We start from the raw sequence: 70015 nt of genomic DNA, 5'->3' as shown, positions 1-70015 counted from the left end.
AGTCTCATCAGATTGTACACGCATAAGTCAATTAAAGCCACACCCATTTCAACACTCCAAAAAACTGCTGGTGTCCTACAAGGTTCCCGGTGAGACGTTCTGGAAACGTCATTCCAACGTTCTCTCAAGGAACCATTACTAAACTAAGATTTGGTGAAAGTGAAATGTAAAAGTATACATTATGAGTAAAAACATTCTGAGTGAATAGCACTATGAATAAGCATGGTAAAAAAAATAGGAAAAGTATGTAAACTGAGCATTATTCACAACCCACAAGAACCAAGATTTCAAATACAACACTTCATTTCTGTCAAAATAGCCCTCCATTTAAATTACAGATACAGAACTTGGTACTGACATCACAATTCAGTATGAATAACCATCAAATAAGTCAACCTACGAAAACCTGTCAAAGACAATGGTGATGGTGAGTGACATACTCGAAAAAGCGGATTTGGTAATGTAGCACATAAGGGCATTTCTTTACCATGTTACATTGCAATTTCAGCCTGTCTACTACAATACGTGAGGCGGTGAGTGTTTGTGATTGTAAAATATAAGACAACCCTAAATTAGTGGGCGAAGCTGCCAAGATGTAGCCTCGTATGAACCATCCTGATCTCGCGAGCTCACATTCTGTATCCTTGTAGCGAAACAGAATGTGAGCTCGCGAGATCAGGATGGTTCGTACGAGGCGAGCCATGATGTAAAGAACAAGAAACATACAGGTGTGAGCGCAATAACTATGTCATACGATGTCTAACACTATCTTTCTCCAACTTTACAACAATTTCCATGGTACTGTTGATAAGAGCTTTAATGTAAATATTAATAAAACAATCCTCTGGAATGCATTCTAGATTTAGATTGAAATTTGCAACAAAATACAATAAAGCTAATGCAGGATATTAGCCCGCTAACAGTTTATTTATCTGCAGCTCTATGCCACAACCCCTTGGCTATGGCTTTTAGTAGTTCGAAAATACTGTAATATCTAAAACAATAACTGTTTGGTCCTTTCATCTAGCTCAGGGGTCTTCAACCTTGCGCCCGAGAGGCGCAGCAGTCTAAGGCACTGTATCTCAGTGCAAGAGGTGTCACTACAGTCCCTGGTTCAAATTCAGGCTATATCACATCTGGCCGTGACTGTGAGTCCCTTAGGGCGGCGCACAATTGGCCCAGCGTGGTCTGGGGTAGGCCATCATTGTAAATAACAATTTGTTCTTAACTCACGTGCCTAGTTAAATAAAAAATAAAAATTCTTCCCCAGGGACCCCCATCATATGCTTGCCCCCCACCCCACCCCTCCCCCGCTTGTCTTATCATCAGGCGAATAGCAAGGAGAATTAATCAACATTTTTAAATGAATAGATTTGGTAGATAGTTTTTCATTATTTTGACCTCCCCCATTATAATTGGAAGAGGAAGTGTAAACTCTAACATAGCCTATTAGCTAGAAAGGTAACTTCTTCTTAACTTCTTAACTTGTTTTGGGGCCATGTGTTCACAAAAACGAGTGTCCAAGACAAGAAAGCTTACCAGCGGGTGCTTTTTCAAAGCCTACAGTATGTCAGATACTCCAGTGACTGTAATTAGCTCCAATGAGTGTAATTAGCTCCAATGAGTGTAATTAGCTCCAATGAGTGTAACTAGCTCAATATTAGGAATAGAGAAATAAAGTTAAAAATAAAAATATTCTCCTCTTTTCTACTGTAGCTTTTTGTATATATATTATTGCGGACCCCCTGAAGTACTCCCGGTTGAATACCCCTGATCTAACTTCTGGATTTTATGCAGCTGCCTTTGTGATATAGCCTGAAATGACATAAGCAACACAGAATGTCAAAAATGCCACCAAACTAAAGCGAAGTGTAAAGACCATCATCATGCTTGGAATGTCTAATAATACAGTACTAATCATACTCTGTAGTCAGCAGCATAACAAACCAGTCCAATTTCTAGAAGCATAACTACATATCTTGCAATATTCTACTGTGATTGTGTGTCCCTTGTGGAAGAAAAGTGGCATATCGCCAACTCAGCGATCAACTTAACAAATCAACCATACCTTATGATTAGGGCCCTGAGTTCTTCCTTGTCAGGTTACGTGGCCAGGAAAACCTCAGGGCCCTAATTGGTGTCTAAACCAATCCAATTATTTGGTTCTGTTAACCAATCCTCAATAAAGAAACATGGTGTTAAAAATAGAATGGTCGACGGTGGCGGAGGAATACCCATGATCCTTGTGCTCTACCTCAACCGGGCAGAGAAGCAGCGCATGTACTCGGTCATCCAGCGGTCATCCACCACGGCCAACTCTGACCGCCGTATCTTCTCCAGGTCGGCGGACCGTGCCCTCCTGCGGTCCACGTCCCAACAGCGTTTATCCGACTCCCGTCTGGTCTGGACGGATGCGTCAGATGTGCGACTCTGTGGAGAGAGAGGTGCCCGGGAGGTTAGGCAAATGAGATAGGATAGGTGCTCGGCACTCACTTTCGAAATACATACCACTCTTCTATTATTGATCGTTTCTGGGGGGAGTGTTGGATGATGAGCTACGCTTCTCTGGTATCCTTTCCATGAAGATGTGCCAAAAGACTCAAAATGCCCCCCTATTTATTTTCCCTGAAATAACTCGATCTTATTTGCAGAATAGATGTTTGACGCACAGTAAGCCTGCATTACATAAGCTACACAGCTTTCATCCAGTATTCCTATAATGTTAGCCATTTTTGACCATTATACCCTGGCCTAAGAAACCAAATGCAAGCCTGGTACTGAAATAACATAAAATGTAATGAATATCAAAGCATTTTACTAACCTCACATATGCCCAGCCTCTCACACACACACACACACACACACAGTCACACACACACTTACCTGATTTGTAGACCTCCTAGCAGATGACGCGTGTCTCTCTGCCCAGTCGAGCCGGGACGAAGGTTGTCTGTTCTCCTTCTCTGTGGTGATGGCTGGGGGCTGGCTCTTTGCTCTGGAGGGCTTCGTGACGGGCGCAGGCTTGATGTCGTCACAGGAATAGTCCCTTTGACATAGTTCTGAGCGAGGGACACGATGGCGGTGGCGACGCTTAGGCTCAGTCTTCACCGGTTCCTCGTCTGATGACACCTTGTCTACTGGTCCGTCATCTGTTGGCGTTTCAGCCACTGGACCATTTTGTACTACTGACCCGTTAACTGTCCCCTCATCTGGATCGTTTAGGCCCCCGTTCTCTATTACAGACTCTTTGAATGAGCAGAAAGTGATGCAGTTTTATTATACACTATACTGAAGTGTAAGAAGAAACCCGCACACTGCTCTTGATAGTATCACTGCTCTTTTGTCAAAAGCTCTGACGAAGGCCGTGAGGCCGATACATAAAGCTTATTAAAGAGCAGTGATACTATCGAGAGCAGTGTGCAAGTTTCTTCTTTTTCTCATTTTATTCAACTGTTACCATGCTCCTGCAAAAAAGATAGCTCCGATGTGCGAGTGCCTTCTGAATTATACACTATACCAAACATTAGGAACACCTTCCTAATATTGAGTTGCACCCCTTTTGCCCTCAGAACAGTTTCAAATCATTGGGGTATGGACTTTACAAGGTGTCGAAAGTGTTCACAGGGATGCTGGCCCGTTCAAAGGCACTTAAATCTTTTGTCTTGCCCTTTCACCCTCTGAATGGCACACATACACAATTCATGGCTCAATTGTCTCAAGTTAATTGTCTCAACTTAAAATCCTTCTTTAACCTGTCTTCATCTACACTGATTGAAGTGGATTTAACAAGTGACATCAATAAGGGATCATAGCGTTCACCTGGATTCATCTGGTGATGATCCATCTTTGTGATGGAAAGAGCAGGTGTTCCTAATGTTCTGTACACTCAGTATATAGACCTAACAAGTTAAGACCTTTTTTTATGTATGTTTGTAGCTCAAAAGCATAGTCTACTGCAGGCCTTATTACAATAGGATCAACATGCAGGTGTATAAAAGTATTTGCAATAGTAGAAGATAGATACCTGTGGGTGGTAGTGCATCCGAGAGTGTAAACTCCTTGGCCTCCAATTCTGGTTCCCCATTCACAGAAGGAGGCTTCGGTTCCGGGCTCTCCCTTGATTCTGACTTCACTGGTGGTGTCAGAGGTTTGATGTCTAAAGGCGCAACTTTATTCCTCACCTTGGGGGTGGACCGCCCACTGGCGCTGGAGTCTGACCCGGTCGAGGTATCCCACCCCTCCCAGAACCACAGAGGTTTGTGAGCGTGCTCCATTACCCGCCTGGTCAACCTGTACTTCACTGAGTCCTCGTAACACTTGGAAAACGTCTCCCATTTCGGCTCTTTGAATTTCTTCATGTACTCCGTACGGATTTTCTTAGTCACCATGATTCCTGTTATTGCTTAGGTCCAATTTTGATTAGCTCGCAAACTATGGAGGAGAGGAGAAAAGAGAAGTGTTATTACATACATACCCCTACAATGCAACAGTAACTAGGCCTATGTTTCTATAAGAGGTGTAGAATGTGTCATTGTAGGCTGCTGGTGACAGTCCCCCCACAGATCTAAAGCCTGTAGCAACCCAGAGCAATCCAGTGCACCTGGGCCTTCTAGAATTACCTGTCGGCGCTTCCCTCCCTCGAATACAGTAACCCATGCCATCTGATGACTATCTTATAAGCTGTGCCCCATAATGCCCATCTGACGCTATAAATATACAGTCTATATATAGCAATAGCATCGTTATTACAATATTATTTAGGCTTAGAATACTGTAGCATAATAGATGGGGATAATGTAGGCATTTCAATTCATAAACCAGCCACGGCCTAAATTGTTTCCCCGACAAAAATCCGTTTTGTGGTTTATCTGCTTTTTCTGTTGCCCAAATATGGCGCAGCCGAGCCTGCTATTTGATTGAGGCAGACATTGCTGACTGTGCACGGGTCTATCGCTACAGAAATGTTATTGTTAGCCCACATACCAAAAGTAATTTATTACATGTAAATACTTAAAGGCAATGACGAAAACATGCACAGCTGGTGGCGTCGACGTTGGCTTCTTTCTACCTGCGCACTACAGTGGTTGTAAACACGACCAGAACAGGTTATTATCAGTGCGTATAAGCTTACCCCTCACCCGGACTTCATTATGGAGAATTACAGAACATCATAATTTTCACTTCAAGTATTCCTCCATTATAATTGCCTGTCGTCGCGCATATTTCGGCATTGAATCGTCGTCAGAATATAGCCCTCTCAACCCTGGAATTAAAGATGTTTCTCCATTAAAAGCTATAGCCTGTGCAATGCGCATGCCCAGACAGCATGGTACTGGCGCGCGTCTCTTCCTAGCATGTATTTTATTCTAAGGCGTGTAATTGCTTCAACAGGTGTGTAATCTTTTTTAATTTTTTTTAACAAGTATAGATGGATAATGCAAATTCTGTGGGGGGGTTTCAGCCTCATAGGTATTTTTTCAGTTGTGAAATATCAAATGATTAGCCTGCTCATGTGATTTAAAATCAATATCAATATTGGTATTGCAGTCGAATGGCCAAATTCGGTGACAAAAAAGAAGGGTTTGCTGTGACTACCTCCTTGGTGAAAGAATGCTATGTCATTGTTTAGTATGAATCTAACACAGAAAAGAAAAGCAATCCCTCTCAGTTCAATAAATGACATGCAAATGTTTGTTAAATAGTTAGAGAGAACAAAAATATAGTTAATATTACAAAGGAGGTCTGGCTCAATGATTTATAACCTTATATCCATGGGGCGGCAGGCAGGTGACAAGGTAATAATATGTCGCTCTGCCTCTGAACAAGGCAGTTAACCCACTGTTCTTAGGCCGTCATTGAAAATACGAATGTGTTCTTAACTGACTTGCCAAGTCAAATAAATCCAGGACATTGTTTGTCTTGTCAGAAACGTTTAGAACAATTTCCTTAAACAATTGTTGGCCTACTTGAGCTCATTGTTTGTCCTTCCAGTTCCAGGTAGTCATATTGGCCCTTGTTCTTATAAACATTGAAAGGCATCCAAATTGAAAGTGTCTCATAATGTTTAGGCCATTTATGTTGCTATGTGCCAAAAATGAATGAATCTTTACCCTAATGGGTTTTTAATAGTTGTGCATCATAAAACGCACACCAAGGCCTATTTTAAGTGTTGGTTGTGTTGTAATGCACCTCAAAATAACAAAATAACAGAAACACGTTTGAAAATAGATGTTTTTTATTTCCTATGTGGATCTCTTGATGGTTAGTAGTTGATAATGTTTGTCTCGAGTACAGATGGCACGTACTTCTGAGCCAATATCGGGTAACCAGAGAAAACAACGTTGTGGTCACCCTCTGTCCCACTTGCTGTCCCCAAAACAGATTGTGCTCACCAAAAAATACCAAATGATGGACGATCAATAAATAACATTTATGTACATTTTACATTCACATGTTGGTATTTTTCCTCACACGTCGTGATGTTGACGTCATTCTCTCCGTTTTGCTGAGCTTTCACTGTTACAATGTAACAGTTGTATAAAGTTGTCCCTTGATCGCAAGGCGGTGTGCCGTTGTTCCTTGGATCCTGAGCGAGATGTTGACAATGCATTTAGAAGCACTTGCGGTGGACAATGCTGGGGCCTGCCTCGTCGTATTCCTGCTTGGTGATCCACATTGCCTGGAAAGTGGACAGGGAAGCCAGGATGGAGCCACCGATCCAGACGGAGTATTTACGCTCAGGTGGGGCAATGATCTATGCCAAGTGAGAAAAGCAGTATTAGATACTGGGTACCATAGGTAACACAGGTAACACAACGACAATGAAACAATTATGCAGACCAATGGCATCTCTTTTAAATATTTTACTGTGCGTAAAAGTATTGTTTATTTGTAATTACCTTGATCTTCATGGTGCTGGGGGCCAGGGCAGTGATCTCCTTCTGCATACGGTCAGCAATACCAGGGTACATGGTGGTACCGCCGGAAAGCACATTGTTGGCGTACAGGTCCTTACGGATGTCAATGTCGCACTTCATGATGCTGTTGTAGGCAGTCTCATGAATACCAGCGGACTCCATACCTGTGCAGGTATACAAAGATCAATATTCAACCACTCTTTAGGTCGAAGATTTTATATTGGATTATTTCATAGGCCTATAGCGGTAAATACGCACCAATGAAGGAAGGCTGGAAGAGGGTCTCTGGGCAACGGAAACGCTCGTTACCGATGGTGATGACCTGACCGTCGGGAAGCTCGTAGCTCTTCTCCAGGGAGGAGGAGGAGGCGGCGGTGGCCATTTCATTCTCGAAGTCCAGGGCGACATAGCACAACTTCTCCTTAATGTCACGCACGATCTCACGCTCGGCTGAAATGAAACATTTTCGTTAATGCGTAAAAGTATCCCCGTGCGTCTTGCGCTTTTGTGCGTAAAACGTTCTAATACTCGAAATTGACCAAACAAGCAGATCTGTGCAAAAACACAAAGTTCATGCTCACCGGTTGTGACGAAAGAGTAGCCACGCTCGGTCAGGATCTTCATGAGGTAGTCAGTCAGATCGCGACCAGCAAGATCCAGACGCATGATGGCGTGGGGGAGAGCGTAACCCTCATAGATGGGGACGTTGTGGGTCACACCATCACCGGAGTCCAGCACAATACCTATACACAGAAAACACCACAATTCAGTAAAGCAGACAACCCAAACACCAACAACTTGAAATATAAATAGCGGGTTGTGTGCGGGGAAAAGGCGTGCATGGGGCAAGTTCTTACCGGTGGTACGACCGGAAGCGTACAGGGACAGGACAGCCTGGATGGCCACATACATGGCGGGAACGTTGAAGGTCTCGAACATGATCTGTGTCATCTTCTCTCTGTTGGCCTTGGGGTTCAGGGGGGCCTCAGTGAGCAGGGTGGGGTGCTCCTCTGGGGCAACGCGCAGCTCGTTGTAGAAGGTGTGGTGCCAGATCTTCTCCATGTCGTCCCAGTTAGTGATGATACCGTGCTCGATGGGGTACTTCAGGGTCAGGATACCCCTCTTGCTCTGAGCTTCATCTCCTACGTAGGAGTCCTTCTGACCCATACCCACCATCACACCCTGGAAGAGACAGAACAAGCCCAGTGAGACACCGACAAGGACATGGCGCACACGCCTAACAACTACACATTATCGTCTAACGGTACGCTACACCTTGGATACTAAAACGGCACGTCACACCTGACAAATTACACGTTAGCACTAGTAAACTATACCTAAATGCATTTTTACTTGAATTCGTATATATTTGCCAATATGCTTTTTATGTATATCTTTGTACTTTGGATATCATAATAGGCTACATCGTGAAACAAGGTATCGTGCCTTCATTCACATAACTATCCATACCTAGGAGTGGTGCTTTTACGTACCTGGTGACGAGGGCGACCGACAATGGAGGGGAAGACAGCCCTGGGGGCGTCGTCGCCGGCGAAGCCAGCCTTGACCAGGCCGGAGCCATTGTCGCACACAAGAGCGGTAGTCTCGTCGTCGTCACACATCTTGGTGGGTTCTGAGACAAGGTGCAAAAGGAACACACGTTTATCATACAGTATACTGTAAGTAGCCTCCTTACTGCAAGATCTCTCACTGACATTACGCACCTACATTCTGTGCGTAAAAACGACATTCTGTGCGTAAAAACGATTATTTCGGATGTGTTGCTGATGCATCATGTATGCCCACTGAAGATTATCCACTCATAACAAATTTTCACACAGAATGAATCACATTACACTGAGAGTTGACCAAGAATGCCATCAGACATATTAGGTTGCCTACACCAGTGGTTCCAAAGTGGGGTCCACAATGTATGTTCTTAACCCTTAGATTACAGGTGCCAAACTCATTCTACGGAGGGCCGAGTGTCTGCTGGTTTTCAATCCTTCCTTGTACTTGATTGATGAATCAAGGTCACTAATTAGTAAAGAACTCCCCTCACCTGGTTGTCTAGGTCTTAATTAAAAGGAGAAAAAAACAAAAACCTGCAGACACTAGGCCCTCCATGGAATGAGTTTGACACCCCTGCATTAGATGCACTATAGTACTCCATCAATGATCCATTTTTAAACTAAATTATTATTGTATTCCTCCAAAATATTGTATTCCCCAAAAATGCTATATTTAAGCTTTATACTGTCCAGGCACTCCACGTTGCATATTGCATAAGAACAGCCCTTAGCCGTGGTATATTGACCATATACCACACCACCTCAGGTCTTATTGCTTAAATATGACACGGTAGTCTGACACGGTGGTCTCGGTAATTTTACCAAAGTGATCATGATAACGTAAGACTTCACATTACACAATGACCACAAAAATGTCAAAAATCGTTCCATGGAGTCATTTTACATTACGTATACGTTTTCTATTAATAAGGATTTCAGGTAACGCACTATAAACCTGTCGATCATCTGGTTAAATAGATCGACAATCAATACACACATCGAGTAACCTAACATATAGGGTAGCCTATAAGCATGTAATGCAGTCGTTCCAGGAACTTTTGATTCAATACAAAGTTGTGGATCTCTTTCTCTTCTTGCTCTCAACTGCTGACATGAGGTTTTCCAATATCCAGTAGACCTATTCAATATTTTGTCTGACATTATCTTAATATATCAAATGAACTACCAAAATGTCATTTGAAATCATTTTATCTCAAAGACCAATTATCATTTATCAATTAAATCAACATACTTTTTTACATGCACGCATTAGCCTACATTATGCAGTTAGACTAATGTATCAAATCAAATTCATTTTAATCCAATCTCTTCTATTATTATAATAATCACAGCCAGGTGAAATCTGTTTAGTTTACGAAAGTAGGCTAAAAGTTAAACTGAGCCGATGATTGGCTGCCAAGTTTCACTGACTGTCACAATACTGTGTAGATTATCTTTGATTTGTTTAATTCCTTATCCAGATTCCATGATGTAATGTCCCAGAGAGAGAAAAAAATCCACTCCTCGTATTGACCTCCTCGTGCAGCAGCGTGGTCTAATATTCCACGGGCCCATTCTCTTACCTGGTTTTCTTTTAGAAGAAGCTCAGTTACAGAACTTTACAACTGCTGGTTCCAGCTAAGGACTGACAGCAACCGCCGTCAACCTTATATACCCGACGCCATCCACCTTTTTTCGTCTCCTGACAACCATTAGGAATGCCCATCTATTCCACAGGAATTCTCCCGACCCATTCATCCATATTTGGTTCTTGGGACGGGTGCGCACCGGACACTCCCGTAGACGAGCGCTGAAGAGCTCAGGGTCGCACTTCGTAATGCGCAGGACGGTCCATATATGGAGAGGTAGTCCCGAATCCAAACTGTAGCGCTCGGCCCGTGTATGGAGAGCCGAGGGGTGTAATCCGTCGGACTCCTGCAAGGCATTTTGAACACAGGCGCGCTTTGACGCAGGACTACACACGTCCATATTCCTCGTTCTATGACAGCATGTAGTGCCAAATCATTCATTGATGCAAGGATATTGACTGTGGCTTTATTTTTTTCTTTAATCTCTTTGCAAATGACTTGCTTTCCTGAGCGCACCTCGTCAAGGTAGCCCATATTCTATTCATGTTATTTTATTGGTTTATGTTGATTCCTTTACAGCTAGAGCAGGCGCGATTTTATAAAGGGTTGTTTAATGGAACACTACAAGTTATTAAATAGTGAATATCTCGGTGTATTTTACCCGGTTCTTTGTCAGATGCATGTTAATTTAATTGATAAGAACATGTTAAGTATAGCATCTTTTGGGGGGGGGGGGGGGGTTGTCTCTCAAATGGTCTTTCAAATATGTATGTGTAGCTGTTAGTCTAGTAATATTTTGTTGTACTAAAAGTTTGAAACACATTCTGCCATTAAACTCTCAAACTTCATGAACTGAATTAACATTGACGTTATTCTCCAGCATTAACAACGGCAAGTAGAGAGGGGGGTAGTTGTGTCAATTTTGAGAAGGGGCGTTTCTTGTGGTAGCTGGTCACTTGTAACTTCCGCATTTACTACAGTGGCCATGGTCTGGTTTCTCTGAACAGGGGGTAGGTGAAAGCAGATAGGACCCTAGCCATGCAGTCGAACAGCTGCAGCCAGCCACCAAGGCATGGACAATTCCCTTTTTGTAGCCCAGGGTTTAAAAAAAGGGTCTTTATAAACATATGTTTGTCCAACTTCTTACTCATCACTGCCAAGGCATCCAAATAAATGCACTTGTGGAAAGGTATTTTAGTACAGAAATCAAAATGTTTAAAATTGCATGTCATTATCCAACTTCCATTGGTCCCTATAATTTATTTGAGCTTTGTTAGGCATGTTATTTTACATTTTTTTACATTTTTAGTCATTTAGCAGACGCTCTTATCCAAAGCGACTTACAGTGCATACATTTTATTACATTTTACATACTGAGACAAGGATATCCCTACCGGCCAAACCCTCCCTAACCCGGACGACGCTATGCCAATTGTGCGTCGCCCCACGGACCTCCCGGTCGCGGCCGGCTGCGACAGAGCCTGGGCGCGAACCCAGAGACTCTGGTGGCGCAGCTAGCACTGCGATGCAGCTAGCACTGCGATGCAGTGCCCTAGACCACTGCGCCACCCGGGAGGTGTATTGATGGGATAGCCTACTTCATATACCAATATTACCAATATTACATTTTCTACATTTGTCACTTAACGGATGCTCTTATCCAGAGTGATTTACAGTGGTGAGTGCATACATTTTCGCACTAGTCTCCCGTGGGAATCAAACTCACAACCCTGACATTGCATGCGCCATGCGGGACCAATACCCCAGGCTCGTAAATGTTATCTCCATACCAACCAGACACAACACCCCCATCCATGGAGGCATTCTACAAGCCAGACAGGAAGTCCTGTGATCAAATATTCAGCAGAAGCCTGGCTTCCAAACCTGGAGCTCTGACACAAACTGTCAAAGACCTGTGAAAGATTCTACCAGGTAGTTAGTCACCATCCCTATGACAACTACTCAAAATAGTCAATCAAGACTATTGAGAAGGTTTGAAAAATTATGCTTAGAAGCCAATCAAAAGCTATTGGCACACCTTCTCTGAGGGAGTTCTTTCAATCCCACCCCATATAGGGCTACTGAACTTTCAATCCCCCTCCCCCATAAAGGCGGTAGCTGTAATTTATTGTGTATGTCCCTAATTTAACCTCCATTTTCTATTTTAGGACAAGACACAGAGGCCATCTGCTTCTACCATCAGTGAAAGTGGATCAGTTGCAGACTCCTCTAAGGGTTGGAGAGACACTTGAGGAGTCAGGCCCCGCTATTTAAACAAGAACCCAATACAGTTGGCAATGTAGGCTACAGCACCCAATGGCTTGCTGCAGAAATCCAATAGCCTTTCATGGCATGTTAGTCAATGAGTGTGGCTTGTTGTTGAGATGGATGTTGTGTTCATTTTGAGCGGCTAGTATAGGAATATTTTCCATGAGGTGTGTACCGTTTCATCTACCTGGTCCTAGCCTAACAGCTTCAGTTGAATCCATGACATTTACTCTCCTGACTTTAACTCAAGCAATTATCACAGGAGATATAGGTGTATTGGAGACTCAGGATGTGTATCTACATATGTTACCATTTCCCAGGTTATCGAGGTAAGGAAATAAAACAATACATTTTGTTTTTCAAAAACTTAAAGCAGTCTTTAGTGAATGCCAAAATCAAAAGAATAGAACATTTACAGAAATATGACTTTTATTTCGAAAATGCAACACGTTATCTTTTTGTCAAGCAAACAGTAAAAATGGAAAGTAAGGAACAAACCAAGTGCAACCTGGGAGACACAGTTGTGAAAGGGGTCAGGGGTCATCAGATCTGTGCATGCAGGTAATGTTCATAGTTGGCCCGCAGTACAAACTCAAAAGTGGGCTTTGATTTCAAAGCCTCCATCTCGTCCAGCTGAAGAAGGTCTTTGACGTCAGGAAGGTAGGTCTGTAGAGAAACACCTGGAAAACAACAAGAGAACACATTCTGAATAGGTTGGAAGGGTCATAAAGAGGTACATAAACAGAGCAGTGACACTCAATACCCTTTTTCAATTTTTTGTAATTAATAAAAAAAAATATTACAACAATTCAACAATCTCCTAAATATCTCTAAAGTAACTCTTGAAATGTGTTGTTTACAAACAAATGAACTGATGAGAATACAGTGAAATCATTTAGTCAGACACCAAGCCAAAATGGCTACTGCAGTGCTTACCTTCTTGTATGAGCTTGAGGAGGATCTTGACAAAGATGCTGTCCTTGGCTGCCTCCAGAGGGTCATCGTTCCCATCAGCAGACAACCAGCTGTGAGCAACACAGCGGAAAGGAAGCTCAATGAAAACTTACGGTAATAACAATAATGCTTATTAATTCATTGCATTTATTATATAAAGCGCACTGACAACATAAACAAAATGTAAGAAGTGTCAAACGGTGTATTTACACCTATCAAATCCTTTCAGATTTGGAATGAGGAAATTAGCAAGAAAGGGAATAAGAGTGACATATTAGAAAGATTAGGGCCATTGAGCGGTACTTACTCGTCTTTCTTGAGGGCCTTGCAGAAGATCTCACACTTGAGTCCCTCAATGTCCACAGCGTCCTCCTGCAACAAGAATATGGCCCATATCAGTGAACCCTGACAGACCTGATTAATCAACCCTGAGCTAATGATTCATGCTAGCGACAGTAGGACTACCTCGTCTATGTACTCCAGTAGATCCAGAGCCTTCTTGAAGTCATACTCATTGGCTCGTCGGTTGTCATCACAAATATACAGCTGGTGAGAAAATAGAAAAATTAGGTCAGTCCATTGGCATTTGTAGGAGTTGTATTTTGTGGTTCAGTTGGTGACAGGGAGGATAGATGTGTGTGTTGTATTGTCATCGTGTGTCCGTGTGGCGGCAGGCATGTGGATTTATGTAGAGTTACTGGTTGTGCGACTGTGTGTGTGGTCTACTTAAGCAATAAGCATGAGGGGGTGTGGTATATGGAATCTTAGTTTAGTCCTAGCTTGAGATATAACAACAAAAATGTTATCCCATAATGGGTATCAATGTATGATGTGGTATATGGCCAATATACCATGGCTAACAGCTATTATGCAAAACGCAACACAGAGTGCCTGGATACAGCCCTTAGCCATGGTATATTTGCCATATATCACAACCCCCCGAGGTGCCTTATAGATATTAGAAAACTGGCTACCAACGTAATTAGAGCAGTAAAAATAAATGTTTTGTTATCCCACTGATATACGGTCTGATATACCAAGGCTGTCAGCCAAATCAGCATTCTGGGCTCGAACCACCCAGTTTATAATGGTCCATTGGTGAGGTTGTCTGTGTTGGGTTATGTGGTATGTGAGTGGTCCACTGATGTGTGTTCTGACATTAATAAGGTTGTGAGCGCTGAGCAGCGGCATGGTGTCTGGGTTCTGTTGTTTCTCCTCCAGCAGCTGTTTGGGCAGAGTCTCCTGGTGCAGCAGGAACCGCTCCTGCTCTACCATGTCTGTAGGATGACAAAGAAAACACTGGTGATATCCCTGCAGAACTCACCAATTAGACACCCTACAGTGAACAGAGGTTTCCTTGCTTATTTTGCATCAAATAGTGTCTGTTGTCTTAGGGCTAAATACTAACACAGTTTAAAATACATGTTCATAATTCCCATTGACAATAATGTATGATTTAAGTGAGAATTAAGCAGAAGTATCTCAAGTAGCCCCTTACCGTCTACTTGTTTCTTCATCACAGCCTCAGGCACGTCTGATGCCAGGGCAGTCAGTTTACTGAGAGCCAACAGGGTCTTCTTCTTCACAAAGTAACGCGTCTCCATGTTGGCCTGGCCATACAGGGTTTTGTGGGCCTGGGGAGAGAGAGATGGTCAAATAAATATCACAAATGCAACACTGTTTCTTTAACATTGGAAACTACACTATGTCTACTGTATGTCTTTTCATACGAAGCGGCATGTTCACAAGTTAGCTACTAAGGTCAACTGATGTGTGTGTGTGTGTGTGTGTGTGTGTGTTCCACTTACACTGCTGAAGTCGTGGACGTGGATGTGGTGCAGCCAGCTGAGGTGTTCGTGGGACTGCAGGAAGCTGGCCAGCTGCTGGTGCTGGGCGATGGGCTGGGAGAGCAGCTTGCCCCTCTTCCCCTTCTCCATGTACCAGCGGAACAGGAAGTCCGCAAAGTTCTACAGGAAGTGACATGGAAATTAAATGAAACCCTCAGGATCTATGGAATATTAGTCTAGTCCTAGCTTGAGAAATAACCCTCAAAAATGTTATCAATGTATGATTTACGTGCGCTGTCTGAGTAACGGCAGGTAGGCTAGCGGTTAAGAGCGTTGGGCCAGTAACCAAAAGATTGTTGGTTCGAATCACCAAACCGACTAGGTGAAAATCTGTCTATGTGCCCTTGAGCAAGGCACTTAACCCTAATTGGTCCTGTAAGTCGCTCTGGATAAGAGCGTCTGCTAAATAATACAAAAAATGTAACATGCACATATCCCTTGTTAGTGCCAGATTTGATAAAACACCAGTGATAAAATTGGGTCGTGTTCAGTACGGCACACAGTAGCAAAACATTTGGCAACAACAACCAACATCTGTGTTCTTATTGGACCAGTTCAAGTAGTACCCGCCCCATTTCAAAATTTCTCCACCTAATGAACACCACCCTGGTTTTAGATGATTAGTGTCTAACCTGGTCGGCAAACTTGGCCATGTAGTGCTGCAGTCTGTTTTGGTTGTCAGTCTGCTCACACATCTGGACCAGGATGTCAAAGTCACAGTACTTCTCTGCCAGTGCCGCCACCCACTGGTACTGACCCAGCTCCACTGGGACATAAAGAAAAGTTAACGCCCTTAATATTATTTAAGTGTACATAATACCGTTATAATGGATGCAATAAGCAGTCAGACTTATAATTTATGAAAAATATCAGCTACATTTAGCTATAAAATGTGTAATTCCACTGAAAGGATTAAGATAAAAATGATTTTGATTCCAAAATGGCTTGACCCGGTAACCAAATACTCAAGCCAAAATGTCCGCCCGGTATTTTGCGTTCAATCTCCACTCACACAGTGGTGCGAGCAGCTCAGAGCGGCGCTGCGTGTACTCCATCTCCAGGGTGTTGTAGCGGTCCTGCTGGCTCGGCCGGCCCGGTCTCAGTGAGGTCAGCTGGGCAACGTAGCCTCCCAGGAGCACGTCCAGCAGCGCTGCCAGCTGCTCGTTCAGGCCATTGCGCAGCTCCGAGTCGGCGTGAGGGTACACGTCACGCAGGATCACCTCGTGCTGGCGGGTGATGACGGTGCGAACCCCTCCCAGACCGCTAGAGGCTGTGGGGTGAGAGAGAGAGACAGGTTTGGGGATTAAGGGCGCATCTCAATTGTCTTACGTTTGGGAGACTTCTGAATTCTTCTCCTTCATCGCAGTGAAAGGGATCTAGCATTTCGCTTTCACCTATCCTGTCTTTTCAGATCAGCTGACATTAACAAAAGTTGACAAGGCGTTATAAGAAGTTACTTTAGACTACTATGTGTATGTGTGTGTTCAACAGGGAATGTACCGGTCCATGGGATGTATTCTGGCTCAGCAGGGGTGCTCTCTGAGACTCTGTACAGTGAGGCCTTGGTGTCTCTGTACTGACCAGCAGCCTGCAGCATGTCCTGGAATAAAACACACAAACGTACACAAATTACTGACTGTGCCATCACAAGAAATACAACCTCACACGCAACATGACCTAGATATATGAACAAAAATCTAAAACGCTAGAGGCAACACTTTCAATAATTTTACTGAGTTACAGTTCATATAAAGGAAATCAGTCGATTGAAATAAATTCATTAGGCCCTAATCTATGGAATTCACATGACTGGGCAGGGGCACAGCCATGGGTGGGCATAGGCCCAGCACCTGGGGAGGCAGGCCCAGCACAAGGTGCACCTGTGTAATGGGCATGCCATTTAATCATCTTTTTAATATGCCACACCTGTCGGGTGGATGGATTATCTGGGCAAAGAAAAAATGCTCACTAACAGGAACGTAAACATATTAGAGAGAAATAACGTTTTTGTGTGTATGGAACATTTCTAGGACCTTTTATTTCAGCTCATGGACCAACACTTTAAATGTTACGCTTATATTTTTGCTCAGTGTATATACAGTGCATTCGGAATGTATTCTGACCCCTTGACTTTTCCCACATTTTGTTAGGTTACAGTCTTATTCAAAAATGTCTAAAATTATTTTTTGTTCCTCATTAATCTACACACAATACCCCATAATGACAAAGCGAAAACAGGTTAAGAAATGTTTGCAAATGTATGAAAAAAATAAAATACCTTATTTACATAAGTATTCAGACCCTTTGCTATGAGACTTGAAAATTGAGCTCAGGTGCATCCTGTTTCCATTGATCATCCTTGAGATGTTTCTACAACTTGGAGTCCACCTGTGGTAACTTCAAATGGTAGGGCATGATTTGGAAAGGCACACACCTATAAGGTCCCACAGTTGACGGTGCACGTCAGAGCAAAAACCAAGCTATGAGGTCGAAGGAATTGTCCGTAGCGCTCTGAAACAGGATTGTGTCGAGGCATAGATCTGGGGAAGGGTACCAAAAAATGTCTGCAGCATTGAAGATCCCCAAGAACACAGTGGCCTCCATTTAAGAATGATGGAGGAAGTTTGGTCAGGGAGGTGACCAAGAACCCGATGGTCACTGACAGAGCTCCAGAGTTCCTCTGTGGAGATGGGAGAACCGTCCAGAAAGACAACCATCTCTGCAGCACTCTACCAATCAGGCCTTTATGGTAGAGTGGCCAGATGGAAGCCACTCCTCAGTAAAAGGCACATGACAGCCCACTTGGAGTCTGCAAAAAGGTACCTAAAGGACTCTCAGACCATGAGAATCAAGATTCTCTGGTCTGATGAAACCAAGATTGAACTCTTTGGCCTGAATTCCAAACGTCACATCTGGAGGAAACCTGGCAGCATCATGCTGTGCGAATGTTTTCTGCGGACGGGACTGGGAGACTAGTCAGGATCGAAGGAAAGATGAACGGAGCAAAGTACAGAGAGATCCTTGATGAAAACCTGCTCCAGAGCACTCAGGACCTCAGACTGGGGCGAAGGTTCACCTTCCAATAGGACAAAGACCCATAGCACACAGCCAAGACAACGCAGGAGTGGCTTCGGGACAAGTCTCTGAATGTCCTTGAGTGGCCCAGCCAGAGACCGGACTTGAACCCAATCCACCATCTCTGGAGAGACCTGAAAATAGCTGTGCAGCGACGCTCCCCATCCAACCTGACAGAGCTTGAGAGGATCTGCAGAGAAGAATGGGAGAAACTCCCCAAATACAGGTGTGCCAAGCTTGTAGCGTCATACCAAGAAGACTCAAGGCTGTAATCGCTGCCAACGGTGCTTCAACAAAGTACTGAGTAAAGGGTCTGAATACTTATGTAAATGTGCTAGTTTTTTGTTGTTGATGACATTTGCAAAAATTTATACAAACCTCTATTTGCTTTATCATTATGGAGTATTGTGTTTAGATTGACGAGGGGGGAAAAAACAATTTAAATCAATTTTAGAATAACGCTGTAATGTAACAAAAATAAAATTTGATTTGAAATGTGGAAAAAGTCAAGGGGTCTGAATACTTTCTGAATGCACTGTAGATACACAGTATATAGAAGCACACCATATGATCAAAAGGCAACCATACACATGCATGGGAGATACGTGACGAACAATATGGATGTGGATACAGAGAGCCTGCACTGCCTGTGTTGTGTACCTTGATGATGGTGTTGACACTGAGCACCACTTCAGCCCACTTCACAGAGTCCACAGGGTTCTCCTTCAGAGTCCTCTCCTCCTCTTCTAGTAGACACTCAAAGACTGAGGAGATCTGAGACACCTACACACACATACACAGACACACACCTCTTAATAACCTCACATGAGGCATAAGACAGAAGCTTCCCACAACCCCAAAGCTAATGTTTTGACATTGACAAAATTATTTGATGATTTAAATTGGAATCTCAAATCATCTAAATTGTGTGAAGACCCCAACTCTGCTGGGGATATTATCTCTGTCATTGTCACCAGACCCCAACTCTGCTGGGGATATTATCTCTGTCCTCGTCACCTCTCTGAAGAAGATGTCTGCGGCCGTGAGGCTGGTGGACACGGTTGCGTCGCTCTTCCTCAAGGCAATGAGGATGGCGCGATTGACCAGATCGCCGTGCTTGGCGTGGTGGTTCTTCAGCGTAATGGCGGCCTGTAGCTTCTCGGCGTGTTCACACAGCAACAGGCGCGTCGCCATGGGAGACGAGCGCACCGCGGTCTGGCCCAGCCGGTCCAGGAGACCCACCTGTGGGGGAGGGGAGGTGGAGTGGGGGAGAGAGCAAGTAGAAGAGTAAGATATAGGGGTGGGGAGTAATGAGGCAAGGTTGTTGAACTCAGTCATGACTTTATTCATAGATCTGTGAGGAGTCCTGGAATGAAGTCCGATCCCACGGTGACACAGAGGATTAGAATTATTCCGGATTAAACGGGATTGAAATGTATTTCTATGCAGGTGGCCCACAGGATTAGAATTATTCAGGATTATTCGGGACTGAAATATATTTCTATGCAGGTGGCCCACCTGTAGCAGGAAGTCCATGAAGCAGCCGTGGGCCTTCATCTTGTCCTCTAGCTGGTGGAGGATGATGAGGGAGGTCAGGGGGAAGCCAGCACTCTCTGGACACGACAACACAGAAACAAGGTCACTTCTATGTGGAACAATATGTTCAATCATTTTGATAGAAAAGGACTACAGATTTCCATGTCTTCGCCTGTCTACATTTCTTTCTGTTCTCTTTTCCTTCATTCCCCTCCCTCCATCCCTCCCACCGTCAGGGACAGACTCGGCCCAGCGGGGGTCTGAGGCTGGGTAGTCATCCACCAGGTCCAGGTTGATCCGGGTCACCACCAGGTCCAGCTCCCCGCCCACCTCCCCGTCTCCATCCCCCTCCGGGGGGAACAGCTCGTCTGTCATGGTCTGGGCCCCAACCAGGTCATTCCTGACAAACACACCAGTTACGTTCTACTCACAACATTATAAGGTTAACTCAATAGTAACAATGTGTATTGCTTAGATCATTTAAACAGGTAATTCCCGAAAACACATAAAATAATTTGACATAATTACTTAGTGGTACTCATTTGAAGTGTACACACCCCATTCACTGTCTACATGTACACTCTCACACACACTCACTCACAAACACTCTCTCCCTCTTTCTGTAAAAAACTCTCACAGAGCCCTGCGTCCTCATTTGGCAGTAACAGCTGCTTGAGCTAACCAACAACAGGGCAGATGCAGTCACAGAGCGCAAGTAATTACACAGACCTAAATCCACATCGTCCTCAACACAGGGACATTTGTTCAGGGGAGGAACAAACAAATTCCCTGGTTTTACGAAGGAGGTCTGTGTCACTGTCAATAAAACTCAACTTTAGCAATTGGGGCCAACGTCACACAATCGTTCTGCAGACTTACCGGCAGAACTGCAGGAACGCTGCTTTTAGGAGTTTGGTTTTGTCCTCTTGCACTACAGGCTCCATCCTAGTCGGAGTCTCCATAGCAGTTGCCTTGAAACCAAAAAAGTGTGAATTCATAAATAACGTACGTCATAAAACAATGTGTACTCACCAATGGTGGGAAAAAAATAAGAGAAAATGTAAACATTGCTAGTTCACCAATTTGATGTCATCTCATTTTCCACACAAGTCAATTGGTGACCCAGTTCCTTATCAGAGACCCCGCACTGCTTTAACTCATCTGACTCTACCTCAGGGCCGGCCCCAGCCAGGGAGAAGCAGAGGGAGTCCTCCATGGTCTCAGGCAGCATGGAGGCACTCTCCCTGGCCACCACGGCCACCAGACCACTGTTCTGGGAGAAGAACACTGGCAGGTTGGCACAACAGCCCCCACCACGCAGACGGTCACCTGGAGAGATGAAGGAGGACGGTGAGAATAGAAACATGGGAGGTGAGTAAAGTCAAATTGACCATTCATGAAAATGGATAATGATCTAAAAAGACAAAAGGTTGTTGACATTATTATGATAACTATGAATTACTGAGAGCTGTTGTTGTAGCCATCTACACCATTCACTCATCAATACCATTCAGTTTAAAACATTGGGTGCATGTCAACAGTCTCTAAAGGCTTCCTCTTCTTGTCAATTTTTTTATTAAGAAAAGGAGATGAGGAAATGGGCCAACTTGAAACTATTGAGAAGCACCCAATGTCCTCTAACCTTGAGTCCATTATCCATGTCTCTTACCAGATGTGTTGAAGGGGATCTTCTCCTCAGGTAGACCTCCTCTGCCGGTACCGGTGGAGCAGGCAAACACCAGCTCCTCGTTGTACATGAAGGCAGCAGGGCTGGAGGCCCGTGGTAACATCAGCCTCATGGCCTGGAGAGCATCCTCACTCTGAGGGGAATAACACAACACATCAACCATTAGACAAATAAACATCGACATTTCAACTGAAGGAAGACCAATATGGTTGATATTTTCACGTCTGAAAAATAGCATTCCAAATGCGCGAAGCCTTGAGCGTATTTAGAGAAAGTCTACTTAAGGAACCTACTGCCACTTTCAAACTCATTTTCAAAAATAACATTTTGTGAACCATAATACACAATTTCAGTTGAAGCCCAACAGTGACCAGGGTTGAGTGAAGACTGACCTGGAATGGGGGGTTGTACTTGGTGACCTCCACAGAGAGCTCCTCAGAGATGTTGTTGCCGTTGTCCAGCAGGGTGACCAGGCAGAAGTAGGCCAGGCAGGGGGAGTCTGAGGGGTGCCAGGCTGCCGCCAATACTACCAGGCCATCCCTGGAACACAAAATTATAGTCAGAAGTGTGTAGAATCATAAAAAGTCACAGTCACCAGCTGACTATTACATCAAATCATGTAGTGAGATAAATACATCCAGAAACCTAGATGAGAGCAACACTTACTGGCTCAGTTGCATGTCCATGTAGGTAACGTTCACTCCTTCCTTGATTTCCTCATAGTTGCTCTCTGACCCCTGATAGATGGCGAGAGAGAAAGAAAAAAAAACTGTTCATGCCTTCAGGACAATCATCCAATCTACAGGTAACTACCAAAATATAGGAAACACCAACTTAAGTGTCTTAATATGGTGTTGGGCCACCACGAGCTGCCTGAAAAGCGTGGCATAGATTTGGCATTGATTCTACAAGTGTCTGGAACTCTATTGGAGGGATGCAAAACAATTTTTCCACAATAAATTCCATAATTTGGTGTTTTGTTGACAGTGGTGGAAAACACTGTCTCAGGCGTCGCTCCGGGATCTCATAAGTGTTCAATTGGGTTGAGATCTGGTGACTGAGACACACACACACACTTTAAAACCGCTCTGCTCCTTTGATACCCCTCTTTCAAAGTAACTGAGATCTCTTCTAGCCATGGTAGCCAAAATGGCTAAACATGATGATATGTTATCTCAGGAAGCACATGCTTTGTGTCCCTCATTTACTCTAGTGTTTCCTTTATTTTGGCAGTTACCTATACAACCAAGGGGATGGTTCACCTCAAAGTAACGCACCATGATTTAACGCAACCTGACATAAAGTAACGCAACACAACAAACATGTAAAGTGTGGTTCTGCTTACCCAGATGGCGTCGGCGACACTCTCCGTCAGAGCGCGGCTGGAGTCCCAGCTGAGGACCTGGTGCTCTGTGACCTCATCCACCTCCCATTTACTGAGCCCACAGGAGGTCAGAGTATACAGGCAGCCCGTCTCTCCCACCCACAGAACACTGTGGAGCTATAGACGGAGGAGAGGGTATGTGAGCTGCCATCATCATATTACCAATTAATTACTATAATTTGGGGATTCATAGGACTCCACTAGAAGAAACGTGCATTGTTGTTGGTGAGCGGGGCGAGCATGCCAAACAGGCTGGAGACGCGGCGTCCGATCCCGGAAAGCACCCCCTGGCCCTGCTGTAGCGCCCTCTGCAGCAGCTTTCCGGAGGGGTCCGCCCCGAGACGCATCATCTGGCCCTTATAGGATGACACGATGAAACTACCCCCCTGAGGGATGAGAGGGATGGTGGGATGAGGGAGGAGAGGGATGGTGGGATGAAAACAACAGCACAATGTTTAATCAGATGAATATGTTCAAAATGTATGTGTGCTACCGTTTGACACACAATTTGGTGGTAATTCTCAATCCACTAATAATGAGAACCTGCTCTATACATCTTTATCTGTGATTGAGGAGCAGCATTGTATTCAAAACAAGAACAATGGACCCACAACATAACAACTTACCCTAACAGCAACAACAAAGTTGCAGAGGTTTTCGCCCATGTCGACCACAGTCTCAGTGTAATTCCCCTCGTGGGCCAAACTGGGCCAGAAACGGGCTGTTCCCTCTGGAGCCACCGCCATGACAGAGATAGACTGAGCATTCAAGACAAAGTCCACAACAGTAAACAACCACGACTGATGGTGAGTCGATTGGAATTTCAGTTCATTTGTTCCTGATTATTAGCCTGGGTGCCAGCTTATTGAGTCAGGAACGCCTTGTCAAAGACAACAATAAGTAGACTAAAGCAGAAAGAGACTGACACTCAGGCTAGCTGCTCAACAGCTAAGTCATTAGGCAGACATGCACAAAAAAGTTCCCACCTTCGGAGGTTGAATAGTTTAGTTTCCTGATACAGTCATTGATTACCTGAACAGTGGCAGTCTCCAGAGGGCTGGGAGATGATATGGAGATGAGATCAGCATAGTAGGCAAACTCACTAGCGGGCAGCTGGAGGCCCTTACATACTGACAACTAGGAGACACAACAGAGAAGGTTCATTCAGTGGCACTGCATTTTTTAAATTTTTTATTATAGGACACTCTGTATCAATGCGTTGCATATCTCATAATTATCAACAAGGGTTGTGTATCCAGTGTTGAAACGGAGTGACACAAAGAGAGTAGGGTTCTACCTGGACTTGCCCAATAAGAAGTGCTCATTTTGTGTTCTGTTTCAAAGCGTTTCGCTACGGTGTGACCTACTGGACTGTACCTTTGCAACAGCAGTCTGGCAGATCTTCCAGATAATCAGTCTCTCTCCACACACCATCCAGGCCCAGCCACTCTCATCCACCTTCACAGAGATCTGGTCATCGGCTGAGGGACACAAAACACGTGGGAGAGGAGAACATCAGCCAGACTGCATTGATTGGGATGACCTGTACAATGCATTCTACAGCATGTATAACTCGCAGAGAGATAATGACAGGAAATAGTCAATGACCCACCATCAGCCATTGTCAAAGCCTCCATGACTTTGACAGGTAGAGAAGAGCCAAACGTCTGGACATCGAAGTGGAGTGCTTCTGAAGTTGAGTAGCTCTGCACACGCGTGGGAGTTGATCTGGAAATGAGAGGGTGAGCAGTTTTTTAAAAACACTCCACGAGTGACTGTGCTTCAAGAGACATTGTTGACAATGATGGAGCATGGACACTCACCTCGCTGCTAACGACGTCCTACGTGGGGAAAAGAGAAGCCCTGTAGGTGTACCGGCGAGACTCTTTCTACCGGTGACCCTTGAGGACTGCCTTCGGCCTGAACTAGGGGTGGGACGAGGGCTAAACATCGTAGCTGTACCCCAAAATGCTCAATATTCATTCAACTCCAGACAGCTCTTCTTATTTTGCGCGCACAATATGAAACTTTAGGCGCATGAAATATACGTCATGAAATACAAACTCAGATTCGCAGTACATAGTTGGTCCACTAGATCGTGCCATTGAATACATTTGTTTGAACACTAATTAATTTTTTACGAATAACATTGTCATTAATGAATAATCCCTTCAACTAAAATTACTGATTGTAAATTGATTGCTTTTTGCAAGTTGCTAGTTGTTGTGTTTGGTTGGCAGTTAACAGAACACAATATAGATTTCCTGCCATCACATTCAGGCAAGATGAGTCGATCGATCGATGACTCCAAGATGAGAGCGAGCTGCTATTTGATGGAAGGGGTTGACATACATGATGATGGTGTTGCTACGAAAGGCAGTGGGATATTTGTGATAAAAACAAATCACATTGCATAAATATAATTTCCGTAATAGCTGTAACTGACACGGAAGAATATCAGCACGATATGCAGTGAGTGGCCATGATGTTGTTGTTGAAATGTTTTTCGCTAAACCCGCTTAAAGTTCGAAGGGCCTAGGTTAGCTAACTTTAGCTGCTGGCTAACGCTATTTTGCTAATGACAGGACTGCAATACTCTTTGCTTAAATTGTTTGGTGCGTACTCTTACCAGTGCATTTGTTGCTCACTTGTACGGACATTCTCGCAAGTTTGCATGTTAGCTAGCCATATAGCACATTTTTCTCTTCTCCAACAGCACTGAAGTGAATTACTCATGGGTCAATGTAATTCCAGGAATCTATAAATATAACGTTAGCTGTCTAGTTTCTAGCAGTGTTTGTAATGAGTTAACTAACATGTAACTTACTGCATTGCATTTACATCAGCTAAACAACGTCTTAATGCAGTTAAAGCCTTTTCCTTTTGTCCAGGCTGCTATACTGTTTTGTATTTTCCCAGGTTATGAAGCGGGTACGCACGGAGCAGATCCAGTACACTGTAGCTCAGTACCTGAAGCGGAGGCAGTATGTGGATACTGAAAGTTCCCTGAAGGGGGCTAAACTGTCCCAGTCCGCAGAGGAGATGGCTGCCAACCTCACAGGTGAGGCTTTGAAGTGGCACCTGGCCAGTATCTAATGCAAAGATCAATGACCAAATCAAGTGAAACTAGTATCACAGATTTAATGGGTGAATGATGCCAACTATTTTTGCAGACATGATTCAGCAAATCTCACTTATTGAGAAGCTCAAGCATCATCTTTCAGTTTAGGATGAGTAGTAACAGGTGATTACTCATGGACATATACCTAATCTTATTAATTGTCTCTCTTTCTTTGAGCAGTGCAGACAGAGTCGGGGTGTGCAAACATTGTCTCTGCTGCCCCTTGCCAAGCTGACCCTCAACAGTACGAGACCCAATTTTCCAGACTACGCAATTTTCTCTCAGGTACTTGACAATTGTGTAGAGACTGATGATATGTACGCTGCTATGCAACATTATACTAGCTTACCACTTAGTATGAAGCAATGTATTGTAAATGCTATGCTAGTTATTGTGGGCATAGGTTTGTGGCCTTACTCTTTGTTTATTTTCTCCGGTCCAGAGGCAGCATTGCCATGGGGCCAGGAGGTGAGCTGCGTCCTGTACCCGCTCTTCGTTTATCTCCACCTGGACATGGTGCGCTGCAGCCTGAAGGGGGCGGTGGACGGCTTCTACAGCCGCTTCCACGGCCTCTTCCTGGGGGACGCCGAGCAACGCTCCACCGTGGAGCAGCTTCGCCACGTCCTCACCCAGCAGGATGTTAACGCCAACCCTAAGCTCCTGGCCTTCCTTGACCACAAGTATGTGGTGAACCTGACAGAGCCGGCCTACAGTTACTTGTTACGCTATCTGCAGAGCGAAGACAACAGTACCCTCTGTAGGGCCCTCAGCACCCAAGTCCAGGTAGAGGTCACCTCCTCACCACGCACCGACTACCAGCTGTATGGGGCGACGGGTGCGGGAGCCGCTGGGGCCGCCACTACGGCCCCTAACTCTACCTCCTCGTGGACAGGAGCAGATGGCCCTGAGCGAGGGGAGGCCGCAGGGGTGGAGGTCCCCACAGGGATCCCGCAGAGCGAGGCGGCCCTGGAGGCACTGCAGGACTGCATTAAGAAGGTGCGTGAGGGGCCGCCGTCACTCACCACCGTGTGCTTCTACGCCTTCCAGCACACGGAGCAGCTGCTGAACGCGGCAGAGGTGTCGGCCGACAGCAAGCTGCTGGCCGCCGGGTTCGACAGTTCGGTCGTCAAGCTATGGAGCCTTAGGGCCAGGAAACTGAAGGCCAGGCCACACCGGGCCGACGTGTCACACATCCGCTTAGCATGCGACGTGCTGGAAGAGGAGGTGAGAGAATTTTCTTTGGTTAGGATTTTTACAGAAATAGTCCGTTTTAAGATAAATGGCATGGCGGTTGTTGGTATCCCTGCTGACAATTATGGGAAACTTTCACATATCTAGGCAGTACAATGGTGTTTCCTCTGAAAATGTCAATGCGCTCTTTCCCCCCTGTATTCAGGCAGATGAAGAGGACGGCTCGGGCAGCGAGATCAAGACCCTGCGCGGCCACAGCGGTCCGGTGTTCCGCACGGCCTTCCTGACAGACAGCTCGGGCCTGCTGTCCTGCTCGGAGGACACGTCCATTCGCTACTGGGACCTAGGCAGCTTTACCAACACGGCCCTCTACCAGGGCCACGCCTACCCTGTCTGGGACTTGGACGTCAGCCCCTGCAGCCTCTACTTTGCCAGCGGCTCCCACGACCGCACCGCCCGCCTCTGGACCTTCTCCAGGACCTACCCCCTGAGGCTCTACGCTGGCCACCTAGCAGACGTGGACTGCGTCAAGTTCCACCCCAACTCAAACTACCTAGCCACAGGCTCCACGGATAAAACTGTCCGCCTCTGGAGTACCCAGCAGGGGGCGTCAGTGCGCCTGTTCACAGGCCACCGCGGCCCTGTGTTGTCTGTAGCCTTCGCGCCCAATGGGAAGTACCTGGCGTCAGCGGGCGAGGACCAGCGGGTGAAGCTGTGGGACCTGGCCTCAGGGGCTCTGGTCAAGGACCTGAGGGGCCACACGGACAGTGTCACCAGCCTGTCGTTCAGCCCCGACAGCAGCCTGGTGGCCTCCTCTTCCATGGATAACTCAGTCAGGGTGTGGGACATCCGAAACTCCCATGGGACGACTCACGCGGACAGCTCGTCCAGCGAGCTGGTGGGGCTCTACACGGGCAACACCAGCAACGTGCTCAACGTCCAGTTCATGGCCTGTAACTTGCTCCTGGTGACTGGAACGGCGCAGGAAAAACATGGACAGTAGCCATTTTGTTTTGTCTGGCCTGTTTGTCTGTTTAGTTTTGTTTTAAAAGACTGTTGTGTCTGGAGTGTCTCATCTCAGACATGGTCACCATGGAGACATGTATGTTTTCTTCCCTAAGCCAATTACAGAGAGGTTTAATTTCAGGTCAAAAGGTCACTTGCTAAAATTGCCCACTCAATGTTGTTTTTGACAAGATCTCTGAGTAGAAAAAGTGATGTTAATCTGAACATACTAAAAAAATGACTTGGTTTTATTTTGATGCTTATATCCACAATGCCAAAATGAGAGGTTGAAGTCAGAAGTTTACATACATCTTAGCCAAATACAGTTAGACTCTACAGTTTTTCACAATTTCTAACATTTAAAAGTACAAATTCCCTGTCTTAGGTCATTTAGGATCACCACTTTATTTTAAGAATGTGAAATGTCAGAATGATAGTAAATTTATTTCAGCTTTTATTTCTTTCATCACATTCCCCAGTGGGTCAGAAGTTTACATAAAGTACGATTTTTGTCCCCATGTGCAGTTGCAAACCATAGTCTGTCTTTTTTTGTGGCGGTTTTGGAGCAGTGGCTTCTTCCTTGCTGAGCGGCCTTTCAGGTTATGTCGATATAGGACTCGTTTTACTGTGGATATAGATACTTTTGTACCTGTTTCCTCCAGCATCTTCACAGGGTCCTTCGCTGTTGTTCTGGGATTGATTTGCACTTTTCGCAACAAAGTACGTTCATCTCTAGGAGACAGAACGCGTCTCCTTCCTGAGCGGTATGACAGCTGTATGGTTTTCTTAGGTCTTGGCTGATTTCTTTTGATTTTCCCATGGTATCAAGCAAAGAGGCACTGAGTGTGAAGGTAGGCCTTGAAATAATCCACAGGTACACCTCCAATTGACTCAAATTATGTCCATTAGCCTATTAGAAGCTTCTAAAGCCATGACATCATTTTCTGACATTTTCCAAGCTGTTTAAAGACACAGTCTTTAGTGTACGTAAACTTCTGACCCACTGGAATTATGATACAGTGAAATAGTCTGTCTGTAAACAATTGTTGGAAAAATGACTTGTCATGCACAAAGTAGATGTCCTAACCGACTTGCCAAAACTATAGTTTGTTAACAAGAAATTTGTGGAGTGGAAAAAAGTTTTAATGACTCCAACCTAAGTGTATATAAACTTCTGACTTCAACTGTACATGTAAGAGGGTAGATTCATTGGAAATAACTTTGATTTATGGCATTTTCACCAAGAACTACCTGATGGGTTCTACTAGTGAGACCTCATAACTTTTCAGGGTTCCCAAATATTTCCAATAAATTCACATCCAAGTAGAATTTCCATGTAGAATGTTAGCTTGGCATGGTTCCGGATGAGGATTGCATTTTGGGTCTAGTGCCTTGAGGGTCAACACCTGTTTTATTCGGTCACGCACAAAAATCACATTGATCTAAAAAATGGGTCTCTGGCTATTCGATTACTTGAGTTGTTTAAAAATCAGCATCTCCCCAGAATTTGTCCTCATACAGTTGTTAAACGTCATCACCGCTAACTGAGAATGTTGGTATGCTATGAAATGCTGAACTGCGACCAATATGAGAGTAATCACAGGGAAAGAATGACAACTGTACTTTGTTTCTTACTATTCTGTTAGTGGCATTATTTGTAATATGCTGAGAAGTGTAAACATATTTTTGTAATCTCTGACTGGCTGTACCTGGGTTTTATATTTCAAGAGAGATGGCACCCTGTTGCATGTTTGTGGGTGAAAATGAATTGATAAAGTTACGAGAAAGATCTGGACTTGAGTGTTTTATATTGCTTCATATCTATAATGGTAAAGATAAAACAAATGGATACTCTAGTTAGTTGACAGACATTTTTCTGTTTATATCAGCCTTTTATTTGTAATTGACAGTTTATTTTTAAATGGCCTATTAATAACCATTTCTCCACAAATTGATCCTGATGTTTAAGATCTAAAACTTGATCTTGTGCTGTTCCATTTCAAATATGCATAACATGTTAGCAGTGATGACAAATCTGTCACTACCTAAAACCTGACATTCTAGAACACATTCTATAGTGAACTCCTATATCAGCGAGTGAGGAGTAACAGCCAGTTGGGCAGGGAAAGTGGGTGAGGTAAGGTGCGTTGCCGTGGGAATGGACAAACCAGTTTATGTCAGGAGGGTGTGTACCTATCTACCCACCTGCTTGACAGGCTTGTCACGCCGTCCAAACCACATACACATCAAAGAAACAGGATTTGCAAAACACCCAACGCAACTCTCTCTCCCAGTCTCTGTCACTGCTCACAAACAAGGGACATCTCTCCCCCACACACACACACACCGTCCTTCTCCATCTCTCCCTAGTTTCCCCTTTAGTCTGAGCCCTCAAGATGCCCGCCAAGTCGATCAGCACCCAAGCGGATGGGAAGACGTTTGAGCAGCTGAGGCAGGAGTGTCTACAGAAGAAGAAACTGTTTGAGGACCCAGACTTCCCTGCCTGCGACTCATCCCTCTACTACAGCCAGAGCGTGCCCATCAACTTTGAATGGAAGAGACCTGGGGTATGTAAGCTACAGTACAAATGGTCTACTCCGAGGGAGCTAATGTGACTGAAAGAATACAGTAATTACAGTGGTAATTAGTGTAATTAGAACATTTGCAGTTGATCGTTGAGAGTGAATGGCCTGGATGGGGTCTCTGTTTAGGTAGATTGTGCTCATTTGTTCTGAAGGCAAGACACTTTGCAATGTTAAAGTATAGAAGACTATAATCCTTATATTTACCTTATTCACATTATAGGGGCGGCAGGTAGCCTAGTGGTTAGAGCGTTGGACTAGTAACCGAAAGGTTGCCAGATCGAATCCACGAGCTGACAAGGTAACAATCTGTCGTGCTGCCCCTGAACAAGGCAGTTAACCCACTGTTCCTAGGCTGTCATTTAAATAAGAATTTGTTCTTAGCTGACTTGCCTAGTTAAATAAAGGTAAAATATCACTGTTCCTAGGCTGTCATTTAAATAAGAATTTGTTCTTAGCTGACTTGCCTAGTTAAATAAAGGTAAAATATCAAGACCAACCTCAAGACCAAGCCAGTTCTGTCTGAGTACGAGCTTTTATCCAACCATCCCTTTAAAACCAGTTCTGCAAGAGAGGAATGTGTTAGCCGATACTTTTATCTGGCTAATATCTAATTCCCTTTCTGTAGTGTTTGTCTTGAAACTTTGAACTTTAAAATGTCCTATGTACACAAATGAAGCTGGAGATACTGTACGTGCCTGTCTCACGTGTAGGGCACAGTCTTCTGGAATGTAGCCTTGAAGCATGCATTGAATGTTTTCTCTCTGTTGACGTTGCTGGGAGTGGTGGTTGACAGGTTATGTGCTCAGAGAGGTTAGCTAATCTTAAGAGTTTAAGAAAACCATCTCTCCCTGTAACATTAGTGACTAAAATGGGAAAGATCCAACTAAGATCCTATTTGTGATCCTGAAGCATTTCTCTCTTGGTTGATCCTTGTGAATGAATACCTGTACCGTCTCTCTGTGTTTCTGCGTCCCTGGGGACTTTGACTGATTTAAGACGCCAGGAATGTGAACACACCTTCCCGAAGCGGCAGTCACTCCAAACCCCATCTCCGTTTTAAACCTGTTTCTCCACTGTCACGAAGCCTTTTACACCTGCTCCTATTCTTTTACAGGATCTTTGTGAGAATCCCGAATTCATAGTTGGTGGGGCTGATAGGACAGACATATGTCAAGGAGCACTAGGTTTGTATACATAGTACTTCTTATATGATACGAATCGTATATCATACATCCATATCCAAACACTAGAAATAACAATGCGATATTTGTCTGGGGACCACAAGACCACAGATTGCGGGCCTGATGTGGCCCCCGGGCCTTGAGTTTAAGACTTAGACTCTATAGCATTATATACGACACCTAAGACGGGAGGTTATGTCCATGGCTTTCAGTCTGTAGGTCCTGACTCATCACGTGTTTTTCACCCAGGGGACTGCTGGCTCCTGGCGGCCATTGCCTCTCTGACCCTCCATAAGGAGACCATGGCCAGAGTGGTGCCCAACGACCAGGGCTTTGACCGCAGCTACGCTGGCATCTTCCATTTCCAGGTAGACTCGCCCACTACACAGCTATCAACTGCCCATCACATTTATTGACAGAACATTGCGTTTTATCTATATGACAATATTACATTATTCACAGAATGTTTGAGTCTTAAATGTTAATTGTTACATAGTACTTACTCTATTGACATCAGTGATTACACAATTCTTTAGTTGAAGGAAGTCATCCGTAAGTATAGTCTGACATGTCTCTCTCCTCCAGTTCTGGCAGCACAACAGATGGCTGGACGTGGTGGTGGATGACCGACTGCCTGCTGTGAGGAACCGCCTGGTGCTGCTCCACTCTGCCTCCAACAACGAGTTTTGGAGTGCACTGCTGGAGAAGGCCTATGCCAAGTATGTGTAACTTGTAAACTTTGAAAAGTACAGGTATAACATTTACGCAAACTAAAATAGGTGTTTTGTACAACTATTGTCACTTATCGTCACGTTTTGCTTGATAGCGTGTAGTTCATGTAAAACATGAGTATTGGATGATTGTAACCAATTTTTCACCAAATGCATGCAGACACTAGCTGCAAAGCTTGGGTTAATTTTCAAATGTCTGCTATTTGGCGCCCGTTGTATCCCTAGTTAACCCATTTCATTCCTTGTCCTGTCAGGTTGAACGGGAGCTATGAGTCCCTGAAGGGAGGCTCTACCCTAGAGGCCATGGAGGACTTCACCGGCGGCGTTGGGGAGACATACGAGACCAAAAGCGCTCCAACCGACTTCTTCAACATCATGAAGAAGGCCTACGACAGAGGCTCAATGATGGGCTGCTCTATTGACGTAAGGGCCTCCTAAACCAGTTTCAGTGGAAGGCCATTATACATGGGGTCCTTAGACACCAGGTCCTGTATTTCCAAAGCGTCTCAGAATAGGAGTGCTGGTCAGATATAGGATCAGTTTTTGTCTTTTAGATCACAATGAATGAGATAATATAGACAGGATGGACCTGATCCTAGATCTGCACTCCTACTACTATGAGACACTTTGTGAATACGGGTCCAGGTCTGAGAGACAGTCCTGGTCTTTGGTGACTGATACAGATTGTGATTTTTCCTCTCTCCAGATCACCAGCTCTGCTGAGTCAGAGGCCCAGACCGCTTCAGGACTGGTGAAGGGACACGCCTACTCCATCACAGGCCTTGAGGAGGTTAACTACAGAGGGAAAAAGGTCAAGCTGATCAGGATCAGGAACCCTTGGGGACAGGTGGAATGGAACGGTGCCTGGAGTGACGAGTGAGTGCAGTTAATTTCCATCAGGCGTTGCTGAGATGAGTAGGAATAAAAACTAGCATACACTACGCATTATGGGAACGTTGTTATTCTGTTATCTGCTTTCTCTCTTACAGGTCTAGGGAGTGGAATGTGATCGACAGTTCTGAGAAAAAACGCATTCTTCAGAACTCCGTGGATGATGGTGAATTCTGGTTAGTAACAACAGCGATTGTAATAGTTTTAGTTTTACGTCTGGAACTACATCCCGCATGTTCAACAGCAATAGGCTTTCCAGTGGCCCTGAACAGTTACCGGACAAGGTCTGGGTTCAATCCTGTATACAGTGAAGACTTTTCTGAATCAAAATGGTTGCTGGTTTCAGGATGGAGTTTGAGGACTTCAAGGCCAACTACGACAAGGTAGAGATCTGCAACCTGACGCCGGACTCTCTGACGAACGACACCAAGCGGAAGTGGGAGGTGAACATGTTCGAGGGCAACTGGATCCGTGGCTCCACCGCAGGCGGCTGCAGAAACTTCATAGGTGAGAGGACAAGGTTGCAGACAGAAATGTAAGGAATAGACTTGGCTTGATTCCCTATTATACATGATTAACATATATATTCTACACAGTACATTTCTATCTGAACGTCTGAGCCTCGTAATGTGACAGTCAGCTTGGTTCATACAAAGTTTGATGACTCAGATAAAAGGAATGCCAATTGTATCTTTGATGAATCCACTGTGCCAGAAGTGACCAACCTTGATTCTGGAATGCCAGAGAGTGTATATAGGCTTTTGTTCCAGCCCAGCCAGCAATAATACAACCATTTAAACCTGTTTTCCCCCAGATACATTTTGGACCAACCCTCAGTTCAAGCTGACCCTGCTGCATGCTGACGATAATAATGATAAGTGCAGCGTGGTCATCGCTCTGATGCAGAAGAACCGCCGTGCGCTCAGGAAAGAGGGACTGGACCTGCAAACCATCGGCTTTGCTCTTTACGAGGTTAGAGACACTACATGCAAGAGACCATATGCACAAACAATAGGAATACATTGGTTTTCAATTTCCTAGTACAATAACTCATTCGTTATTTGAAGGGTCTTTAAAAACATGTCCCTCCCTCTCTCTTCTCCCTCAGGCCCCTGCAGATGAGGACCACCTGGGGAAAGACTTCTTCCGTTACAATGGGTCCAAGGCTCGCAGTAAGACCTACATCAACGTGAGGGAGATCTCCGAGCGCTTCACCTTGCCCCCGGGGAACTACCTGCTGGTGCCCACCACCTTCCAGCCCCACGACGAGGCCGACTTCATCATACGCATCTTCTCTGAGAAGGCAGCCGGAACCATGTATGATATTTACGTTTGGGAGTATTGTCTGTGTATCAGTATTAGTTTCAAGCAGATAGTTGGTTAAGAGAAAGGTTGAATGAAAGCACTTGATGGCTGTAGCCAATCTACACTAAGATTTATTTGACTTTTAATATTGCATGTAGCCTAAATTGTCGTTCAATGTAAGATTTGCTGGACAAGTTCATGTTTGTGATTTAAAAAGGCTAATCACGGGATGTTGTCATCAACAGGGAGATGGGTAACACAGTAGATGCTGATTTGCCAGATGTAAGTACTCTGCTGTTGAATATCACAAAACTGAGACGCTCTTTACTTCCTGGTGATGATGTATTGTGATGTATCTCTCAGCCTCCAATGCCCAGTCTACCAGAGGAGGAGACGGATGAGGAGAAGGGACTGAGGAGAATGTTCGAAAAGATTGCTGGTTCGGTAAGAAAATACAAATATTCTAAGAAATGAGGAGAGCTGTTTCTGCTAAACTGGCAATGTCCCTGATTCAGATACTATAAGCATGTCGAAGGAAAACAGTAATATCGTACCCCCTGGCCATAAGACTGTTAAATGGCTAACAACTACTGCTCTCCCTCTTATAATATCCCACTCCCACAGACGATCCACACACTCTACCCACTCTGACGCACACACCTTCACTGTCACTCTTTCTCACACGCACACACACTCGCATACAGCCTCACTCACACACTCATAATTGATGCCACACACTTACACCCCCTCACTCCTACGCTGCTGCTAAAATTATTGTTGATTCGATTTATTACTACCATTTACGCTGCGGTTAATTGATTATTGATTTCCATTAGTATCTATCTATTTCTGCTACTGGTCACTGTTACTCCTGTTTACATGTATATATTACCATTAGTACTGTATATTACCATAAGTATTTATATATTCTTGCTACCAGTCACTTTTCAGCCTTGTTTACATGTATATCCTACAACCAGTCACTTTTTATGTATAAACCCGACCACTCCAGTACCCCTGCACATTGAATAAGGTACTGGCACTGACCTGAAAGAGCTCTCGATGTAAAAATGTCACTGTACTGTTTTACGCCTGTTGTGTCCTGTGGCGAATAAACTTTGAAACGTGTGCGCCCCCTATTGGTCATAGCCAGAATATCATATTTTGTCTATTGTGTCTTCTGCTTAGGACCAGGCCATCTCTGCCAAGGAGCTTCAGCAGGTGTTGAATGGAGTACTTAGCAGGAGTAAGCAGCCCTCCTCTTAAAAGTCACATCCATTGTGTGTTATTACAACTCAGACGTTAGCATAAAGAGCAATTCAGTGAATGTCATTTGAATACACATCCACATGCACATAGGTTGACTCTTGACTCTTTTTAAAGCTAAATTACTTGCACACTCTGGGTCTGTGGGGTTATACCTTCATGGATTACAGGTTCTATAATATTGTCATGATTATTTTAGGAATTTGTTTTGATGTTCCTCTCTTTTCCTTCAGGGAGAGAAATCAAGTTTGACGGTCTGAGTCTCAACACCTGCCACAGCATCATCAACCTGATGGATGTATCCTTCATCTGTCCTAAACGCCTATAATGAGGCTTTGGAAAATGCATTGCTGTGATCAATATTGGATTCATGCTTTTACAATATACACTATATATACAAAAGTATTTGGACACTCCTTCAAATTAGGGGATTTAGCTATTTCAGCCACACTGTTGCGGACAGGTGTATAAAATAAAACACACAGCCATACAATCTCCATAGACAAACATTGGAAGTAGAATGGCCTTACTGAAGAGCTCAGTGACTTTCAACATGGCACTGTCATAGGATGCCACCTTTCCAACAAGTCAGTTCGTCAAATTTCTGCACTGCTAGAGCTGCCTTGGTCAACTGTAAGTGCTGTTATTGTGAAGTGGAAACGTCTAGGAGCAACAACGGCTCAGCCGGGAAGTGGTAGGCCACACAAGTTCACAGAATGGGACCCGCCGAGTGCTGAAGCGTGTAAAAATTGTCTGTCCTCGGTTGCAACACTCACTACTGAGTTCCAAACGGCCTCTGGAAGCAACATCAGCACAATAACTGTTCGTCTGGAGTTTCATGAAATGAATTTCCATGACCGAGCAGCCGAACACAAGGCAAAGATCACCATGCGCAATGCCAAGCTTCGGCTGAAGTGATGTAAGCTCACCACCATTGGACTCTGGAGCAATGGAAACGTGTTTTCTAGAGTGATGAATCATGCTTCACCATCTGGCAGTCTGATGGCTGAATCTGGGTTTGGCAGATGCCAGAACACTACCTCACGTAATGCATAGTGCCAACTGTAAAGTTTGGTGGAAGAGGAATAAGTTCCAATAAGTTCTTAGTTCCAGTGAAGGCAAATCTTAACACTACAACCTACAATGACATTTTAGACAATTCTGTGTTTACAACTTTGTGGCAACAGTTTGGGGAAGGACCTTTCCTGTTTCAGCATGACAATGCCCCTGTGCACAAAGCGAGGTCCATACAGAAATGTTTTGTCAATCGTGTGGAAGAACTTGACTGGTCTGCACAGAACCCTGACCTCAACCCCATCGAACACCTTTGGGATTAATTGGAACGCCGACTGCGAGCCAGGACTAATCGGCCAACATCAGTGCCCGACCTCATTAATGCTCTTGTAGATGAATGGAAGCAAGTTCCCGCAGTAATGTTCCAACATCTAGTGGAAAGCCTTCCCAGAAGAGTGGAGGCTGTTTTAGCAGCAAATTGGGGACCAACTTAATATTAATGCCCATGATTTTGGAATGAGATGTTTGACGAGCATGTGTCCACATACTTTTGGTCATGTAGGTTATTTGCCTTGACAGATCAATCCAGGTTGACAATTCAGGGCAGCTTGAGTTTCAGGAGTTCAAGGTCTTCTGGGAAAAGATGAAGAAATGGATTGTAAGTACAGCATGACTACATGTTGCTGTCTGTTACAATATCATATATATTGTTATACAATAGCCTATGACGTCAATTTAATATTGAACATGTGTGTGGAGTGGAGGTGATAACGATGTCTATGGCGTTGGTTGCAGATGCTCTTCATTTCTTATGACACGGACCGGTCAGGGAAGATGTCCTCCTATGAGCTCCGCATAGCTCTGAAAGCAGCAGGTGAGAGACTATAGCGTGGTACATAGGGTTAGAACAGAATGCCTGCATAGAAGGTCATATCTCAATGGTAGAATGCTAGTGTTGAATCCTGTCTTTTGATCTTGAAGGTCTCTTTCTCTGTGAGTACTCCCATACTTTCTCAAGAAGACTTTTCAGGGGGTCAGAAAGACAAAGGTGTGACTTTAGGTGTGAATCAGAGCCTAACTAGTAACATTCTGTCTCCACCATCCAAGGCATGCATCTGAACACCAAGCTCCTCCAGCTGCTTGGCTTGAGGTTCGCTGATGAGAACTACGACATCGACTTTGATGACTACCTCACCTGCATCGTCCGCCTGGAAAATATGTTCAGTGAGTACCAAGGGACTGTACCACCTTATGGGATATATCTGCTCAAATAACTTGTATTTTCATGGAACAAGTAAACACTCAGATGTTTAGTGCTTTGGAGTTGTTGGACATACCCAATGTTATATTGGTTGTTGACAAAAATATATATATTTGTCCTCCCCCAGGGGTTTTCCAAGCATTGGACAACAGCAAGACAGGCCAGGTCAACATGAACATACTGCAGGTATAATAAACATTGTATAATATGAACATTACATTTTGTATAATATGTTTCCACTGTAAAGTCCATCCGGTGTGATGTGCCCACCAAGACATGATTTGCTTTTGATTATGAAATAACTTTTGTCTTTTCAGTTCCTCCTCCTTTCCATGAACGTCTGAAGAGGATCCAGCAGAAGAACAAAGAAAAATAACAGGCTTGGGGTGCAATATGTGTTGCTTGCAAATACACTAATATCGAGTCGTTGAACGAGGTTAGCGAATACACTAGTTATAATCCATGCATAAAACATATGCTATATAGTTATAGCTATGTTTTAATATTGTATGCCTTTGTCTCTCTTGAATTCACTCAGAGACATTTTGTTTTAAAACGAAACCAACATACTTGGGCCACAGTTTGGAACTTATGCCTCTTGTATTTGACAATCAGGAGAATTTGTGTTAAATTCTGTTTACAGAGTTGCTCCAATAATAAATAATGCACTGATCAAGTTTTAAAAGTTTCATCATGTTGACACCGTTTCAGTTGATTTCTCAGTTTGGGATTAAACAAAATAAAAATTACATTATGAAAATGTAATATCTGCTGTCTGTGTCTGAGCTTTAGATTTGTCCGTAAATATTCAAATGTAGAATATATTTCTCAGCATGCTAAGAAGAAATTAAACAAATTAAATTGCCCTACTTAAATAAGCAAATATTTTGGTGGATCTCCAATGAGTCGATATTGATTTTGGGCTCTGACATCACACGCTGCAAGATTCTTCACTTGGTGTTGAGGATTGTCGATACCACGCTGTCTCGAGAAAACAATGTGATTTAATGTAGCTAGAAGGAGCTGTGGCTCAAAGCAGCCTGAAATATTTTCAGTCAGACATTCACGCTTGCCAGAGTTGAAATATCTAGCCAACATTTAGAAATTAATAACATTGCTTGTGAACTTCAGAGCTGTAGCGATTTGACAATTTTTCTTTGATTAAAGGTAAGTACAAACATATACTAACAGTAGTCATCGCTCCTTCTCTAGAGTCTACACGTTATGGGTGATGCGAAATAAAGTCATCTCACTGGCTTCTTCTCTAGCGAGCTCTCATTGGCTATTGCTCATCTCACATTACAAAAGCTTTGTAGATTTCGTGCCAATAAAATAAAACGGACTGTATCACAACCGGCTGTGATTGGGAGCCCCATAGGGCGGCGCACAATTGGCCCAGCAACGTCCGGGTTTGGCCGGTGTAGGCCGTCATTGTAAATAGTAATTTGTTCTTATCTGATTTACCTTCTTAAATAAAGGTTACACAAAATATCTGGACGTCTTGAGCTGAATGACGCTGTGAGCGAATCCTGTTCATTATCGATTAGTTTGGTCGTCTGGGTTATACCAACTGAAGGGGAACACATGTATTAGGGGAATGGGGATACCTAGTCAATGTACAACTGAATGCATTCCACTGAAATGTGTCTTCCGAATTTAACCCAACCCCTCTGAATCAGAGAGGTGCGGCGGGTTGCCTTAATCAACATCCACGTCATCGGCGCCCGGGGAACTACCTTGCTCAGGTGTTACTTTATTATTCAGGAAAGTGTCAAGACCTGACCCTCAGAACCTACTTGTTAACAAAATTAAGAACGTTTCCTTTAAAATTATTCATAAATATTATCCTGACAACCACTATATGGAGAAGTTTAAGAAAAACAAAATTGTACCTTTTGTAATGACCACCCAGAAACGTGTTGCATCTTTTTTGGCATTGTATTCATGTAAGGAAACTGTGGCAAGACATCAGTAGATTTATAATTGAACACATTTATGGAGATTTTGCACTAATGTGTAGAGATGTACTGCTTGGATTCTTTACCTACGATAGAAATAAGTTGAAACCATTTTATGTAATTAATTTGATTATTCGTTGTGCCAAATTTCATATTCACAAATGTAAATTTACAAACAAAACACATTTTCTTACCTTACAAAAATAAATTGAATTATATTTTAAGACAATTAAATATTCTAACAAAAAAAACTGTTATAAGTATGTCTGTCCCTTAAGGTCCTTGTGTAATGTGATATTGTACCCCCTAGCCCATGGGTGTCAAACTCTGGCCCGCGGGCCAAATTTGGCCCGCGGGGTAATTATATTTGGCCCGCGAGACAATACCAAATTACTACTAGAGCTGGCCCACCGGTATTATACAGCGCATTCACCGCTAATACTACGAATCCCATAATGCTCTGCTGTTGTTTTCGCGCGCCAATCAGGACACGACCCAGAAACGCCCTCTCCTCTGTGACAGAAGTCATAGCAACATAGTCGCTACAACTGTCAGCGCGCTAAAAGAAAGGCTGAAAACAGGAGCTTTCTGGACAAGTGGGAGGCAGAATATCTGTTTACATATGTAAAAGACAAACCTGTTTGTCTTGTTTGTGGAGTCAACGTGGCTGTAAGTAAGGAGTACAACATTAGACGACACTATGAAACGAAACACCATGACAAATACAAGGACCTGGACATGACTCAAAGGAGCCAGAAAGTAGAGGAGATGAAAAGAAGTTCGGTTTCACAACAGAATATGTTCAAAAAAGCCACATCACAAAGTGAGGCTGCTGTAAAGGCTAGTTATATAGTGGCAGCAGAGATCGCAAAATCAGCCCGGCCCTTTAATGAGCGAGAGTTCGTGAAAAAGTGCATGATGAAAGTTTGTGACCTCGTATGCCCAGAGAAAAAGTAAGCATTTTCAAACGTGAGCCTGAGCAGGAACACAGTAGATTTCTTCAGCTCAGAGCCTGAGCCCAGACATTGATGAACTAGCATCCAAGAAGAGATGCCAGGTATCTGGCTTGGGCACATCAGATTAGATCAGTGTGCAATAATTAACGTTTTCTTTGTGCACTTTTTCTTGCTACAAGGCATGGGCTTGAATGGTTGATTGATTTATTATCATTTTATTTGTAAAATTATTAGCCAGTGGAAAAAGTTTATTTTGGTATTTAAATCAGAAGGCTGCAAATAGAAAAGAGGCATACGATTTTTATTAAAATTTTATTTATTTAATAAATTAATGCCATTGATGTGTTTTTTCTTTTAAAATTCGATTTTGCATGTCTCCACTATTAAATTATATATTGTATGGTAATAAGCGATGCTTGTTCCATATTCATTGTTAAAGCAAAACTTGTTTGGGTCCATATTAAAAGGTTCATTTGTTCAATGTTGGCCCGCGACTTTGTTCAGGTTTTACATTTTGGCCCACTGGGTATTTGAGTTTGACACCCCTGCCCTAGCCCAATTGTCCTTTGTATATTATTTATATATACTTGTGTTCCCCCATGTACTTTCTGTATTGATTTGTTCATTTAAAAAAAAATAACTGCCTTGTTCAGGGGCAGAACGACAGATGTTTACCTTGTCAGCTCGGGGATTCGATCAAGCAACCTTTCGGTTACTGGCCCAACGCTCCTACCCGCCAGGCTACTTACATTCCAGTTGCTTGGTTTTCAATTAACAATTATTTCATACAGAGAATACATACTTTGGCAACATAATATATTAATACAAATTCGATAATGTATAGCAATCTGATATATTGTATGAAGTGAACAAACTACACCCCTTTTGTCCTGTGAAATGGTTTGTTCCAAAAATGGTAGCAGCAGCGTGTGAGGAAGGAGTCCGCGTGGATAAACAACATTGACTTATTTTTTTAATCCCCGTAAATGACACTATTTTAGCGCGAGATAAACTGTCACAAACGTTTTTGTAAAAATACTTTGAAAGTGTGTTCACAGCGGTCCAATTGAACTATGGTAAGCACACTTTCAGCTTTCCATTCTATGTCGACAGATAGGTAGCTAGCTAACTTACTAACGTTACATAAATAATGCCAACTGTTGTGCTTGTCAATATCTAGTAAATCAAATATGTTAGCTAGCTAATATGTTGTTTCAAGTGTGGGTGAGATTGATCGTTTAAGCAATAGCCAACCAACTAGCTTGTGTGTTGGTTGTTAGCCAGTTAAGCTAAGTTAGCTAACTTGCTAGTCCATGAACAACATCAATTTACATTTCAGAACAGTTCTTCCTTTCTGTGTACTGCCTAACCCTCCTGTACAAAGGGCTTGTGATGAACAGTGACCACTCAACACAGGTCACTGACATATTGCTGCATCTGAGCCCGATGCAGTTGACCCAAAGACTATGTAACAAATTACATTATCTACATGTCTTTCTTTTCTAGCCTAATAAAAGGAAGAAGGCATTCATTGACAAGAAGAAAGCGGTGACCTTCCACCTGGTCCACAGAAGTCAGAGGGACCCTCTCGCTGCTGACGAGAAAGCACCGCAGCATGTCCTCCTACCCGCACAAAAGGTAAGAACGTGTTATTACAGTGGTTCCCAACCTTTTCAGGTTGCTGAGTGTGGTTACATGCACAAAATAATGAGATTATTGTGGATAGTCAGGTTAATATAATAGTTTGATTAAAACATATATACATGTTTTGCAAGAATAACAATTCCCATAATAATCCTGTTTACATGGACACATCTGAAAAGGTTACCTGTTGGCGCTCTGATAAATGCCTAAATCCCTAATCAAAATAAACGGTCTACCACAGTGAACATGTTATTTTTGGGAAGCATATTTGATTCTGAGTTCGGACATGTAAAGTTTGTATGTGGAAAAACGACTTCTAAAACGCATACGTTTAGTTGTACCCAACTCATTTCACTCGTGCTGGTGCCAACACATGTGCAGATCAGAGACACCGCTGGAACGCCGATTTAAGTTGTTTACATGTCCTATTAATTCGAAAGATTGCTCAGAAAAGCAAGTGTTTTAATCGGCGATTTAATGACTTTACGCCGATTACGATAAACAAGATTACGGTGTTTATATGAGTATTGCATAGAAAACATACTCGCTGTACCGTCAACTGAATTTTGCTCTTGCCGGAGTACCGCTGAAGTACCCACTCGTGTGCATTTTACCAGTAGGCCTATGGTCTCATGAGTCTTGAGAGTCCGTGCTTCTACATCTGCATTGCTTGCTGTTTGGGATTTGACTGGGTTTCTATATAAGCACTTTGTGACATCTGCTGATGTAGAAAGGGCTTTATAAATACATTTGATTGAGATTCATGTCAAGTACCCCCTGTGGATAGACCAAGTACCCCCAGGGGTTCTAGTACCCACTGTGTTAGTACATGTACCAGACTTTACTAAGGTATTTAGTGTTGCAATGGAAGAAATGGTCACAGTTTTCATCAAAAGACATCCATTGGTTACAATATTTAGGCTACTTATCCTAGTAGGAGAGTTCAACTTCAAGTCAAAAACATATTTGTTTTAGATATTCATTGGCCAAGAACAACCAAGATATTTGGTGCATGAAATCCTGCTTTATGTGCACAATTGTATGTTTCGTGTCAGTCTGTAACCACTTACTCTACTGTCTGTTTTCAGGTGGATGTGGAGAAGCGGCAAGAGGAGCAGAGGGAGTTTGGGGTGTTTTTCGACGACGACTACAACTATCTGCAGCACCTGAGAGAAACGGTTCGGCATGTAGAGTGGGCTTCATCCGGCAAATCACAGAGAGGCGAACGTACCCATGACCTCCAGGATGGGGATGATGATGACGAGGAAGATGAGGAGGAGGAGGAGGAGGAGGAAAAGGTTACTCCTGTAAGTTTAGCAGGAGGTCCAGTGGTTGTTACTGAGTGGAACAGTTGTGTAAATGTTTGGGCTATATATTGGACCAAACCGCTGATGGTGTAAATACAAGTTGAAATGATCTGGTCCTTTGATAACAATGTAGCTAGCTGGAGTAGTTTTTAGAGGCTTGCATTTGTGAGATCAAGTTTCCCCAATACATAGTGTATTTTAGCTTGTGGTAGGAGTGACTGTAGGATGGGGTATGGGGGCAACTTTAGCTATCATGATTACATTTCTCTTAATAACCACTACACATTTTATAGCAACAGTGAGTAGGGTAGCCAGTATTTTTGAGGTAATTGTGATAAACGGAAGTATTAAACCTATTATGCTTTTGTAACTTCAGCACACCGTCTCCTTCAACTTGCCCTCCTCTGTGTTTGCGTCAGAGTTTGAGGAGGAGGTGGGAATGTTGAACAAAGCTGCCCCCATCTCAGGTAAGAGGCCTTTCGACAGTAACAAAACCAAACGCCAGGTCATTATTCTAAATCAGTGAATTCTTTAAGTTTTTAACTCTTGTCCCTCATGTTTTGTCTCAAAGGACCCAGGCTGGACATGGACCCAGACATCGTAGCTGCTCTCGATGAGGACTTTGACTTTGACGACCCAGACAACATGCTGGATGACGACTTCATTTTGAAGGCCAACGATGTCAAAGGAGCTGTTGGCGTGTGGTAAGAATATATACTTTATATCATTTTTATTTATTTTTAGCAACCCTTAGTACAATTAATTTGGGCTATACCAATCAAGTTACAATTGTTTGGAAAGAGGATTGCTTTTTTGGTTTCAGTTTCTTACTAAGAGCTGGTTAACATCTGCTAATTGAAGTCCTGTCACAATAAAGCTGTGCTCTCCCAAGTCTCTTTGTGCTGTTGGAAACCTCTCTGTCTCTCTCTCATTGTAGTGATGATGATGAAGAGTGGGAGGATACAGACGAAGAGGAGAGCGACTCTGAGGGGGACGTTGACTCTGAGGGCGGTGTCTCTGGTGATGAGGACGGTGAGGGGCGCCCCCGGGAGTTCATGTTCATGGACGAGGAGACTAAAACTCGCTTCACAGAATACTCCATGACCTCGTCAGTCATGAGGAGGAACGAACAGCTCACGCTGCTGGATGACCGCTTTGAGAAGGTCAGTGAGCCCCGGACATACTTTTGGGGTTTGGATCTGGGTTGCATTTTGTGACCTTTGGTAAAAGATCAACTGTGGGTGACTGGCTGATCTAACAGCATAAACACTCAGGTAGGGCTGTGGCGGTCACAAAATGTAGTCAGTCGGTGATTGTCAAGCAAATAACTGTCGGTCTCGCGGTGATTGACCGTTAATTAACAAACACATTTAGCATCTCCTGGCTTCCACATGTTAAGAAGTCTAATACACGTTGGGCTGTATGTTTTGATTTTTAATACATTGTAATACATTGTATGATGAGACTCTAATGATGATTTGAAATAAGTTGCTTGAAAATGCATGAGCTCTGCTTAGTTTTTTTTTCGCAAGCTGTACACACTCCAATAGTCTCTCATTGACAATTCGACAAGCACTTGATAATGCCTCGAATTTCACGGCGGCATCCTCTTTGTGGCTGTAATGCACCCTAAACAAAATCCATACCTTTTGCGGGCCGGTGTGCTGCGTTGTGTTCTTCTCCCTGAGTGCACTGCGCAAGCCGAAGCACGACTCTTCGTTACGTGACCGGGTCTTGTTCACAGGCTACAAGTTAAGACAGATGCAACTGCGGGCGTCCTTATCCAATTCCGAGGTGCATATTGAAGATATTGGAAGAACTGTCCACATTTACTTTTTGTCAGCCAAGAAGATGAGTAGGCCTAACGAACAGTAAAAGCACTAGCCTTTGTCAATCAACTATCCCCCGTAGTACAATAGTCTACTTATTCTGTACTAGAAATTAGTATTCCAAACATAGTCTGGGACAGTTGTGGGATGCAATGGATCCCAAATTAATACAACCACAAAGCATCAAAAAAATGTGTTATGCAATGTGGTGGAAGCAACAGATCTGAACATTTAGCTTAAAATGTTGATAAACTATTCGGCTTTGCCTTCACATTATAAGCGCGAATGTTCCATTAGCGGGAAAACACCATTCTCAAAAGTGACCTAAAATGCGATTATGCATGTAATGTTTTCACAATAGAGGTGGATTGTTATGGTGAAAATGATCTTCCCCAAACGTGAAACTCTTGCGCTGCTTATGTATGCACGTTAGGCTCTACACCCCTTGTAATGTGGATTAATGTGCTTAATTTTAAGAAGTTATTTGGCCACATTAATTACGATACAAACCTTATTAAAACATAAAGGCTGATGGGCTAGGCTACATGAGGTGTGCGACTATGATTCGAACAAGTCGCAAATTATTATATATATTTTTCTTATGCTGGACATCATTCACAAGTGATAGGCTAATATTGTCAGCCATCAGACTATTCTTAATTTAATCTTGTCTTTGTATATACTAAATAATATATTTGTAACATTTTTACTTATTTAGATTTGACCATTATCATGCACCTGCATCGAAACACGGGCAGCGGGAAAAAATCCATCATCTATGCACTTAAATAGTGATGGAGGACGTTTTTCCCCACGGTTTATTTTCATGCCAGCCAGGTAGACTATACTCCTGTTGTAAAGAGAAGCAATGTGCTTAATATTAGGAAAGTTGAGAAATAAATATAGAAGGCCTAGCCTATAAAAAGCTGATGGGATCCTCTTCTTTTTATTAGCGGCCATCGCTCTGTTTTCTCCTGCAATTGCATAGCCTATAGAAATGTGCCGCAACATGAGCTCATGTGCTCTCATGAAGTGTTTGATTAGATTTTCGTTTACATTTGCGTTGATGTCAGAGTGATTAGAGGGACAATAGAGTGCTGAGTACCAGGCAGTTTGCAAGTTTGGTAGGCTACTGATCACCAGCAGCAGCATCAGCTTGGAGAAGCCTAATTACCGTGACTAAACGCTCATGTGGAATTTGACTGCCTTCATGACTCGTGACCACCGGTGTGGCGGTAATACGGTCACCGCAACAGCCCTACACTCAGGTGCTGATTTCAACTTATGATATTCAGTTAATTCAAACAATGATTTAAATGAATGTCATTGTATCGTTTTCAGAACTTGTTTCTTTCTGTCTCCCATAGTTTTTCGAGCAATTTGACGAGGATGAGATTGGGGCCCTGGACAACGCTGAGCTGGAAGGGCATATCGAGCCAGACAGTGCTCGCCTGGAGGAGGTCATCAAAGACTACTTCAAACAGAAGGAGTTAGAGTGAGTGTGTGTGTAACTATAGCCATAGCAATACTCTTAGATAAAGACAGAGGTGAAAGTCCTCATTGGACACAGTGGATTACCATAAGCACGTCTTTATGTGTGTTTAACTATAGATAATGACAGTAATTGAATCAACTGTATTCTTTCAGCTACCAGAGGCCTGACGCCCTGGGTCCTAAAGAGCTGCCAGTGGTGAGGGAGGAGGAGGAGGATGAAGAGGAACAGGGACAGGAGATGGAGACCATTGTCCTGACGGCACCAGCAGAGAAGTGGGACTGTGAAACCATTATCAGTAAGTTAGTCTACTAAACGTGTTGCTATTGTCTGTTCAGTAACTAACACTTTAAGGTTACCATTGTAGTACATGCCTGATGACAATTATGTTCTGATGACATACGAATTGGCTAGATCTTTTATTACCATAATTACTACATTTTCTTTCTTTTTTTTAATGAATATTGAACTCCTTTCTTTACTATCCAAGGTACCTATTCAAATTTGTATAACCATCCAAAAATCATCAAAGATCCACCAAAGGTAAGAAATGTTTTCCTCTGTTGGTTGTTTGAGCGAAGATAACAGAAAGAAATACATTGTCACGTAGTAAGTTGCATGTCTAACATTAAACATTTTGTGAGGCTTTTAGCTCGTCTTCCTACCCAACGTTAGCTGCTAAGTTGTGAATTCAAGGCATCAGCTCCGGGCCGTTGTTGCTGTTGATATGACCGTTTAGTGTATTTCTGTGTTATCTTCTCAGGCAAAGCCCATCCGAGTGTCCACCAGGACAGGCATTCCCCTGGACGTCCTTCCCGGGAGGGGCCTGACAGCCAAGCAGGCGGAGCACATGGAGCGTATCAATGACTCAGACCTGCCCCGAGTCGCCACACAGCCCCGACCTCGAGAGGAGAGCAAGGGGGAGCGGAAAGCCAGGAAACAGGCCATCAGAGAGGAACGCAAGGTGGGTTACTATACTCATGACTAATAGCTCTGTCTCGTCCTCCCTACTGTGTGTTCATGTTGAGAATTCATTTATTGTTGGCTTGGTAACAAAATGGTTGAAAAAGCTCCTGGAACAATCGTCAAAGGTTGGAATACTGTGCTCCATTTTTTATATATACAGTTGAAGTCGTAAGTTTACATACACTTAGGTTGGAGTAATTAAAACTAATTTTTCAACGGGTACAAAAGTATCTATATCCACAGTAAAACGAGTCCTATATCGACATAACCTAAGAGGTCACTTGGCAAGGAAGAAGCCAGTGTTCTAAAACCGCCATAAAAAAGCCAGACTATGGTTTCACCTGCACATGGGAGCAAAGATTGTACTTTTTGGAGAAATGTCCTCTGGTCTGATGAAGCAAAAATAGAACTGTTTGGTCATAATGACCATCATTATGTTTGGAGAAAAGGGGGGCGGGCTTGCAAGCCGAGGAACACCATCCCAACCGTGAAGCACGGGGGTGGCAGCATCCTGTTGTGGGGGAGCTTTGCTGCAGGAGGGACTGGTGCACTTCACAAAATAGATGGCATCATGAGGAGGAACATTATGTGGATATATTGAAGCAACATCTCAAGACATCAGTCAGGAAGGAAGTTATGTTAGACATTAGTCAGGAAGTTAAAGCTTGGTTGCAAATGGGTCTTCCAAATGGACAATGACCCCAAGCAGACTTCCAAAGTTGGAGCAAAATGGCTTAAGAACAACAAAGTCAAGGTATTGGAGTGGCCATCACAAAGCCCTGACCTCAACCCTATAGAGAATGTGGGCAGAACTGAAAAAGCGTGTGCTAGCAAGGAGGCCTACAAACCTGACTGTTACACCAGCTCTGTCAGGAGGAATTGGCCAAAATTCACCCAACTTATTGTGGGAAGCTTGTGGAAGGCTACCTGAAAAGTTTGACCCAAGTTAAACAATTTAAAGGCAATGCTACCAAATACTAATTGAGTGTATGTAAACTCCCGACCCACTGGGAATGTGATGAAAGAAATAAAAGCTGAAATAAATAATTATCAACTATTCTGACATTTCACATTCTTAAAATAAAAGTGGTGATCCTTACTGACCTAAGCCAGGGAATTTTTACTTGGATTAAATGTCAGGAATTGTGAAACTGAGTTTAAATGTATTTGGCTAAGGTGTATGTAAACTTTGACTTCAACTGTATATATATACACTGCTCAAAAAAATAAAGGGAACACTTAAACAACACAATGTAACTCCAAGTCAATCACACTTCTGTGAAATAAAACTGTCCACTTAGGAAGCAACACTGATTGACAATAAATTTCACATGCTGTAGTGCAAATGGAATAGACAAAAGGTGGAAATTATAGGCAATTAGCAAGACACCCCCCAAAACAGGAGTGATTCTGCAGGTGGTGACCACAGACCACTTCTCAGTTCCTATGCTTCCTGGCTGATGTTTTGGTCACTTTTGAATGCTGGCGGTGCTCTCACTCTAGTGGTAGCATGAGACGGAGTCTACAACCCACACAAGTGGCTCAGGTAGTGCAGTTCATCCAGGATGGCACATCAATGCGAACTGTGGCAAAAAGGTTTGCTGTGTCTGTCAGCGTAGTGTCCAGAGCATGCAGGCACTACCAGGAGACAGGCCAGTACATCAGGAGACGTGGAGGAGGCCGTAGGAGGGCAACAACCCAGCAGCAGGACCGCTACCTCCGCCTTTGTGCAAGGAGGTGCACTGCCAGCGCCCAGCAAAATGACTTCCAGCAGGCCACAAATGTGCATGTGTCAGCATATGTTCTCACAAGGGGTCTGAGGATCTCATCTCGGTACCTAATGGCAGTCAGGCTACCTCTGGCGAGCACATGGAGGGCTGTGCGGCCCCACAAAGAAATGCCACCCCACACCATGACTGACCCATCGCCAAACTGGTCATGCTGGAGGATGTTGCAGGCAGCAGAACGTTCTCCACGGCGTCTCCAGACTCTCTCACGTCTGTCACGTGCTCATGTGCTCAGTGTGAACCTGCTTTCATCTGTGAAGAGCACAGGGCGCCAGTGGCGAATTTGCCAATCTTGGTGTTCTCTGGCAAATGCGAAACGTCCTGCACGGTGTTGGGCTGTAAGCACAACCCCCACCTGTGGACGTCGGGCCCTCATACCACCCTCATGGAGTCTGTTTCTGACCGTTTGAGCAGACACATGCACATTTGTGGCCTGCTGGAGGTCATTTTGCAGGGCTCTGGCAGTGCACCTCCTTGCACAAAGGGGGAGGTAGCGGTCCTGCTGCTGGGTTGTTGCCCTCCTACGGCCTCCTCCACGTCTCCTGATGTACTGGCCTGTCTCCTGGTAGCGCCTGCATGCTCTGGACACTACGCTGACAGACACAGCAAACCTTTTTGCCACAGTTCGCATTTATGTGCCATCCTGGATGAACTGCACTACCTGAGCCACTTGTGTGGGTTGTAGACTCCGTCTCATGCTACCACTAGAGTGAGAGCACCGCCAGCATTCAAAAGTGACCAAAACATCAGCCAGGAAGCATAGGAACTGAGAAGTGGTCTGTGGTCACCACCTGCAGAATCACTCCTGTTTTGGGGGGTGTCTTGCTAATTGCCTATAATTTCCACCTTTTGTCTATTCCATTTGCACAACAGCATGTGAAATTTATTGTCAATCAGTGTTGCTTCCTAAGTGGACAGTTTGATTTCACAGAAGTGTGATTGACTTGGAGTTACATTGTGTTATTTAAGTGTTCCCTTTATTTTTTTGAGCAGTGTATATATATATTTTCTCCAGAGCTGTATGTATACATACATAAAGAGACCACTGCAATATTATCAGTTTCTCTGGGTTTACTATTTATAGGTATGTGTTTGGGTAAAATGAACATTTTTATTTTATTCTATAAACTACTGACATTTCTCCCAAATTCCAAATAAAGATATTGTCATTTAGAGCATTTATTTGCAGAAAATGACAACTGGTGAAAATAACAAAGAAGATGCAGTAGTCTCTTAATTTTTTCCAGAACTGTGTATATTATATCTCAGCAAGTGCAGGTGTTGTTACACATGGTCTGCCACTGCGAGGAACATCAGCGCTACAGGGAGACAGGACGGATCTTAGGCGTCTCACAGTACGGACATTGCAATTTATTGCCCTGGCCACATCTGTAGTCCTCATGCCTCCTTGCAGCATGCCTAAGGCACGTTCACGCAGATGAGCAGGGACCCTGGGCATCTTTCTTTTGGCGTTTTTCAGAGTCAGTAGAAAGGCCTCTTTAGTGTCCTACGTTTTCATAACTGTGACCTTTATTGCCTACCGTCTGTAAGCTGTTAGTGTCTTGAAGACTGTTCCACAGGTTCATGTTCATTAATTGTTTATGGTTCATTGACACAAGCATGGGAAACAGTGTTTAAACCTTTTACAATGACGATCTGTGAAGTTATTATGTTTGAAAGACAGGGTCCTGAAAAATGGACGTTTCTTTTTTTGCTGAGATTATATACATTGTATAACTACATTTTTTTTTTTGTAAGAGTCATCTATGAATACGGTTCAAGTATTTAGATATCTTGTAGAATGCTTTTTGTCCTTCACCATTGACACCATATTGCTTGAATGTTTCTACAGGAGCGAAGAACAGAAAAGAAGGCCAACAAAGAGGCGTTCAAACAGGAAAAGGTCTATCAAGAGAAACAAATGTTGAACCTGCGTTCCAACGTCCAGGGTCTAAAGCTGTCTTAGCTGCCCAGATGCAAGATGAATTGGGACTGACTTTGTGCTCATCCTCTTAACTGGATTACTGATGGACAACAACCCTGCAACTGCCATTTTGCAGAGGACCCCAACACGAGGACTATGGGCCGTGTGACATTTTTTTGTGAAGTGTTCAGAGATTGATGTAGCCTGGTCCCAGATCTGTTAGTGCTCTCCCCAACTCCTATGGTCATTCTCACGCCAACTCTTATCACCGTGACAGTAAGTCTGCAAGACTGCACAAACAGATCTGTGACCAGGTTAATTCAGAAGTTTTTTTTATTTTTATAGATCAACTGTTCTGAAGTTAGCATGTCAATCATCAGAGTGCAGTTCACTAACCCTTCTTACCTTATACAATAAAGCTAAAGATTCTTCCTGGTGTTTTTTTGTTGAGAAAAATTACAGAAAAAAGTCCTTGGATATCTTTAGTAAATACTTACGTCTGTTTTATTTTACATTTGTGTGTGTGTGTGTGTGTGTGTGAGACATTCATTTGGTTATTCAATTATATTTCAATGCCCAACCACCAAAAATATTTTTACATCCTGAGTAAAGTTTACTGAAGATTAGTTCAGCACACATTTGGACTGGCGATAGATTTACAGAAATCTCCCAGGGACCATAAAAAAAGAAATACAACAGAAAATACAATAATACAGAAAATAACATTATACAAAGTGTCAATCATTATCTAACCAGGTTAATGGCAGTTGGCCTGAAGCTTTGGTAAACATTGAAATAAATTATGCAACTTCAGTGGATGGCCAATGTCGTGGGTGATATTTGCCTTGCATCTCACAGCCTAGTCGGTTAGCTTGGATACTTAGTATTTGGTGTATTGTATCCTACTGTGCTAAATCTTTAGTGCCGTTGATCCACAAGGTCATATTTTCATGGATGAGTGGTTGACGTAAATAAAGCTGGTCGTAAATCCAGTATGACAGGTTGGCCATTGTTGCCAGCGATCCCTATTGTCCTTAAGTGGCTCAGGTGGAAAGAGTGGTACAGGTGTATAACTGCCTGCCATCTTGGAGGCTTTGAGCACTTTGTCACTGACTGTTCTCTGAGTCATCCTGAGGGGCACAGCGGTCTAAGGCACTGCATCTCAGTGCTAGAGGTGTCACTACAGACCCTGGTTCGATTCTAGGCTGTATCACAACCGGATGTAATTGGGAGTCCCCTTGGGTGGCGCACAATTGGCCCAGCGTCGTCCGGGTTAGGGTTTGCCTTGTTAAAAAGTTTTAAATAAAATGTACAAAAATTCAAACATTTCGCTACTTAATTTAAAAAAATGTAACCTTTAACTAGGCAAGTCAGTTAAGAACAAATCCTTATTTACAATGACGACCTACCAAAAGGCAAAAGGCCTCCTGCAGGGACGGGGGCTGGGATTAAAAATAACAAATAAAATAAAAATATAGGACAGAACTCACATCACGACAAGAGAGACACCGCAACACTACATAAAGAGAGACCTAAGACGACAACATAGCATGGCAGCAACACATGAAAACACAGCATGGTAGCAACACAACATGACAACATGGTAGCAACACATGGCAGCAGCAAAACATTATTACACAGACATTATTGGGCACAGACAATCGCACAAAGGGCAAGAAGGTAGAGACAATACATCACGCGAAGCAGCAACACCTCAGTAAGCGTGTCCATGATTGAGTCTTTGAATGAAGAGCTACACCAATGAGGACATGATTGAAAATCAGTTAGGCATGACAGTGTATCAGTGTACCTAGGTAAACCAGTTCTGTGAAGTCAAATGTCATTGTTCTTAATGCATCCAGTGAATTCTTTTTTTTTTTTTTTTTTTACAGAGGCCTGAGTTCAGAGGTGCTCAGGTGGGGCCATAGCCCACCACTACATCTCCTGCACTCATCTCCACCTCCACCTCTGGTGGAGGGATGTGTTGACTGTCATAGCCAGAAGCTGTGGAATGCATGTCCTCCAATGTCATTAAGTCATCTCCACACAGCAGCACAGTTGTCTGTGTTACCGGAAGGACTGGCGATGTCACCGGAAGCTCAGTCCGTAATTGGCTTCTGCTGTCCGATAAGCCCTCCCCCACCTGCCCAGAACTAAAAGGGCTAGCCGAAAATCCAACGCTAGTGGTCGGTTCCTCCTCTTCTGAAGTTTCCAACAGGCTCTGGGATGTGGGGGTAACTGGTTCTATGCCACTGATGTGCGCTATGATCTCGAATTGCAGGTCCATTATATTCTTGTCATGTGGGTTTGATAAGATTGAAGCCTGTGAAAGAATAATACATAGCCAAATTGAGATTAGTCAGCTCAAATGGTGTATGGTTACTGTTTTGGACCAGAAAAGAAACCGATAACATATACTGTTCTAGCAACAAGCAAAAGCATCGGATAGGATGAACTTGTCCCAGAGGATAAAATAGTATACGACACACAGTACTGCTGTATACGTAATATACACTATATTTTACACATTCTACATAATACATACATTACCCACCATACACATTATGCGCTTACCAAAGTCTTTGGAAAATTGGACAAGTTTCTTTTCCGCATGCTTCTCTGGCAGAGCCTTATCGTCACAAAGACTACAAAGGCCACAATGCCAATGATGATCAATGGCAAAAGCATGAGCAAAAATGATTCCAGTGAAATTGTTTCTGCAGATAGATAAACATATCAGTCACAGAATCACTTAACTAGCATACTATGTCATTGTAAGTTAACTTTCCGTAGCCACTATTCATTTTGACTATAATAATTCATCAAAACTACAATCATTCATACAAACAAAATGTCAGAATTAAATACTTGGACCAGATATAACAAACAAAAAAAAGTAATGTCAACAAAGGTAGTGTGCTCACTGTCTTCATAGCCACAGATGGGCCCTTTTCTGTTGAACATAACTCTGTTGCCCATTGCATTCCCCTCCAGACTAACACAGTACTTCTCCTTGTTCTCCAGGACTGTGAAGGGATGACGACAGGCTTTGTCTTCTATCTGGCACTCAAATGTGTGATTAGTCTGCAGACACAAGAAAGAATATGCAATTAGTAAAACATCTAAATGTCAACATCATCGTTAAGTATCCATAGATGTCACCGTTAGGTCATCATTACTAATGCACTGAGCAAAGTAATTAAATGGATATGACCCGTGTGTACCCTCTGCATGTATATGTGGCCGATGTGAAATGGCTAGCTAGTTAGGGGTGGTGTGCGCTAATAGTGTTTTAATCGGTGACGTCACTTGCTCTGAGACCTAGAAGTAGTTGTTCCCCTTGCACTGCAAGGCTTTTGTGGCGCGTTGCTTTGTGAGTGACTGTGGTTGATGTGTGTAGAGGGTCCCTGGTTTGAGCCCAGGTTGGGGCGAGGAGAGGGACGGAAGCTATACTGTTACATATACAGTAGATTCTAACCAATTAAGGGCAATTTTCATCCTACTTACATTTTCATAGGTTACATGGTAAAGGAAGAGTTTGTCATCGTCACGTATGCTAGACTCTTTCAGTTCTGTGTACAGGTGGTAAGGGTTGTCGAAGCTCACTGTGACCTTCATATCCTTCATTGACACATTTACAGCAGGGAAATCCAACTTGCCTGAGGTAAAATGAAAAGGGTATTAGAGTAGAGTTAGAGCAAAAGCCTGCAGTAATGAATATACTGACCTGGAGGAGGACTACCTCAATATACTGACCTGGAGGAGGACTCCCTCAATATACTGACCTGGAGGAGGGCTCCCTCAATATACTGACCTGCAGGAGGACTCCCTCAATATACTGACCTGGAGGAGGACTCGCTCAATATACTGACCTGGAAGGAGGACTCGCTCAATATACTGACCCGGAAAGGGACTACCTCAATATGCTGACATGGAGGAGGACTAACTCAATATACTGACCCAGAGGAGAACTACCTCAATATACTGACCTGGAGGAGAACTCCCTCAATATACTGACCTGGAGGAGGACTCCCTCAATATACTGACCTGGAGGAGGACTCGCTCAATATACTGACCTGGAGGAGGACTCCCTCAATATACTGACCTGGAGGAGGACTCGCTCAATATACTGACCTGGAGGAGGACTACCTCAATATATTGACCTGGAGGAGGACTACCTCAATATACTGACCCAGAGGAGGACTACCTCAATATTCTGACCCGGAAAGGGACTACCTCAATATACTGACCCGGAAAGGGACTACCTCAATATACTGACCTGGAGGAGGACTACCTCAATATACTGACCCAGAGGATAACTCCCTCAATATACTGACCTGGAGGAGGACTCCCTCGATATACTGACCCGGAAGGGGACTTCCTCAATGTACTGACCTGGAAAGGGACTACCTCAATATACTGACCTGGAGGAGGACTACCTCAATATACTGACCTGGAAAGGGACTTCCTCAATATACTGACCTGGAGGAGGACTACCTCAATATACTGACCTGGAGGAGGACTACCTCAATATACTGACCTGGAGGAGGACTACCTCAATTTACTGACCTGGAGGAGGACTACCTCAATATACTGACCTGGATGAGGACTCCCTCAATATACTGACCTGGAGGAGGACTACCTCAATATATTGACCTGGAGGAGGACTACCTCAATATACTGACCCAGAGGAGGACTACCTCAATATACTGACCCGGAAAGGGACTACCTCAATATACTGACCCGGAAAGGGACTACCTCAATATACTGACCTGGAGGAGGACTACCTCAATATACTGACCTGGAGGAGGACTACCTCAATATACTGACCTGGAGGAGGACTACCTCAATATATTGACCTGGAGGAGGACTACCTCAATATACTGACCTGGAGGAGGACTACCTCAATATATTGACCTGGAGGAGGACTACCTCAATATACTGACCCAGAGGAGAACTCCCTCAATATACTGACCTGGAGGAGGACTCCCTCAATATACTGACCTGGAGGAGGACTCCCTCAACATACTGACCTGGAGGAGGACTCCCTCAATATACTGACCCGGAAAGGGACTACCTCAATATACTGACCTGGAGGAGGACTACCTCAATATACTGACACAGAGGAGAACTACCTCAATATACTGACCTGGAGGAGGACTCCCTCAATATACTGACCTGGAGGAGGACTCCCTCAATATACTGACCTGGAGGAGAACTCCCTCAATATACTGACCTGGAGGAGGACTACCTCAATATACTGACCTGGAGGAGGACTCCCTCAATATACTGACCCGGAAAGGGACTACCTCAATATGCTGACCTGGAGGAGGACTACCTCAATATACTGACCCAGAGGAGAACTACCTCAATATACTGACCTGGAGGAGGACTCCCTCAATATACTGACCCGGAAAGGGACTACCTCAATATGCTGACCTGGAGGAGGACTACCTCAATATACTGACCCAGAGGAGAACTACCTCAATATACTGACCTGGAGGAGAACTCGCTCAATATACTGACCTGGAGGAGGACTCCCTCAATATACTGACCTGGAGGAGGACTCCCTCAATATACTGACCTGGAGGAGGACTCCCTCGATATACTGACCCGGAAAGGGACTACCTCAATATACTGACCTGGAAAGGGACTCGCTCAATATACTGACCTGGAGGAGGACTCCCTCAATATACTGACCTGGAGGAGGACTCGCTCAATATACTGACCTGGAGGAGGACTCCCTCAATATACTGACCTGGAGGAGGACTCCCTCGATATACTGACCTGGAGGAGGCATCGCTCAATATACTGACCTGGAGGAGGACTCCCTCAATATACTGACCTGGAGGAGGACTCCCTCGATATACTGACCTGGAGGAGGACTAGGTCAGTATACTGACCCAGAGGAAGACTACCTCAATATACTGACCCGGAAAGGGACTACCTCAATATACTGACCCGGAAAGGGACTACCTCAATATACTGACCTGGAGGAAGACTACCTCAATATACCTACCCAGAGGAGAACTCCCTCAATATACTGACCTGGAGGAGGACTCCCTCAATATACTGACCTGGAGGAGGACTCCCTCAATATACTGACCTGGAGGAGGACTCCCTCAATATACTGACCTGGAGGAGGACTCCCTCGATATACTGACCTGGAGGAGGACTCCCTCAATATACTGACCCGGAAAGGGACTACCTCAATATATTGACCTGGAGGAGGACTACCTCAATATACTGACCCAAAGGAGGACTACCTCAATATATTGACCTGGAGGAGAACTCCCTCAATATACTGACCTGGAGGAGGACTCCCTCGATATACTGACCCGGAAAGGGACTCCCTCAATATACTGACCCGGAAAGGGACTACCTCAATATATTGACCTGGAGGAGGACTACCTCAATATACTGACCCAAAGGAGGACTACCTCAATATACTGACCTGGAGGAGAACTCCCTCAATATACGGACCTGGAGGAGGACTCCCTCGATATACTGACCTGGAGGAGGACTCCCTCGATATACTGACCTGGAGGAGGACTCCCTCAATATACTGACCTGGAGGAGGACTCCCTCGATATACTGACCCGGAAAGGGACTTCCTCAATATACTGACCTGGAAAGGGACTCCCTCGATATACTGACCTGGAGGAGGACTCGCTCAATATACTGACCTGGAGGAGGACTCCCTCAATATACTGACCTGGAGGAGGACTCCCTCGATATACTGACCTGGAGGAGGACTACCTCAATATACTGACCTGGAGGAGGACTCCCTCAATATACTGACCTGGAGGAGGACTCCCTCAATATACTGACCTGGAGGAGGACTCCCTCAATATACTGACCTGGAGGAGGACTCCCTCGATATACTGACCCGGAAAGGGACTACTTCAATATACTGACCTGGAAAGGGAATACCTCAATATACTGACCTGGAGGAGGACTACCTCAATATACTGACCTGGAGGAGGACTACCTCAATATGCTGACCTGGAGGAGGACTACCTCAATATACTGACCTGGAGGAGGACTCCCTCAATATACTGACCTGGAGGAGGACTACCTCAATATACTGACCCAGAGGAGGACTACCTCAATATATTGAACTGGAGGAGGACTCCCTCAATATACTGACCCGGAAAGGGACTACCTCAATATACTGACCTGGAAAGGGACTTCCTCAATATATTGACCTGGAGGAGGACTACCTCAATATACTGACCTGGAGGAGAACTCCCTCAATATACTACCTGGAGGAGGACTCCCTCAATATACTGACCTGGAGGAGGACTCCCTCGATATACTGACCCGGAAAGGGACTACCTCAATATACTGACCTGGAAAGGGACTACCTCAATATACTGACCTGGAGGAGGACTACCTCAATTTTGTCATATATACAGTGCCAGTCAAAAGTTTGGACACACCTAACGGTTTTTCTTTATTTTTACTATTTTCTACATTGTAGAAAATGTAGATTACATTCTCTGGCAGAGCCAGATTGTCACAAAGACTACAAAGGCCACAATGCCAATGATGATCAATGGCAAAAGCATGAGCAAAGATGATTCCAGTGAAATTGTTTCTGCAGATAGATAAACATATTAGTCACGGAATCACTTAACTAGCATACTATGTCATTGTAAGTTAACTTTCCGTAGCCACTATTCATTTTGACTATAATAATTCATCAAAACTGCAATAATTCATACAAACAAAATGTCAGAATTAAATACTTGGACCAGATATAACAAAAAAAATGTAATGTCAACAAAGGTAGTGTGCTCACTGTCTTCATAGCCACAGATGGGCCCTTTTCTGTTGAACATATAATAGTGAAGATATCAGTGATATCAGTGAATAATAGTGAAGATATCAAAACTATGAAATATCACATATGGAATCATGTAAAAAGTGTTCAACAAAACAAAATATTTATATATGAGATTCTTCAAAGTAGCCACCCTTTGCCTTGATGACAGCTTTGGACACTATTGAAGGAGTAGGTGTGTCCAAGCTTTTGACTGGTACTGTACCTCTCTGTTGCTTGGATGGATGTCATTTTTATGTCACACAAAGAAATCATGTTTCTATACAATGAGGAAAAATATTGGTATGTTTTCAATACCCACTTTGAAAACCCACTTTTGAAAACATCGTACTTACAGTGGACGTCAGCTGTAAGGTATCTATTAAATGTGAATATCGAGGACTTCTGAGATGCCGATTCCTCCGTTTCATCAATGGCCGTTATATTCACAAAGTAACGATCCAGTTCTTTAGCATTCCACATCAAGGGGGAGAGGTCAAAATGATGATGTTTAGTGGAATTCTCCCACGAACTAATACAAAAAACAGGGAGCATTAGATACATTTAACAGAAAGACGGCACTCAACCAACAAACAGAGTTAGAAACTGTTAATAGATCATGTGTAATAGTTGAATAAGCAGATCTGTTAGGAGGTATCTGATGCCCATAACATACGCATGCTGTTCTTCTCAATCAAATTATATACACTGAACAAAAATATAATTCATCCTGGGTCAGTGTCTATAATGACTGTGACTATAATCTATACTGATCAAAAATATAATTCATCCTGGGTCAGTGTCTATAATGACTGTGACTATAATCTATACTGATCAAAAATATAATTCATCCTGGGTCAGTGTCTATAATGACTGTGACTATAATCTATACTGAACAAAAATATAATTCATCCTGGGTCAGTGTCTATAATGACTGTGACTATAATCTATACTGAACAAAAATATAAACGCAACATGCAACAATTTCAAAGATTGTACTGAGTTACAGTTCATATAAGGAAATCACTGGAATTTACTGAGTTACAGTTCATAAAATACATTCTTTAGGCCCTAATCTATAGATTCCACATGACTGGGAATACAGATATGGTCACAGATAGTTAAAAAAAAAGTAGGGGCATGGATCAGAAAACCAGTCAGTATCTGGTGTGACCACCATTTGCCTCGTGCAGCGCAACACATCTCCTTCGTATAGAGTTGATCAGGCTGTTGATTGTGGCCTGTGGAATGTTGTCCCACTCCTCTTCAATGGCTGTGTAAAGTTGCTGGATATTGGCAGGAACTGGAACATGCTGTCATACATGTTGATACAGAACACCCAAAAAATGCTCAATGGGTGACATGTCTGGTGAGTATGCAGGCCATGGAAGAACTGGGACATTTTCAGCCTCCAGGAATTGTGTACAGATCCTTGTGACATGGGGCCTTTGCATTATCATGCTGAAACATGAGGTGATGGTGGGGGATCAATGGCCAACAATGGGCCTCAGGATCTTGTAACAGTATTTATCGATAAAATGCAATTGTGTTTGTTGTCTGTAGCTTATGACTGCCCATACCATAACCCCACTGTCACCATTGGGCCCTCTCTTCACAACGTTGACATCAGCAAACCGCTTGCCCACTCGACGCAATACATGCTGTCTGCCATCTGCCTAGTACAGTTGAAACCAGGATTTATCCGTGAAGAACACACTTCTCTAGTGTGCCAATGGCAATCAACGGGGAGCATTTGCTCACGGAAGTCAGTTACGACGCCGAACTGCAGTCAGGTCAAGACCCTGGTGAGGACGATGAGCATGCAGATGATCTTCCTTGAGACGTTTTCAGAAATTCTTCATCTGTGCAAACCCACTGTTTCATCAGCTGTCCAGGTGGCTGGTCTCAGACGATCCCGCAGGTGAAGAAGCCGGATGTGGAGGTCCTGGGCTGGCGTGGTTACACGTGGTCTGCGGTTGTGAGGCCGGTTGGAAGTACTGCAAAATTCTCACAAATTATGTCGGAGGCGTTGTGGCGTTGTGTTATGTGACAAAACTGCACATTCTAGAGTGGCCTTTTATTGTCCCCAGCACACCTGTGTGATGATCATCCTGTTTAATCACCTTCTTGATATGCCACACCTGTCAAGTGGATGGATTATCTTGGCAAAGGAGATATGCTCACTAACAGTGACGTTAACAAATTTGTGCACAACATTTTAGAGAAATAAGCTTTCTTTAGTGCGTATGGAACATTTCTGGGATATTTTATGTCAGCTCATGAAACATGGGACCAACACTTTACATGTTGCATTTATATTTGTTCAGTATAGTTAGACAAACTCATATTTCATCAACAATTAAAGCATGATATTACAAACATGAATAAACATTCAGGGCCGGTTTCCCAGACACACACTAAGCCTAGTCCTGGACTAAAAATCTATTTGAATCTCCATTGTAACATGCTTCTTAGTTCATGACTAGATTTAATCTGTGTCCGGGATACTGTCCCTCATTGTACTTTCATAGTGTATATCAGATGAACTTATTGGGAGGAGCTATAGGAGGACGGGCTCATCGTAATGGCTGGAACGGAGTCAAACATGTTCTTTATGTGTGTTTGGTACCATTCCATTTATTCCAAGCCATTACAAACCACCCATCTTCCTATACTTCCTCCCACCAGCCTCCTGCCATGGTGTATATGTCATATGTAAGCCATTATGAAGGGACATCCAAAACCAAGTCAGCAGTAGCCTGTAGTAGCTACTACTCATTAGAAAACCAGCAGAGCTCACCTGCGATCACCAGTTATTTTCAATCTGAAGAGAGGTTGACGAAGCAGTTCACTGTAGTTCCAATAAACAGTTGTCTGTAAGTTGTTGCAGCTCACCGTCACATTCTCTGGAGGCGGAACTGCCCAGGAAAACAAGACATTCCATTTAGTTAGTAGGCTTATGCAGGCAATGTGAAGAACCTGCCATGCAGGTAGTCTCAGTGTTAACATCTTGAGGTTTCGCTCATGAGGGTTCGTACCATGGGAACCTTCACCAGAGTACATTGACTACACGGGTTGTTCATGGCAACAGCTTTGAAGCAAACGATAAACAGTTCCACCTCTCTCGGTAAAGGGATGTATTCAATCATAGGTGTAATTTCAAGACAATATGTGATCTAAACTTTGAAGATTGAATGTATGCAGTATCTGCTTGTTGATGCCCCTGCGATGATGCAACCCGTTTCCTCTGTAACCACCCCCATGGATGAGCTAAAAAGGTGATCCTCCGTTGGTGTCATCTAGACTACAAAACAAATCATTCATTTTCTTATTGAAAATATAAATACAATTGCACAATGAGCACTTGTTGTCTCTCAAATACATCATTACAGTTGTTGGTTAGCTAGCTAGCTAATTTTAGCATAGGCATGACATTAGTTAAAACATCCCTTACGAAAAAAGATTGCAGTCAGAGTGCACTGCACTGCAGTACATACACTGTGGTATAATAAAGCAATAAGGCTTGGAGGAGATGTGGTATATGGCCAATATACCACGGCTAAGGGCTGTTCTTATGCACAATGGAGTTCCTGGACACAGCCCTTAGCCGTGGTATATTGGCCATAAATCACAAACCCTTGAGGTGCCTTATTGCTATTATAAACTGGTTACCAACATAATTAGAGCAGTAAAAATACATGTTTTGTAATACATGTGGTATGCAGTCTGATATACCACGGCTGTCAGCCAATCAGCATTCAGGGCTCGAACCACCCAGTTTATAATTGCAGTTAGAGTGCAGTATAAATGCAGTATGCTGCAAATTCTACTTCCAAAATAACACAGGTTTAAATACTGCAGTACTTTTTTTGTGTAACTGCAGATACAGTGCAGTTTAACTGCAGTACACTGGAATTATTCTGCAATTACTGGGTCCAAAATACCACAGTTAACTGCAGTTACTGAACTTTTCCTGCAGTTTCAGAACTGCAATCTTTTTTTCTAAGGGATGGTATAAATAACAAGATCAAACTAGCTGAAACGAGCCCCTACGATTCCCCACATGGCAGCTTCTTGTAAAAAAAAATATTATTCACATTTTTCTTTTAGATTCTTGTAATTGTTGCTAACTATCTGGCTATCCAGAATCACAACAACACACGGATTTCTGCCCCAATCAATCGCATCACGAAAAAAATAAATCGCATCACGAAAATGATGCGCGCCCCGGAGCCGTGCTTTGATATGATTTTGTTTGTTTTGAATAAACATATGAAGAATGTATATAGTTTATGTTGTCAACAATCTAAGCCAACCCTGTCTGTTTTGCCCCGTAGTTGTGCAAACGTCGGTTTTGGTGCCAAACAACCACCCCTCTATACACTGTAAATCAAATGAAATAATTTGTTAATCAAAGTGTTATTGAGCAACACTAACTTCCTCATGTCAGCGCCCTGGGGAATTCCTGTTAGGCAACTATATGTTCAACCTTACACACATCACAACTCTCATCTCAACCATAGATCTCCATTGACTTATAATGTATTAGACACTGCTTTTTTCCCTCCTTGAAAATGGCAGGTAAACATTGGCAGATATGAGGAAGCAAATAAGAGTGTTACTTTGTCCAGGTGAGTTGGGCTACATTGTTGCCCGTCTGCATTCCTTCAAAATGCCTTCTCATAAACAATTAAACCAATTTTGCAACACTGCCTTACCCACAATGAATTGCAGAACGCACCTAAGCATTGTCCTGCTCATGCTTATCACAGTAAAGTACTGATGTTTGATTTATGAGCCTACTTGAAAAGAACAGAAAGGTCTGTAGTCTAAGCAAGCACTCAAGGAGATAACCAGTCCAGGGATTTACCACACCCGTGTTAAACCACCTTTGGTTTATTATGGTACCACGGAATCTGATCTTAACATTTTATTATAGTGTAGCTAAGCTAATGTATGACCAAAGTACATTAATTTATTCCTAACAGCTATGCCCGAAGCAAATTCTTGCCTACCTACTGTATGTTAGAATGAAATACAAGACTCATTTGACAACCTGTGGTTTATAGTTACAATTGAGGAGCGGGTGAGACATAATGAGAAGTTGACTGTAGGGTCGGGTTATTCTAAGGGCAGGTTCAAACACAGGCAGACTACTCAGAATTACTGCCCATTTGTATTTTTATAACATCACGTGGGAACATTTGGCGGTTAGGATACTGAAAAAGATGATGTGAGCTGATTTAGTACAAAGTGTGCCGAATTACTACAAGTGGGCAAATCACCATGACTTGAAAAGATAACCTACAGACAAAATTGTTATTACAGTATTATTACATAGCTAATCCTATTACCGGAAGTCATCCCTTCCAATTTGTAATCAGAATAATTACAACCCACATTGTTATTCAATCAAAGCAATGTAGTTTTCTAAGTTTTCATTCAGGTTAACCAACTTACCCAGTGTGGAAACCGCTGTGACCAAAACCATCAGGAATGTCAGTGAACCACAAAAAGCCAACATCATGCCTTTTCAAATACAAATCCTCGAAATTTAAGAAACCGAAATAACAATTAGATAGACTTATTCTTAGATAAAACAAAATTAAAAAAAAACAGCAATCTACCTTTAACCTAAATTATAAGACATAACCGCAAAGCTAAAATGTGTTATCAGAATAGTATCGGTCGTTGACGTAAAAGACGCAGTTTCTCTGGCAGTAAATGACACGGAGGCGTATTTCTTTACAGTTTCTTCGAATAGACACACCTCCGTTTCGTCATTTCATTCTAAAGACTTCTGTAGGATATATGCTTACCCTATGGGAAATCCTAGCAATTATTAGTCAGTTAACTAAACTAAACATATCCTAAAATGGATTATATGTCCGTCCAATCTGAGTTGAGTACCGGAAACATGCGGGGAAAAACGCGGAGTTCACACCTTGACCTCAACCCAACCTTTCTCCAGTTGCAGAACATCAAATGACAGATAAAAACATGTCAGTAGCCTACCTTGATCAATGCCACCTCCTACTGCTGATTTGTGATAAACTTTACCTAACAACAAAGAATTAACACATGGAATTCACAATCAATGCTGTTCCTTGCACCCGTGTGAAAGTGATATCAAATGCCCACCTTAGAAAACGTTTAAGAATGTTAGGATTGTTGTACAGGCAACAGTGATGACAGATGATATTGTGGCACATGGTCCTATAAAAACTACATATACTTTTTAGCCCTTTGTCTATCAAGGAAAATGATATACAGCTGGATTTCTGGTTGAGATGGAAGATAAATGCATGTCAAGGATTTACAGCTAACAGTGATACTCATGCATTTATTTCCTCCTTCAATATTAAAGGGAGATGACATGGTTCATCAGTGAGATTGTATTTCTATTGCTGAACCCTGCTCTCCTGGGGGATATTTATTGTTTTAAGTCCCTGTATGTATTACGTAATGCTGAGTTCAACTAGAACTGCAGTAAACTGGCCAAAATCACAGCCTGTGTTGATGTTGGGTCTTTTGAGGTGTTGCCCCTTTTTTAGGTCCTTGTAGTGACTGTTTTAATATATAGTTCCTAGTTGGCACACTTTGCATAGGAACAAGCATGACATGCAAAATAGGTTGAATTTAAATTTACAGCAATACTCAGTGATCCTTTATATGGCGTCTTGTTGATAACAATTGTATCATTTATTTCAGTTAAATCTGTGGTAGGATTTTACACTGGGATTCTCTGCCTCTAACCCTATTACAGGGGCTGAGTCACTGGCTTACTGGTGCCCTTCCATGCCGTCCCTAGGAGTGGTGCGTCATTTGAGTGGGTTGAGTCACTGACGTGATCTTCCTGTCTAGGTTGGCGTCCCCCCTTGGGTTGTGCCGTGGCGGAGATCTTTGTGGGCTATACTCGGCCTTGTCTCAGGATGGTAAGTTGGTGGTTGAAGATATCCCTCTAGTGGTGTGGAGGCTGTGCTTTGGCAAAGTGCGTGGGCTTATATCCTGCCTGTTTGGCCCTGTCGAGGGGTATCATCAGATGGGGCCACAGTGTCTCCTGACCCCTCCTGTCTCAGCCTCCAGTATTTATGCTGCAGTAGTTTATGTGCCGGGGGGCTAGGATCAGTCTGTTATATCTGGAGTACTTCTCCTGTCTTATCCGGTGTCCTGTATGAATTTAAGTATGCTCGTTCTAATTCTCTCTTTCTCTCTCTCTCTCTTTCTCTCTCTTTCTCTCTCTCGGAGGACCTGAGCCCTAGGACCATGCCTCAGGACTACCTGGCATGATGACTCCTTGCTGTCCCCAGTCCACCTGGCCGTGCTGCTGCTCCAGTTTCAACTGTTCTGCCTGCGGCTATGGAACCCTGACCTGTTCACTGGACGTGCTACCTGTCCTAGACCTGCTGTTTTCAACTCTCTAGAGACAGCAGGAGCGGTAGAGATACTCTTAATGATCGGCTATGAAAAGCCAACTGACATTTACTCCTGAGGTGCTGACTTGTTGCACCCTCGACAACTACTGTGATTATTATTATTTGACCATGCTGGTCATTTATGAACATTTGAACATCTTGGCCATGTTCTGTTATAATCTCCACCCGGTACAGTCAGAAGAGGACTGGCCACCCCTCATAGCCTGGTTCCTTTCTAGGTTTCTTCCTAGGTTTTGGCCTTTCTAGGGAGTTTTTCCTAGCCACCGTGCTTCTACACCTGCATTGCTTGCTGTTTGGGGTTTTAGGCTGGGTTTCTGTACAGCACTTTGAGATATCAGCTGATGTACGAAGGGCTATATAAATACATTTGATTTGATTTGATGTCCAGGTACTGTGGGTGTTTTTATGGCAAAGCTATGACAAAGCATGTTAAGTACTGCACCATCAACACCGTGGGACTTTATGACACAAACTAAGGCTCTTATGAGATTACAGCTGCAGTCTTTTATAGAAGCAGATAGAAAAAAAGAGCTGAGTAAAAAATAACAAAATTCTCTCTGTGTGTGGAGTCTTGGGAAATGTCCTCGATAACACTTGGGTCTGTGTGTAGTGTATCCAAATCCACACAGTTTAATGTGCTTTCCATAAGCGCTTTGGCACACGTGTACCTGATTGCATGTTATGTAGCCTATGTTGATGATTTACAGTACACAATATGTTACGAAATGACTGGGCTTTTACATGCCCTGTGGGATTTTCGCACAACAGCCAGCCATGATGGAAATGCTAGTTTATTATCACATATAAATCCATACAAGTCTGCTTCTTTTATCACCTGTCCTTCCACTCCTTTCCACCTACCCCGTCGTTCAGTGAGTCACGCTCACATTAATGAATAACCTTGCCTGAGACGTGAAACTGTCATTAATGCTTAGGCTTGAAGCTCATCGGACTAACACGGTCTTGTTTAGCCCATGAGACTCAGGTTCGGACCCAGTCGGTCACACCAAGTCCATGGCGTGAAAGATATTCTATCACATTGGCCTATAATCCAGCTGTAGTGTTAACTAGGATGCCAGGATCACCTTAGAATGGGTTCATATGTCTGAACTATGCCTCCCTCTATGCTCTATTTTCTCTTTATTGCAGGGGAACCACTACACTAGGCAGACTTTAATGGCACCGTATTCCCTATATAGTGCATTACTTTTGACCAGGGCCCTAGTTGTGCACTAGACAGACTGATCGGCCCACTCTGGACGCCACGTGAGCTGTAATTACAGTCCCCTGCATGCCTCCCAAAACCCCCCTGGCTCGGACAAATCCCAATCTCCCTCCTGTTTGACATCTACAGACCGATTGGAGACAGATGTTGGGCCTGACAGCTGGACCCACTGCAGTCAGCGGACATCATACATGGCTCAATCTGGACACAGGGAGAGTGGATGGAGATAGATGCAGAGAATAACTGAATAGCTGAACAGTGGGCGGCCATCTTTAATTAAGAGAAAGAGATATAATTATCTCAGTTTCTGCTGCACAGCTTTAGAGTATGGAGATAAATCCATGGAGAGCAGGACCGCAAAATAGGAGTTCAGGCACACTGAAATCCCCTGTTCAAATCATTCCCAATATAATCCAAACTGTAATTTTCAGTCTCTGGGTTAAATAAGGGGGCAGAAAAGCTGAGGAAGATTGCTCTGTTTGTAAGAGCCCGTCTTTTCCATGAAGAGGACGCTCAGCCTCAAACATAGACAGACAGTCAGACAACACACAATTTAGCATCAAAAGGCTGATGGGGAAAAAATAAATACATGATTCTAGAATTTAGGGCACCGCAAGCAAATCTCCAGTAAAAGGTGTTGTGTAATGTCTCAAACATGTGGGTCTTTGGTTTTACAGTTAAGGAACATCTCTGAGCAAGTGAAGAAGAACGCAAGGTGCTTTTGGTCAAACAAAGCATTCATTCAAAATTCAAAAGGCACTCGCACATCTGAGCAATCTTTTTGCAGGTGCATGTTAACAGTTGAACAGGATGAAGGAAAAAGGAAACCGCACACTGCTCTTGGTAGTATCACTGATCTTTATTAAGCGTATGTATCGGCCTCACGGCCTTCATCAGAACTTTTGAAAGAGCAGTGTGCGGTTTCCTTTTTCCTTCATCTTGTCAAATAAAGCATAAATTACAACGGTGTTAATACTTTGTTTATCTGTCGTCTCAAATGCTTTTATATAACTAGTCGATGCATTTCACTGGCAAATAGTGACATGGCTCTGTTTGACAAGACATTCTGTGTGTAAATGGTTTCACACACAGAGCAGTAGAGACAGCAACAGGTTGACAACATTGAGGTAAACGCTTATATGAAAGAGATATGATGATTGTCGAAACTTGAATTTAATGTTATCACATTGTGTTCTCTGATGACATAGTAAAAAAAAGAATCACGCATATTGAGGCCACACAGACAATACATAGGGACCATCATTTCCATACCATATGTGTAAGGAC

The 70015-nt window shown here is 43.5% G+C and overlaps 7 protein-coding genes across 7 annotated transcripts in view; 3 read left to right on the top strand and 4 right to left on the bottom strand.

The window, feature by feature from the left end:
* Positions 1-5321, bottom strand: part of LOC129839154 (centriole, cilia and spindle-associated protein-like) — a 6079-nt gene extending 758 nt beyond the window's left edge. Inside the window, exons 1-4 of the mRNA XM_055906437.1 lie at positions 5132-5321; positions 4025-4431; positions 2884-3245; positions 1-2430 (exon numbers count right to left, since the gene is read on the bottom strand). The exon at positions 1-2430 is cut by the window's left edge and continues 758 nt beyond it. Coding sequence (XP_055762412.1) covers positions 2251-2430; positions 2884-3245; positions 4025-4388 — 906 coding nt within the window. The 5' untranslated portion in view covers positions 4389-4431; positions 5132-5321 and the 3' untranslated portion in view covers positions 1-2250. The remainder of the gene's footprint in view (positions 2431-2883; positions 3246-4024; positions 4432-5131) is intronic.
* Positions 5322-6217: 896 nt separating this feature from the next.
* LOC129839153 (actin, alpha skeletal muscle 2-like) lies at positions 6218-10178 on the bottom strand. The gene is made up of 7 exons (XM_055906435.1): positions 10072-10178; positions 8411-8550; positions 7775-8099; positions 7499-7660; positions 7176-7367; positions 6900-7081; positions 6218-6754 (listed from the first exon to the last, which is right to left on the bottom strand). Exons 2-7 carry the CDS (start codon positions 8537-8539, stop codon positions 6611-6613), a joined length of 1134 nt encoding a protein of 377 aa, XP_055762410.1. The 5' UTR covers positions 8540-8550; positions 10072-10178; the 3' UTR covers positions 6218-6610.
* Positions 10179-12756: 2578 nt separating this feature from the next.
* Positions 12757-24916, bottom strand: LOC129839142 (nuclear pore complex protein Nup133-like). The gene is made up of 26 exons (XM_055906420.1): positions 24652-24916; positions 24441-24556; positions 24206-24309; positions 23861-23965; positions 23455-23586; positions 23044-23214; positions 22790-22945; positions 22111-22181; positions 21837-21984; positions 21427-21577; positions 20929-21086; positions 20637-20728; positions 19988-20157; positions 19740-19834; positions 19239-19463; positions 18882-19004; positions 16647-16746; positions 16159-16416; positions 15779-15912; positions 15108-15266; positions 14798-14933; positions 14458-14576; positions 13765-13845; positions 13607-13671; positions 13282-13370; positions 12757-13025 (listed from the first exon to the last, which is right to left on the bottom strand). The coding sequence occupies exons 1-26, from the start codon at positions 24777-24779 to the stop codon at positions 12889-12891; spliced, it is 3423 nt and encodes a 1140-aa protein (XP_055762395.1). The 5' UTR covers positions 24780-24916; the 3' UTR covers positions 12757-12888.
* A 183-nt stretch (positions 24917-25099) lies between these two features.
* On the top strand, positions 25100-29934 carry LOC129839144 (TAF5-like RNA polymerase II p300/CBP-associated factor-associated factor 65 kDa subunit 5L). The gene is made up of 5 exons (XM_055906422.1): positions 25100-25300; positions 25748-25889; positions 26130-26234; positions 26392-27173; positions 27346-29934. Exons 2-5 carry the CDS (start codon positions 25751-25753, stop codon positions 28141-28143), a joined length of 1824 nt encoding a protein of 607 aa, XP_055762397.1. The 5' UTR covers positions 25100-25300; positions 25748-25750; the 3' UTR covers positions 28144-29934.
* A 231-nt stretch (positions 29935-30165) lies between these two features.
* On the top strand, positions 30166-39070 carry LOC129839143 (calpain-9-like). Its single transcript, XM_055906421.1, has 19 exons — positions 30166-30712; positions 31845-31914; positions 32161-32279; positions 32497-32630; positions 32897-33065; positions 33349-33518; positions 33632-33709; positions 33880-34040; positions 34348-34505; positions 34642-34850; positions 35084-35120; positions 35202-35282; positions 36027-36084; positions 36338-36402; positions 37708-37776; positions 37914-37992; positions 38226-38342; positions 38507-38565; positions 38697-39070. The coding sequence occupies exons 1-19, from the start codon at positions 30542-30544 to the stop codon at positions 38721-38723; spliced, it is 2031 nt and encodes a 676-aa protein (XP_055762396.1). The 5' UTR covers positions 30166-30541; the 3' UTR covers positions 38724-39070.
* Positions 39071-42181: 3111 nt separating this feature from the next.
* On the top strand, positions 42182-52673 carry LOC129839374 (protein LTV1 homolog). Its single transcript, XM_055906777.1, has 11 exons — positions 42182-42369; positions 42800-42931; positions 44026-44244; positions 44621-44711; positions 44816-44948; positions 45182-45407; positions 47441-47568; positions 47721-47863; positions 48056-48108; positions 48329-48529; positions 52171-52673. The coding sequence occupies exons 1-11, from the start codon at positions 42367-42369 to the stop codon at positions 52282-52284; spliced, it is 1443 nt and encodes a 480-aa protein (XP_055762752.1). The 5' UTR covers positions 42182-42366; the 3' UTR covers positions 52285-52673.
* Positions 52674-52719: 46 nt separating this feature from the next.
* LOC129839375 (interferon gamma receptor 1-like) lies at positions 52720-66017 on the bottom strand. Its single transcript, XM_055906778.1, has 7 exons — positions 65528-66017; positions 62868-62985; positions 60424-60599; positions 55750-55901; positions 55167-55326; positions 54817-54959; positions 52720-54565 (listed from the first exon to the last, which is right to left on the bottom strand). Exons 1-7 carry the CDS (start codon positions 65592-65594, stop codon positions 54155-54157), a joined length of 1227 nt encoding a protein of 408 aa, XP_055762753.1. The 5' UTR covers positions 65595-66017; the 3' UTR covers positions 52720-54154.
* Between the last annotated feature and the right edge of the window lie 3998 nt (positions 66018-70015).

This window comes from Salvelinus fontinalis, chromosome 40, assembly GCF_029448725.1.
Source record: "Salvelinus fontinalis isolate EN_2023a chromosome 40, ASM2944872v1, whole genome shotgun sequence".
Lineage (NCBI taxonomy): Eukaryota > Metazoa > Chordata > Actinopteri > Salmoniformes > Salmonidae > Salvelinus > Salvelinus fontinalis.
The sequence above is the reverse complement of the archived record's forward strand: the minus strand, read 5'-3'. Positions and strand labels throughout refer to the sequence as shown.

Bases quoted from the DNA above. Each gene is read 5' to 3' on its own strand.
- LOC129839375 (XM_055906778.1), bottom strand. From the start codon at position 65,594: ATGATGTTGGCTTTTTGTGGTTCACTGACATTCCTGATGGTTTTGGTC. The intron at 62,986-65,527 runs GTAAGTTGGTTA...TTTCCTGGGCAG, and splicing joins CACAGCGGTTTCCACACTGG to TTCCGCCTCCAGAGAATGTG. The intron at 54,960-55,166 runs GTGAGCACACTA...ATCTATCTGCAG, and splicing joins CATCTGTGGCTATGAAGACA to AAACAATTTCACTGGAATCA.
- LOC129839142 (XM_055906420.1), bottom strand. From the start codon at position 24,779: ATGTTTAGCCCTCGTCCCACCCCTAGTTCAGGCCGAAGGCAGTCCTCA. The intron at 24,557-24,651 runs GTGAGTGTCCAT...TCTCATTTCCAG, and splicing joins AGGACGTCGTTAGCAGCGAG to ATCAACTCCCACGCGTGTGC. The intron at 22,182-22,789 runs GTAAGCAGAACC...GCCATCTATCAG, and splicing joins GTGTCGCCGACGCCATCTGG to GGGTCAGAGAGCAACTATGA.
- LOC129839374 (XM_055906777.1), top strand. The intron at 42,932-44,025 runs GTAAGAACGTGT...GTCTGTTTTCAG, and splicing joins TCCTCCTACCCGCACAAAAG to GTGGATGTGGAGAAGCGGCA. The intron at 48,530-52,170 runs GTGGGTTACTAT...ATGTTTCTACAG, and splicing joins CCATCAGAGAGGAACGCAAG to GAGCGAAGAACAGAAAAGAA.
- LOC129839143 (XM_055906421.1), top strand. From the start codon at position 30,542: ATGCCCGCCAAGTCGATCAGCACCCAAGCGGATGGGAAGACGTTTGAG. The intron at 34,041-34,347 runs GTGAGAGGACAA...GTTTTCCCCCAG, and splicing joins CGGCTGCAGAAACTTCATAG to ATACATTTTGGACCAACCCT. The intron at 37,993-38,225 runs GTGAGAGACTAT...CCACCATCCAAG, and splicing joins CATAGCTCTGAAAGCAGCAG to GCATGCATCTGAACACCAAG.
- LOC129839153 (XM_055906435.1), bottom strand. From the start codon at position 8,539: ATGTGTGACGACGACGAGACTACCGCTCTTGTGTGCGACAATGGCTCC. The intron at 8,100-8,410 runs GTACGTAAAAGC...TGTCTCTTCCAG, and splicing joins TCGGTCGCCCTCGTCACCAG to GGTGTGATGGTGGGTATGGG. The intron at 7,082-7,175 runs GTGCGTATTTAC...ATACCTGCACAG, and splicing joins CTTCCAGCCTTCCTTCATTG to GTATGGAGTCCGCTGGTATT.
- LOC129839144 (XM_055906422.1), top strand. From the start codon at position 25,751: ATGAAGCGGGTACGCACGGAGCAGATCCAGTACACTGTAGCTCAGTAC. The intron at 25,890-26,129 runs GTGAGGCTTTGA...TTCTTTGAGCAG, and splicing joins GATGGCTGCCAACCTCACAG to TGCAGACAGAGTCGGGGTGT. The intron at 27,174-27,345 runs GTGAGAGAATTT...CCCTGTATTCAG, and splicing joins GCGACGTGCTGGAAGAGGAG to GCAGATGAAGAGGACGGCTC.